This window comes from Dipodomys spectabilis, unplaced genomic scaffold, assembly GCF_019054845.1.
Source record: "Dipodomys spectabilis isolate Male_0828 unplaced genomic scaffold, ASM1905484v1 ptg000137l, whole genome shotgun sequence".
In the NCBI taxonomy this organism is placed as follows: domain Eukaryota; kingdom Metazoa; phylum Chordata; class Mammalia; order Rodentia; family Heteromyidae; genus Dipodomys; species Dipodomys spectabilis.
The window spans coordinates 9318749-9390837 of NW_024870814.1; the positions used below are offsets into that span (position 1 = coordinate 9318749).

The window sequence follows — 72089 nt, forward strand, 5'->3', positions numbered from 1 at the left end:
GCCCCTCAAAAAATAAAATACCTAGGAATTAACTTAACCAAAAAAGTGAAGGACCTCTATGATGAAAACTTTAAAATCTTGAAAAAGGAAATCAAAACAGAACTTAGAAAATGGCAAAGCCTCCCATGCTCCTGGATTGGAAAGATTAACATCATGAAAATGTCAATACTTCCCAAGGCTATTTATAAATTCAATGCGATACCTATCAAAATTCCAACCTCATTCTTCAAGGAAATAGAAGAGGCAATCCAAAAATTCATACCGAACAATACAAGACCCGAATAGCAAAAACGCTCCTCAACGGAAAGAACACTGCTGGTGGAATATCAATACCAAATTTCAAACTCTACTATAAAGCCATAGCATTCAAAACAGCTTGGTACTGGTATAAGAACAGACCTTAGGAACAATGGAATAGAATTGAAAACCCAAAAATTAACCTACAGACCTATAGCCAACTAATCTTCGATTAGGGAGCTAAAATAATAGAATGGAAGAAAGACAGCCTCTTCAATAAATGGTGCTGGCAAAAATGGTTAACTACTTGTAGAAAACTAAAGCTAGATCCTTATATATCACCCTGCACCAGAATCAACTCCAAATGGATAAAGACCTCGGAGTCAAAGCAGACACTCTGAAGACATTGTGTGATGGAATGGGAGAGACCCTAAGCCTCCTTAACTCAGGCCTAAATTTTCTTAATAGAGACCCAGAAGCAAAACAAATCAAAGAAAGGTTGGACAAATGGGATTTCATGAAGTTGCAGAGCTTCTGCATGGCAAAAGACATAGCTAGCAAGATCAATAGAAAGCCCACAGATTGGGAGAAGATCTTCACTAGCCATACAATGGACAAGGGTCTAATATCTAAAATATACTTGGAACTCAAAAAATTAAATCCCTCAACAACACATTCTCAAGGAAACAACTGCCCAATAAATAAGTGGGCTAAAGACTTGAAGAGAAACTTCTCTGAAGAAGAAAGAAGGATGGCCAATAGACACATGAAGAAATGCTCAACCTCCCTAGCCATAAAAGAAATGCAAACCAAAACAACATTGAGATACCACCTCACCCCAGTTAGAATGGCTATAATCAAGAACTCTAACAACAACAGATGCTGGAGGGGATGTGGACAGAAGGGAATCTTACTTCATTGTTGGAGGGAGTGTAAACTGGTTCAACAACTTTGGAAAGCTGTATGGAGGTTCCTCAAAAGACTTCACATAGACCTCCCCTATTACCCAGCAATCCCACTTTTGGGCATTTACCCAAATGTTTACAAACAAGACCACACTAAAGCTACCAGCACAACTATGTTTATTGCAGCATTATTTTCCATAGGTAAGATATTGAACCAACCCAGATGCCCCTCAGTAGATGAATGGATCAAGAAAATGTGGTATATATACACAATGGAATTCTGCCTCCATCAGAAAGAATGACATTGCCACATTTTTTAGGAAATGGAAAGACTTGGAAAAAAATATATTAAGTGAACTAAGCCAAGCCCAAAGAAACATAGGTCCCATGGTTTCCCTTATCTGCAATATCTAGTATATGTATGAGTCAAGCAGGAAAGATCAGATAATGTGATGTTAGGAAAATGAGCCCTTAGATATGTGTTTAAATATTTTTTTCTGTCATGCATTTGTTTCTAACTCATTTATAATTTTATTTCTTTGTAGCTTTTTATGTCCCTCCCCCACAGTATAACCCCTGCTTTCACTATATTTGATGTCGGTGTAATTTGTAGAGAAGATGGGGAAAAACAAGTCATTTAAGGATACAGGTGGACCCGATGCAACTATGAGAAGTACAAGTTGTCATGTCAAAAACGAACTTTACAACTTTGGTGCAGGGGCGGGGGTATTGGGTGGGGGGGCAGGGGGAGGCTGGGAAGGGATGTGAAGGGTAAACAAAGGAGGAGGCTGCAATGCTTGATAAAAAATGTACTCATTATCTTGCCCATGTAATTGTAACCCCTCTGTACAGTATGTTCACAAAAAATAAAAATAAAAATAAATAAAATAAAAAATAAATAAAAGAAAGTAAGAGGAAAAAGAAACATAGAATCAAAACAAAGCAAAATTAGAATTCCCTAAAAGAATATTTAAAGTAGAAAAAATAAATCTAGAATTTCCCTGGCAATTTAAGACACTCAGTATATCCCAGAAAGTATTAAGCTCAGAAATCTGCCTTATGTTTTCCAACTTCATTTATTTTTGTCTTAAAGCATCATGGCTAAACAGTGTACATTCAGCAGTTGCAAACAGAAAAATAGTGATGTTGACAGCTCAAATGGGAAATATACATCTTCTGGCTCATGGAATTGTAAGCCCTCTGTGCAATTCCTTAATAATAACAATAAAAATGTCAGGAGACAAGTAATAGTGGCTCATTCCTGTAAACCTAGCTAGCCATAAGGCTAAGATCTGAGGACTGATGTTGGAAGCCAGCCTGCATAGGAAAGTCTATGAGACAATTATATCCAATTAAGCACATAAAAATCCAGAAGTGGAGCTGTGGATCAAGTGGTAGAATGCTAGCTTTGAACACTTAAAGCTCAAGGAAGAAGCAAGGCCTTTCCTTGAGTTCAAGCCCAAGGACCAGAACCAAAATGAAAACAAACCAAAAAGAAAAGGAATAAGGAACTGGATCCACCAGTGTACAACCAGGTGATTTCTAACAAAAGAATGGAGTGGAGAATAGATTGTTGTAATTATTGTTTTGCTTTACTGTGCAGATTTTACTAATCATTTACTTGTAAATGCCACCAGCATTTCCTTTAGAGTTTCTGCATGATGAGTCCTAATGAACATGGACAATTAGTAGAGACTACACTAGAATGTACTGAAACCTTCAGGCAGATGCTAGTCCAGAGGGGAGGAATGGAGGATCACCTGTCAAGATCAATCTACAAGCAGTTGAGAGCATTGGTACACACCCCTATGTGTCTATACAGGGAAAGGCCAAGGTAAGAAGGCCTGCAGCTTCACAAGCAGATGGTATGGGTCTGAGGGACACCAGAAATACTCCACTTCTGTGTTTAGCTTCACTCAATAAAATAAGCCAGTCTTGAAATGGCTATAGGCTAATAATTTCTTCTATTCAAAAAGAAACACTACTTGCTTGAATTAACTAACATGTCTCAATTTTACAAAAGAACCCCAAATAACACTCTCAAAGTTTCCTCCCTAGTTATGATTTGTATGCTCTATTGAATCTGGAGAGGCATTGCCATGTGTGTACTGCTGCAGACAGAGAGGTAGAGTACAGGGAATTCTGCCCAAATGATTCTACCAAAATCTTCAAGTGACCTTTAGAATCTAGCTGTATCAGAAAGCTGTGTCATCAGGTGGAGGCAACAGGAAGGGCAGTTGGGACAGCCTAGCCTCTCACCTCTACTTCCTTGGGAGCTGAATGTTATGGCTTGTATCACTGTGAGTGTGTAGCTACTAGGCTATTGACAGCATATGCTTATGGCGAGAGTAAACTCTGCCCCACATCCACTGTCCTTGAATCTGGAAGGGACTAGGATGGTAATTACTTTGCACCATACATGAGGAGCTTTGGAGCTTTCCCTGATTACTGCTGAAACCACTGGCCCTGCCAGCCATGTAAACTCTGTTTCCCAGATATGTAGAATGAGAGGATAGAGACTGGCCATTTGTTTGTCACATCTGGCACCTGGCAGTGGAAACAGAAAACAAATACCCTCCTTGATAATCATGTTACAAGAGGCCTTCCTTGAAGTACTAGAGAGCCCCTGCTGTACTAGGCTGGGTATATCTCCTGCATTGTTCTTCCTTACCTGGGAGCAAGAGCAGTAGGAGCCCCAGACGCTGAGCAGGGACCTTAATGTCCATGCTGTGTGCTGACTGGGACTGACTCCAGCACAGGGTGTGAGCAGACTATGAAGTGCTCCAGGCAGTGGGCTGTGCTCTGGGCACATGCAAATCACCAGGGGTTGGTCAGAGTTGGGCACATCTGCAGGATTGGCTCAACTCAGTGAATCACAACAGGCCTTGCATCCACAAGTTTCCTAGGCTTGAAAAGAGGAACATGAATTTGCCTGCAGAGGATGTGGACATGATTTGATGGTAGGAGACACTTTTATGACTATTGTCAAAATGGATAATGCACAGAAGCAACATTGGAAATAGAGTATTTTATAAATGTATTGAAACATTCTTGTTTATACTTAGATTTTTTTATTCAGTCTCAAGAATTATTTCTGGAAAAAAATCCCTGTGTTTTCTTTATGAAGTTCTTATGCATTGAAACTTTTCTTACTCTCTATTCCTTTCCTTTCCTTTCCTTTCCTTTCCTTTCCTTTCCTTTCCTTTCCTTTCCTTTCCTTTCCTTTTCTTTTCTTTCCTTTCCTTTCCTTTCCTTTCCTTTTTTTTTTGTTGTCGGGCTTGAACTCTGGGTCTCGGCACTGTCCCTGAGCTATTCAGTTCAAGGGAAACACTCTACCACTTGAGCCACAGTGCCACTTCTGGTTTTCCTGTGGTTTATTGGAGAGAAGTGTCTCAAGGACTTTCCTGACTGGGCCGCCTTTGAACCCCAACCTCAGATCTCAGCCTCCTGAGTAGCTAGGTTTGCATGTTTGAGTCACTAGCACATAGAAGGAAAAGAAATCTTAACCCGAGTAATGTATTTTCTTTTTCTGTATTGTAATATTGCTTTGCATATGATTTGCTTTATCAAGTAATTATTGCAGTTGTTTGTTGCTGTGTAAGATCATGAACAAATTGTGATGTTTCTTAAAATTTGCAGCTTCTGATAGTTTCCTGAAAACAAATTAATGAAGTTTGTTACTTTTATTAAAAATGTTCTTATTCCCAGATTGGTAGAAACAACTTACAATCATATTTAAGTGAGTTTTAATGCCATCACTTAGGTGGACTGTTTCTGAGAGTTGGAGAAAAGTGACCATCTTTGACAGTCAGCTATCTCAATACATCATTATGATCATTATGATTATGTATGGAAGCTCAAATCCCTGTTCCTTCTCTGGTTTCCTGCAGAGTTCACCATTAGGTCATCCTTTGATTAGATTTGGTGAACTGGAGAGACATGTAAAATCCTTGACATAAGCAGGCTGACATGTGATCAGAAGTGAGGCCTGGAGAATTCTCCTGGAGAGACAGTTGGGTCAGGTGAGAGTATTAGCCGCTCACCCTGGCTTTTTCCACAGGGTGGAGAATCACAGGATTATGTGCTCAAAACCCTAGGACAGCCTCACTGAACCAGAGAATTCCACACTCCTCCTTCCAACTTCTCTCATGACATAGGAGTTAAGAAACTAATGATTAGACTCATTTCCTGTATTAAAACAATTCCTTCTTAGAGATTCTTGTCTGGCTTCTGTTTTACTGTGTGAAGCAGAAAGGATGACTTTAGATGAGAAGAGACATGGCCGTGTCTGGTCATCTGGGACAGAGGAGGAGAAAAGAGACAAAGATTCAGAGGAGCCTTCACATTTCAATAAAAACCCTCGAAAGTGTTCAAAGCCATGCTACATCTGAGCAGCTCTATAAGCAGATAGAGGCACCAGGAGCAGCAGCTGGGCAGCCCAGCGCTCACTTCTGCTTCCCTGGGAGGTTTTTGTTTTGGCTTGTATCACTGTGGGAGGTAAACTATAACTCTGTAGACAGTAATAAGTGGCAAAATCCTCAGGCTGCAGGCTGCTGATGGTGAGAGTGAACTCTGTCCCAGATTGATGCCCACTGAACCTTGATGGAATTCCAGAGGCTAAATTCTTTGCAAAATAGATCAGAAGCTTTGGAGAATTCCCTGGTTTCTGCTGATGCCAGTGTAAATAATCGCTAATGCCCTGACTGGCCTGGCAAGTGATGGAGACTCTGTCTCCTGGAGATGCAGACAGGAAGGGTGGAGACTGGGTCATCTGGATGTCACATCTGAAACCTGCCATTGGAAACATAAACACAAATATCCACATTGTAAATCATGTTATAGGAGGCCTTCTCTGAAGACCCAGGCAGCACTGAATACACACACAGGATTGGAGGATTGCTGTCCTTCCTTACCTGGGAGCCAGAGCAGCAGGAGCCCCAGGAGCTGAGCATGGGTCCTCATGTCCATGCTGTTTGCTGACTGGGACTGACTGCTGCATAGGGTGTGAGCAGCCTATTATAAAATCATTGGGGCAGTAAGCAGTACTCTGAGCATATGCAAATGAGAAAAGCTGGGTAAAGCTGGGAACAGCTATAGGACCAGCTCAAGTCAGGAAATCCTCATATGCCCACATAGTTTATCCCATAGAATGTGTTTCAACTCTACTGCAGAATCTGTGATGTGTCTACTGTCCTTTGAAGAGATCTCTTAGTGCATTCAGGGTTGATAACCACTCCTCTTGAGTTTTTCAATCTTTATGTCATAACACTTGAAAGGGAGAAGAGTAAAACCATAATTGAGTGCTTGATCATGCAGAGAAGTGAAGATATGGGAAAGAATAGAATTTGTGTATATTTTTAACTGGTTTAATATCTCTATACATTGAAACCTCACTGACATAGCAGGAGATATATAAACTCTTTTATTTTCAAGCAATTCAAGCTTCAGGGTCTTAAAACACACATATACACAAAGTAACATGTGATTCTTCCCAAGCAGGTATAAAGCCTGAGTCCAACTCTTACTTATTGACTTTACTGCATAATGGAAAATTTTACTACATAGAAAAATTTTCAAAGCAAAGGAAAACAACTATATCAAGGGTTTTAGTAAGCATGTCCTGTGGTTACATTGCTAGAGGGCTGAAGCAAAAGCATGTAGTTACTAGAAAAGTCCAAAATTTGTTAAGTGTTTGTGATTTGCCATGTCACCAGGTACAACTCTTACTTGGACTTATAGTTTTATATTATCCAAGAACTACAGCACATTCATAAATCCATTGCCCTTTGATCATTCCATATCAAATTCAGGGCAAATCACTTACTTTCAAACTCCCTAGTCCTCATGTATCTCTTTCTTGTTACATGTGTCCAAATTTCTGCTACTATCTGGAGAATAGAGAGGCTCATCTATACTTTTTACATCCAGCTGGTCAAGACTGGGAAACTTCAAGGGTGAAGAACAGATAGCTGTTTTAAAGATTTAGTGGCATTGTGTCTCACTTTAAATATCGCTTTGTTTCTCAATTGATCTAGATGTGAGGGTGGGAGGCACAGCTATCTGGGTGAAATTCCTGAAGTGGTTGGGATAGAAGATAGGCCTTCTGGATGACAATGAAAGCAAAATTGTAATTATTTCAATGAGACTGCTAAATTTGGCAATTTGTGAAATGAGCGCTATTAATTTAATGCTAATGAATTTCACTTACTGTAATTGGAATCAAGTTGAAGACAGGACCAAAACCAATGCTACACTGCCTCAGTGGTACTGTGCTTTTATTCTGTTGCTGGGGACGAGAAAAGGGTCAGATCTGAGAGGGGTTGTGATCTATGTGACCTATGTGACCATTACACGTATTTTTCAACTGCTATTCAGCCTTACTTGCCTTTCTTCTGATATTTGTAGGAACTTGTTTCTGGACCTAATGTTTCTCTGAATAACACCTTAATGGACAAATAAATTTTCAAGTTCCATCCAGAGAAAATGTGAAAATCCCAATGTTGTTTGTAAACGTCCATGGGCTGTATAATTCATAAACAAATGATAGTTACAGCAGTTACAGTTCTACCTGGATTTCAATTTAAATTGATTTATAATCTCTGGGTTTCAGCGTGGTGTCTGGCTAATGGTCATGGAGGAAGGGGACATCTTGTAACCCTTCCCATACCAATTTAATCCTTGAATTTAAGATTCAATGAATATTTGTAAAAAAAAATGCAAACTCATTATTCCATATTATGATGAACACAAAGTCAGAAATTGAAAGTATATTGCCAGACCAACTAAAGTAAATCATGATACCCTGCCTAAAAACAAAAGCAGATGAGGAATGAATCATGTGACAGAGTAATTGTGTAGCAGATAGCAAGTTTTGAGTTTCAATCTCCATGGCACCCAAAATAAAATTCTGCATGTTGTCAATCAATTTAGAAAATAGGCAACATCTTATCACTGCCACACTCTGCACATAATTCCAGTTTCTAGTTTGCGTTTTACAAAGATTTTAGGCATTTAAAATATTCTTGTTCTTTTTTAAGTAAAACCATCATTCAACAGAAAAAGTAATAGAGGGGAGGAAGAACCCTGCATAATTCTTCCAATGTGACTCACTTGCAGGCTCACCAGCTTTCAGTGCTATAGGTTTCTTCGGTGTTCCATAATAATTGAGCTACAATTTTTTTCCTAATTTGGAATTGTTTATGTTGTGCCATGTCTGTCATTTGTGATGATTCTAGTTAACACCATGAAATTCTGACTACTGATACCAGATCTGTTCACGTTAGCAAACATCTCTATACCCTCTGCTTATCCTCTCCATTCACCATAAATGTCTATGCTTTTTCTTTGTTGTTTAGGTTAATTGGTGTTTACTTGTTTATTCCCAGGTGTACTAGTAAGGAGATGACCGAGGACCCAGCTTTGCTGTAGGCATCTCTAGGTGTGAGTTTGTGTCTCTTGTGCTTGTATGGGCTGGGTATAAAGAATCGAGCCAGAATCTTGTTGCAGGGAGAATTTTTAGCTGGATTATCAGACAATGCTGGTATCTTGGTATTCAATATATTTGTGCATACTTCTCCTAGACATTTTGTGTCTCACTGTCATCTTGAAGCAGGAGAGGAGACCTCTGCCTATACACCAAAATGAACACCATATCAGGAATGAGCGCCCTCAGAATTTCCTGAGTGTTGATGAGATGAAAGTTGGATGTATACTTCATCCCCTCATTTTATGGAGAATAACCTGAAGGTATTTTCGCCATTTCCACGGAATGTTGTGGTTCAGTCATCTTCAGCAACAGGACGTGTTTAGCTTCTTTTATGGTCCTTACTGACCATTTTCCTTTCCCTATGTTTCTTCCTCCCTTTACATTGCTTCCTATACATCCTAAATTGTGCAGAACCTAGAACGCATTGGGAGCTCTGACTGTGTACATAAAGTATGACTGACTTGTGTGTATGGAGAAAGCCTGATGCTAGTAGAAACTGCTGGCCTGGGTGTTGGCTTATCCTGTTTATATCGGATTCTAAGCACTTTTATCATTACACAGCTGTCCTATAGAAAAACAGAATGAGTGTTTGTTATGTAGTGCATTTAAACTTTACTATTTCTGATACTGGCATGGGCCAATGTTGAGGCCAATTCAGTTTTTTCCCTTATCTATCTATGTATATATATATCTATGTATCTTTTTATCTATGTTTCTACGGATGTATCTATGATGTATCTATGTATCTATCTATCTCTAGCTATCCATCTATCGTTGCATAACTCTTAATACAAAAAAGCACCAGACTCAATTCAGAACTCAGTTGATAATATAGGGACATTATGGAAGCTCATTCTTTGGATGTGACACACTCAGAAGTTTTGCTCATTTATCACCAGATCTGCATGAAATGTGAGAACAAAGATCCTCTCTGCTATTTTCAAGCCTAGTTTTCTTTTAGGATTTTTTGTTTCTTTTTTAAAAAATTTTATTTTACTGTAAAGATGCTGTATATGAGTAAGGTAATTAGTACATATTTTTGAAGATTGTTACCCCTTCCTATGTTTTTTTTCCTACTATTAATTCCCTCTCTCATGGCTCTTACTTCTCCCTCCCCCTGTCATTCTTTTTGAACAGGGTCAACAGCCTTTTGCTATTTGTGAGGGACTAGAAAATGGAATGGATTGTATCTTATGAATTCAGAATTTATCCCTCTAGTAAGGTCTGCTGCTTGTATACTAGGCCTTGTTCTTCCATTGTTTCCTTGCCATTTGTGACTAGTCAGCCTTTTAAGGCTCTTTCCTGAAACAGTGATGTTCTCTTTGAAACACTTGACCAAAAAATATCACAGTTACTGTGCTTTGGGTACCAGTTTCTAAGACTCTGAGAAGCTGAGAAAATTAGGTTTGTCTGTTGTAGTTTGCATGGGAATGGGAGGTGCTTATTCTATTTTGGAGCTCCCTAGGGAAATTGACTTTCTTGTTGTGGTCCTGAATATTGTAGGTGACTGTTTTCCCAGAAGCACTGTGAGATTATCAATGATGGCTTTTGCTTTTTGAGTTCATGATTTTTGTTTGCTTTTGGTGAGGTAACAGTTTTGTTTTGTTTGTTTAAAATAATCATCTTTTTTTAAAGCTTGTACTTAGTTGGTTGGAGTTTGTTTTTTAAGAATCTTTCATCTTGGCTGCTAAGATAATTTGTCATTAACAATCATTAATGAATTGTTTCAGCCAATGCAAGATGAAAAACAGAAATAAAAGTAAGTATCTAAGATAATATTTTGAGATTAAGAAAACAGACAAACAAGTAAAATTTTAAAAAAGTCATTTCTGTATAAAAATTTGTTTTGGCCTTATTAGGCTTGCAAATTTTTTTTAATTTAATTTAATTTTATTTGTGAACATACTGTACAGAGGAGTTACAGTTACATGGGCAGGATAATGCGTACATTTCTTACCAAGCATTGCAGCCTCCTCCTTTGTTTATCCTTCACATCCCTTCCCAGCCTCTCCCCTCCCCCCCAATCCCAATCCTTCTCCTCCCCCCCCCCCCCCCCGCACCAACGTTGTAAAGCTCGTTTTGGACATGACAACTTGTACTTCTCATTGTTGCAACAGGTCCACCTGTATCCTTAAACAACTGGTTTTTCCCCATCTCCTCCACAAGTTATACTGACATCAAATATAGTGAAAGCAGGGGTTATACTGTGGAGGAGGGACATACAAAGCAACAAAGAGATAATCTTATAAATGTGTTAGAAACACATGCATGAAAGAAAAAAACCATTAAAATACACATCTAAGGGTTCATTTTCCTGACATCACATTATCTGACCTTTTCCGCTTGACTCATACATATACTAGATATTACAAATAAGGGAAACCATGGGACCTATGTTTCTTTGGGCCTGGCTTACTTCACTTAATATAATTTTTTCCAAGTTTTTCCATTTCCTAACAAATGGGGAAATGTCATTCTTTCTGATGGAGGCATAGAATTCCATTGTGTATATATACCACATTTTCTTGATCCATTCATCTACTGAGGGGCATCTGGGTTGGTTCCATATCTTAGCTATGGTAAATAATGCTGCAATAAACATAGTTGTGCTGGTAGCTTTAGTGTGGTCTTGTTTGTAAACATTTGGGTAAATGCCCAAAAGTGGGATTGCTGGGTCATAGGGGAGCTCTATGTGAAGTCTTTTGAGGAACCTCCATACTGCTTTCCAAAGTGGTTGAACAAGTTTACATTCCCACCAACAATGAAGTAAGATTCCTTTCTGTCCACATACCCTCCAGCATCTGTTGTTGTTAGAGTTCTTGATTTTTGCCGTTCTAACTGGAGTGAGGTGATATCTCAATGTTGTTTTGATTTGCATTTCTTTTATGACTAGGGATGTTGAACATTTCTTCATGTGTCTATTGGCCATCCTTCTTTCTTCTTCAGAGAAGTTTCTCTTTAAGTCTTTCGCCCACTTATTTATTGGGCAGTTGTTTCTTTGAGGATTTGTTGTTGGGGGGTTTAATTTTTTGAGTTCCAAGTATATTTTAGATATGAGACCCTTGTCCGTTGTATGGCTAGTAAAGATCTTCTCCCAATCCGTGGGCTTTCTATTGATCTTGCTAGCTATGTCATTTGCCCTGCAGAAGCTCTGCAACTTTATGCAATCCCATTTGTCCAACCTTTCTTTGATTTGTTGTGTTTCTGGGTCTCTATTCAGAAAATTTCGGCCTGAGCCAAGGAGACCTAGGGTTTCTCCTATTCCATCCTGTAATGTTTTCAGAGTGTCTGCTTTGAGTTCAAGGTCTTTGATCCATTTGGAGTTGATTCTGGTGCAGGGTGATATATAAGGATCTAGCTTAAGTTTTCTACATGTAGTTAACCAATTTTGCCAGCACCATTTACTGAAGAGGTTGTCTTTCTTCCATTCTATTGTTTTAGCTCTCTTATCGAAGATTAGATGGCTATAGGTCTGTAGGTTCATTTCTGGGTTTTCAATTCTATTCCATTGGTCCTGAGGTCTGTTCTTATGCCAATACCTAGCTGTTTTGATTACTATGGCTTTATAGTAGAGTTTGAAGTTTGGTATTGATATTCCTCCAGCAGTGTTCTTTCCATTCAGGAGCATTTTTGCTATTCGGGGTCTTTTATTGTTCCATACGAATTTTTGGATTGCCTCTTCTATTTCCTTGAAGAATGAGGTTGGAATTTGGCTAGGTATTGCATTGAATTTGTAGATAGCCTTGGGAAGTATTGCCATTTTCACGATGTTAATCTTTCCAATCCAGGAGCATGGGAGGTTTTGCCATTTTTTAAGTTCTGTGCTGATTTCCTTTTTCAAGATTTTAAAGTGTTCAACATAGAGGTCCTTCACTTCTTTAGTTAAGTTAATTCCTAGGTATTTTATTTTTTGTGGGGCTATTACAAATGGAGTTGCTTTCCTAATTTCAGCCACACTTTTCTCATTGTTGGCATACAGAAAATAGGCTTGCAAATTTTCAAGTTTATCCATATAAACAAGTGACCTTTGCTTGTTTTAGGTTTTGATAAATATTTTAGTTTAAGTGAATGTGTATATTTTTAGTAATCTTCCATTACCACATTGCTTTTTCCTGTACCATCTCTCAATTCCAGAGGCCTTCCATTGACAAAGAAATAACTTTAGCTCTTCCCTATATTTGTCAGGCGAATTAAATTTTATAGGTAATCTAAAAGCATCTGTTCAAAGTGAAATTATAAAATACATAATTTATTAATAATACATTTATAATACATTTATTATACATTAATAATACATTTATTAATAATAGAAAGAGGACATGGCCTCTTTCCAGTCTATATTAATTTTGATAGGGAAATCTAAATTTCAGAATGATATGACTATAAGAATACCTGGATAACATTATGTAGGAATACTGTCTCACATTTCTAAGGAGTCTGAGCAAGTATAGTGGCCTTTTAATGTAAACTCAAAATTCAAATTAATATGTGAATATCAGCCTACATATGGAAGAGAGATAGACTTTTGTCTGTTCAGAGATTTTTGTTTTTGAAATGAGTTTCCACCTACTACTGTGAATAGTTAATTCAATTAATACCAATATGTTTTGAACTCTTGACATAAACAGATGTTCTATCATTTGAGTCATGTTTTACACCTTTTTTGTTTAAGTTATTTTTTATTGTGAAATACCATACAGAGGATTTACCATTACATGGGCAAGGTAATGAGTACATTTCTTATGAAGTATTGTTTATTTTTCAGTTATTTTGTCTCACACAATTTCCCAGCCCAGTCTCAGGCTACACACTTCCTCTTATGCTTATCCCATATATTAGAATCCAGGCATGTGCCATCATGTCTTTTATTCGAGTAATATGTCTTGTGACCTTTCTGGGATGTCCTGAAATTCTGGTCCTCTTAATTTTGTCCTCCACATAGTTGAGATTGTGATTGAAGGTAAGATCTATCACACTGAGAGTAATATTTCTTAAAATTCAGAATTTTTTCTTTGCAAGGGTCTTGCTCATCTAGAAAAAAGTACAAATTATAAAATTCCTAAGTGGTTCTTAGGTAGGAAGGAAAACACCAAATGATCCATCTAATTTTGTTGTACACACTCACACACACACACACACACACACACACACACACACACACACACACTCCAGTTGTTGCATTTTCATTCTTATAGTTTGCTCACTTTATACAAACAAACTGAGAGTGTTGGTTGAAGAGCTCAGTGGAAGAGAAACACCTAAGACAGTGAACCTCAGTGAGCAGCTTTCTGAAGAATATTTTGTTTGAGCTAGAGCACTGTGAGAGGAAACTTGTTATTTTCCTGACTATAGAAATTGGCAGCATCTTCAGCCTCCACTGGATTTATGGTGAAGTTGAAATCTGTCTCAGACTCACTGTCACTGAACCGGTTTGGGACCCCGCTTTGCCTGTTGGATCCTCTATAGCTCAAAGGTTTTGGAGGCTGTCCTGGTTTCTGTTGGTACCAATATCTGAAACTCTCCAAAATTCATTATCAGCATTATTACTGGCTCTGCAGGTGATGATGGCCATGTCTTGAGAGACAGGGCCAAAGATGCAGGAGTTTGAGTCAGTACAATGTCTCCAGTGGAACCTGGAATGGTAATCCTATATCAAGAATGGCCACAGGTGTACTGAGACCATCCCAATGTAGGCATATTGCATTAGTGACAGCTTTAACTTGTCAGGGAAGGGAGGTTAATAACAGAAAATTGAGCAAGAAAGACTTGAATCAATCAGATTGAGAACCCTGCAAATCAGAGAGCAGCAATGGCCACGATGAATATGAGTAACCCTTTCCGCTCATTTCACCTGGAGCCCAGAGCAAAATGGTAATGACTCAAAAATTTGACACTATTGAAACATTAGGTATCCCCAGTACTTTTTCTGTACTAAGACCTCTCATACCTTTGTGCCATTTGATATTACTTCTCACTGTTCTTCAGCATGAAGTGATAAGTGTTGATGCTGGACATGGCTACTTCAACAAAAATCACTGCTACACAACCATATATGCCTCTGACTTTATCCTTTCCCAATGAGTGGAAACATCATCCCTTAACAGATAACTACTATATCCTGTTGCCTATCTATGAGAAAAAGAGAGAGACATAGAAAAAAGGAGCCAAACATAGACATACACACATACAGAAAGAGAGAGAGAGAGAGAGAGAGAGAGAGAGAGTAAGAGAGAGAGAGAGAGAGAGAGAGAGAGAGAGAGAGAGAGAGAGAGAGAGAGTCTGGATCTCTTCTCAAGCCAGTAAAATGACCCTTTGCAACAATGAGATGTACAAGCTGTTATGTTGAAAAATGAACTTTACAACTTTGGCTGGGGAGGGGGGAAGGTGGGAGGGCAGGGATGTTAAGGAGAAGCAAAGAGGAGGCTACAGTGCTTGATAAGAAATGTACTCATTTCCTTGCTCATGTAATTATAACACTCCTGTACGTTATTTTCACAATAATAAAAAAATAATAATACCAAAAAGGAAAATAAGGTCTGTTGATTTTAAGACCAATGATTTTCATCCATTGGAATATGGAATGGGATTGAAACATGACTAAGGACAGGCTGCATAGCCCCATGGTACTTTGTTCTGGATTCCTCCCTGTGGATGATGCAAGTACTTTACTCAAGAAAGGATCAGGGCTCTGGGGAATCTATATGACCTGCGGGTTTAGATCCAGTGAATGTGTCTATAACTACTGTCCAGCCTTGTCTGTGGGCATTTGTAGAACTTGTCTCAACCTGATTCTTTTGTAATATCTTAATGGCATTGTAGATTCTCAAGAGATTTCTAGAGAGAGTCTCTTTGTAATCCCAGTGATATTTGTAAACATCTATTGACTGTACAGTTCATAAAGAAATTAGGACTGCAGTGAAACCTCTCTTTTAAGTCATTGTTCTAGCTAGATCTCAACTTATATCTATTTACTATCGGTGGGGCTCAGAATGGTGCTTGGTATATGACCGTGGAAGAACGGGAAATCTTGAACCCTTCCTAAACCAAGTTCATCTTAGATATTAAGTTTCAGTGAAAAGATCGAAACTCATTTTTCCGTATTATGAGAAAACAAAGTCTGAAGTTGAAAGTGCATTGCCAGCCCAATTAAGGTACAAGCATGCTACCTGTCTGAAAAATAAAAATGAATAAGGAATGGCACATGTGTATGTCAGGAAGCATCAACAAAATAAATATATTAGCCACTTTGTCACTCAATGTTTTAAACATGTCATATCCTCTTATTGCAAGAATCTATATAGTTTTAAATGAATTATTGTCTGCTTTCTTTTTGAATTTGCATTGAAAGCATATCGATTATAAGAATATTGACATAATTATATGAATTATATTTTTTAAAATTCTAAAAACTTTTATAGGTGAATGAGGGCTGTGGAATGAGATTTTTTCCAAACAAATGTTTGTAACTTTGATTCTGCTATATTGAGCCATTGGAGAGGATACCAAATTAGTCCTCTCTGCTTCTGAAGTACTCTGAAGCCAAGTTCAACACTGCTGCTATGGTGCTGATCCTGGTTCCTTCTCCCTCCTGGACTTTGGCTCTGTGAGGATGCCAATAGAAGGTCATTGTGTCAGAACTCATCTTTATCTTCTTTTCTGAGGCCATTATTAATTACAAACAAATAGGACTGAGAATTGTGCTATAATGTGAGGCCTCTTAATTCCTACTTTTACATTCACAGTTTTGAGCACGCACTTCAGAGCCTGCATGAGCTTTGATATTATCTCATTTCTTCTTTGTCTTTGAGATCATCTTGCTCTTGTATTTTTATGTTTCTCCTGAGGAACAGTAGTAGACACCTTTTCTAACAAAAGGAAATTAAGTTGAAGAGGACGGACTTGCCAATAGAATTGGAGGTCTTTATTATCCATGCAGTTGATTCCTGAGTCAGGTGGATACCAGTTGGTATATTGACATCACCCAAAACTAGGAAAGCTCCTAAGCTTCTGATCCAAGCTAGGTTGAATGAGGCAGGGGTTAAGACATTTATAACAGTTGAAGGACCAACTATAGAAATATTTTGTTCTGTAAGCTGGATATTTGTGAACTTAGAAATTGAAATATCACTTAACACATATGTGCTTGTAGAAGAAAGAAAGACATTGCTTGCAGAAGATAAGTGGCGAGCAAAAATTGTGTTGTAGATTCTTTAATACATCAATTTAGAAAAGCTCAAAAAGACCATTTTTATTTAGGCACCTGTTATAGTTTCCACGAAGAAAATGATTGAAAATAAGCTATTTCATAATTTAGTGAAGTGGAATGTCCAAAATAATTTATGGGCACTCCTCATATGTAACAATTGATTTCAACTATTAAATCAGACTCAGTGCCATGGGTATTTTGCTGGGGCTAAGAAGAACAAAATGCTAGATTGCAGAGAATTCTTCCTTTAGAATCTGGCTGCATCTGAGAAGCAGTGTCAACAGGGAGATGAACTGGGCAAAGCAGCTGGGGCAGGCCAGCATCTCACTTCTGCTTTCCTGGGAAGTTTTTACTTGGCTCATATCATAACATGCTGTTGAAAGAAATAAGTGCCAAAATATTTAGGCTCCAGGTTGCTGATGATGAGAGAATTATCTTTTTCAGATCCACTGCCACTGAACCAGGTTGGGACCCCAAACTCCAACCTTGAAGTATAGTAGATCAGGAGCTTTGGGGAATTCCCTGGTTTCTGCTGATACCAGTTTAATACCCTGCTAATACCCTGAAGGCTCTGCAGGAGATGGTGATGGTGTCTTCCTGGAGATGCAGACAGGGAGGATAGAGAAAGGGTCATCTGGATGTCACAACTGGCACCTGGCATTAGAAACATAAAAGCAAATATCCACATTATTAGTCATGTGATTACAGAACTTCCCGGAAGCCACAAGCATCACTGACCACACAGGGTGAAAGAAGTGTTGTCCTTCCTTACCTGAGAGGCAGAGCAGCAGGACCCCCCAGGAGCTGAGCAGTAGTCCTTATGTCCATGCTGTGTGCTGACTGGGACTGACTGCTGCACAGGTGTGAATGGCATATTATGAAGTCATTGTGGCAGTAGGATGTGATCTAGGCAAATGCAAATCAGGAGGGCTGGACAAGGAAGGATATTCCTGCAAGGCTGGCTCATCTCAGGAAATCATCATAGGTCCATGGTGCCCGTGTGTCTTAGTTTTAGACTAGAGAATATGATTCATTCAAACAAGACAAGTTACAATCAGTCTGCTGTCCTGTGCATAGATCTGTTGCTGATAGCGGGATGAGGACCTACTTTTCCTGTGTGTCCTAATCTCAATTATCTGTAATGACTCTAGAAAGGGATAAGATAAAGGCAAAAAGAGTGTTTTATATAGGTATATGGAGGAAGTGAAGATATGGAGAAAATAGTGTTTCTGGACATTTTAAACTGGTTTAATATCTTTATGCATTGGAACATTCTCCCTGCCATAGCAAGAGAGATATAAGCTGTTTTTATGTCTTAGTCTATTTCAACACACAATATAAACATAAAATAAAATGTGGATTCTCACTGGGCCCCAATGGCTCACACCTGTAATCCTGGCTACTCAAAAGGCTGAGATCTGAGGATCATGATTCATACTAGTCTTGGCAAGAAAGTCCATGAGAATCCTATCTCCAATTAACCACCAGAATAATGGAAGTGGCACTGTGGTTCAAGTACTAGAGCACAAGCCTTGAGCTGAGAGCTCAGAAATAGCGCCCAGGCCCAGAGTTCAAGCCCCTCGACCACTCCCCTACCCCCACAAATATGGATTCTCCTTAAGATCAGGTATAAGACTGAGGTAAACTTTCCCTTATTTGGCTTTACTATATAAATTAGTAAAACACTTAAAGCAAGGGAAGCAATTATAACAATGGCCTAAGTAAGCCATGTCCTGTGGTTTGATGGCTAGGGGCTGAAACAAAAGCTTGTTGCTACCAGAAAAGACCAAAATTACCGCAGCATTTGTGATATGCCGCTATTTCCACCAGACTTTTTAATCTTGGACTTAAGACCACATATTATCAATGTACATGCTATGTTTAAACATCTTATGATGACATACAATAGTTCAAAAAAGCAAGGAGCCTAATTTATCCAAAATCTGCTTCCTCCCATGGAACACTAATAATGAAGAAGCATGTAGTCCCACGTGGAAGGTTGTCAGAACCAAATCAGTGAGTAAGGGAAAGGACATTGAGACAAATGGCTTTATATATCATGTTGTTTCTTTCTCATTGGGCTTCCAGTTTTATGATATCTTCTCTGGGTCTTCATTATGTTCTTACCCTTGCAAATAAATAGGATGATATCCAGACTCTTCCATTCTATTTGTGAATATTAGCAATCTCAAAACTAGAACAGGTCAGAGAAGTTGTCTGTAACAGATAGTGAGGAGAATAAGGCAGAGCCCATCCTCTTAACCAGAAAAATTGCTTTGGGCCAGAGGCCTGTGAGAGCTTTTTCTACCTGTGAAGAAAATAAATTTCTTCTATCTTGAACGTCCACAAGTTGACTCTGGTGTTCCAGAGGTCTGCAGGTGAAGGGCCTGGAGAAATCACTGGCTAAATATATCAAGAGCCTATTGTTACAAGGTTGCCAGCCCTACCCCTAATGATCTTCACTGGATAGTAGTGTGTAAATCCTGCCACCTGCTGGAAGGAATGGTCAAAATGAGGACAGCATGGTTTGGTCTAAGTCAAAGCCCTAGAGAAATCTATGTGTAGGTGGTTTATGAAAAGACAGCATTGGGATACTGTAAATCAAACAGGATTCTAAATATCTACACAAAATCTGACCAAAAGAGAATTCTCTTAGGAGAGAAACAATTGGGCAGAATGTATACATGCCTCTTCATATTTATATAAAATTATATATATATATATACATATATATCTAAATGAACTCAATGATACAGAACAAAGATCTGTCTTTATTCTTTGAATTTTTAATGATTCTGTTTTCTTTATATATGGTGAATTCAAGTGTACATACTCAGGAGGGTTGAGGGAATACTGAATTGTATGGATTTCAATGTAGTAATTGTGAATAGGGGCAGCATGGGAGCTCACTGGACATGGATGGAAGTGACCTATACAACTTCATGTATTTCATAGGTGGAGACATGAGGGCGGGACTGGGAGAGAGTGAGGGAACAGAAGAGATAGTAAAAAATTATCTCATTATCCATTATCACTGTACTCATCTGATTCATATAATTATAATCCCTCTGTAATTCACCTTTATGATCACAATATAATAAATGTTTTTTAAAAGATGAGTAGTACTTATAAACCTCAGGAAAAGTGGAGAAAAACACACTGGAAAGACACAATTTGCCATTGTGAGGAGGAAATCAGTTACCAATATATTAAAGATTTGACATAAGCAACTTTTAAATAATTCTGAGAGATCAGGACATAGATGAACTCTTACAAAAAAATTGCCATGAATTCAATAAGAATAGATAACATTGGCAATAATGCCCAATGTGGGTGGTCATGAACTTAAGCAGGAATTCTTTCATACACATGCAAAATACATATACAGAAACAAACATAGAGTCTATTAAGATATTATAGAATGCTGATTACAAGGTTTTAAAAAATATAATCATAGAGTGAAAATTATGCTAAACATTATCATTACATCCAGACAAATTCATTGTAGGTTGGATATATTATTTGTCAAAAATGCATATAATACAAGCTGGGCGCCAGAGGCTTGTATTACAATGTCCTGAATGGCCTATAGTGTAGCTACATAGGAGGCTCAGATCTGAGGATCACGATTCAAAGCCAGCCCAAGCAGGAAAGTATGTATGAGACTCTTATCTCCAATAAACCACTCAGATAACACAAATGGCACTGTGGCTCAAGTGGTAGAGAGCTAGCCTTGAGCTGAACAGCTGAGGGAGAGCACGCAGGCTGAGTACAAGCCCCACAAATGACAAAAAAAAATGCGTCTATTACAAAAATCCTGCAGAAACATTTTAGGTATCCAAGCTACATTACATGCCTCTCTGAATTCTTCCATGATTCTGCTGTTGGGCAAATACATGTAACAAAAAGCCTATTTTTATAATCATTTTATATTTAATTGGAAACTGTGGTGTGGTACACCTGATAGGTATCAGGAAGAATATTATTACTATATCAATCAGCCATGGAAACATAAGCATTGAAAATATGAATCTAGATTGCTACTGAGCACATACTGCTTTGGAGACAGCGGAAACAAAAAAAGAAAAACAATTATTGATCCATTGGAATGCAAAGCAGTGTAAGTTGAAGATTACCTATGTATAAGATGTGTGGACCTCCAAATTATTTAAATTACAATAAAACTTTTAAAATTAAAATTTAGTGGTATAGATAATGAAGAAAAAATTAGTGTCAGAAAAACTATACATTAAACAAAATTATTACTTAACTTATTACATTTTCTACAAATGGAGAGGGATGGAAAGGTCTTGGACCACGTATTAAATGTCACAAAGATATAAAGTGAATGGACACAGGAGACATGTAGGGGATAAAACAAATAATTTTGAAATAACCTACTAGATGTTAAGGTCAGCTTCCTTTGAGTTTCTAAATGAGTAGGAACACGTGCCAGGGCATTTTGCCCACTTTTCTTCTCCTTGCCTATTAGCACTGGGGTAATAAGCAAAGATGGGTAACTGCAGGGCAGCTTGTATTTACCCTATATTACAATCATGATGGAATATCAGAAGAAAATGCAATAAAAATAAAAATAAGATTGTGAGAATTTCTGTCTCATTGGGCACAGGAAAAAGACAGTTTGTCAGGGCACTAACCCTATCTCCACAAGGATTTCAATCCTCAGTTTCCCTTGTTATGCAACAGTTCCAAAGATGAGAAACATTCTGAATAGATAGAGAAGGGATCAGGTCACATAATAATGTTCATGGTGAAGCTTATTTTCAAATACTCTCTAGATAGACTGTTCTCTTCATCTTCCCTTGACACTACATATTCTTCCATGATTATGCAGGATCACAGCCACTGATGCAAACAATGACCATGGGAGAAAGCAGGGCTGAGCAGAGAGGACACAGCAGCAGCAGCAAAATCTCTGACTCATTTTATGTGAAGTTTGTGGTGGAGGCTGAAGTGCTGAGAGGGAAGTTTCAAAACTGTGGAGAGTAATAGTTGGTTATGTGAATCACAGGGAGACTGGTGATGGTCAGTGTAACATCTGTCCCAAATGTGAATCACAGGGAGACTGGTGATGGTCAGTGTATTATCTGTCCCAAATACTCTCTATGGAACCCACCAGGGATCCAGATATACAAGAAAATGGACACCAGATGGGCACTGTAGGATCGGGATCTATTTTCTTCTGGTCCTAGGCTAAGCCATTCTATTGGTTTGAGCTCTTTAAAAGACTGGCTTGACTTGATATTCCTGGTGACCATCTTTTCTATACATACAGTCAAAGAGATTAGAGATAGAATAATTATCAATTCCTCAAAGACACTTTCCATGAGGAATAGAGAATGGCCACACATTGCATCATTGGTCACATTAAAATGTGTATGGATAAGTGTTTTTCCAATGCAACAACTTTCAGACTAATATAGATGATTGCTTTATTCTATACGCCCCAAATCAAGTTTTAGTTCTTCAAGATATCACTCTACTAAACCTCCTATTTAACCCACCAGAAGCAGGATGAAGAGGAGTGTGTGTGGTGGCACTTTCTTGATGTCCTCACTCATCTGAATAACTCCAGAAACGTTTTTTTGAGGGAATCCTGTAACCAGAGCTCTGAGCATCCAGCCACAGTCCAGTGGATCCTATGTATAGCTTCAGCAAGGATGAGAGCAAAAGTATGTTAACAACGAGCAAGAAGATTTAAACTGATAAAAGATAAAATACCATATCTTAATAGGATTGATTATAAGAGTACCGAAAGTTCACAATCAAAACTGTAATGATCTGTGTACTCCAGTTAACTTTATACATACATAATAGCTTTATATTAAATCATTCTAAAAAGCCAATATAAACATAGAAAAGTAAATTGCGAACAGAGTATGTAATTGTGAACATATAATTTCAAAACTTTATTAATATGCATACATATGATGTCAGAGCAAGAAATATGTTCATGTCACTAGATAGAAGAATGACATAATGCACAATTTTTTCCTCCAACTCAGACTCTTCTGAAGTGTAAATATATATTGGAAGTTCACCTTGAATGATTTGAAAGCACCTCAGTATCTGTCAGCAGTCTCTTTTGCTGTGTCCTATGACTGTGAGTTGTACTTTGAACTAGGATGAAGATGGTGTCAGAATTCTCACTTGAGCTGGCACTCTCCACCTTTATAATAAACAAGACTTGGAGTAGAAGCCATTTCATACCTTATGAAGAAGCTGTTCCTCATTAAAACATCAATATCAATTCCTTAGCTCATATTTTCCATAATAAGGTAAATCATTCTTATCCTCATAATTAAATATTTCTGGCATTCACTAGTTGTTGTCTCATTTTTATGTACTAGGATCTCTTTCTTAGAGCTTGTCTTTAGTTTCAAGTTAAATCAGCGTCGTCTTGCATTTTTTTGGTTCTCCAATGGAGAGATAGACATTCATCTATCTATTAATAGTTCCTATTAGTGAATAATGGTATTACAACACTACAGGTGAATTTTGGGTATTGAAAAGTCATTTTATTTTCCAGGCAATGGAGAACTGTATAGAAACTTCTATATCTGCACAAGGGTACATATGTTTCTGCAGAAGGAATGAGAGAAACATAAGCTTACATTAATACCTTTATTCCATTTCCAAACCACAGTTAATTTCAATTTCCATTCAATAGAAATGGAAAACATTTATGAGTGAATATCTTCACCATCATATATATTTCCATTGTGGACAACATCCACAAACACATATACCTGCTTCTCTCTGCAGTGTTTCTGTGGTCATCATCTCCTGGCCTGGGTCTGATTCCCAAACTGGGATCCCATACCAACAGTGAATATTGTTGCTTATTCTTCTTAATTATTAATCACTTTGCCAACACTAACAATGCTCCCATGTGAGGATACACTTTGGACTCCAGTATGGCCAAACTCCCCTTGGGGAAACATAATTTCACTCCCTTAAATCCAGTCAATGAGAAACATGTTTTTTTAGGCACTGGGACCTGGTAGAATTTGCTGATTTGGGATCATAGTAAATTCAGGCGAATGAATGAACACTTGGTAGAAACAGGATGCCTTCTACTGAAGAAAATGGGATCAACAGTGGGTAAAGAGTTGGGGTCCAGTGGCTTATTCCTAAAATCCTAGTAACACAGGAAGGTGAGGTCTGCAACAGTCTTACCACAAACTCAACAACAACAAAAAAAGAGTATGTAGAGATCAGGCCAGTAATCTGGCATCCAGGAATGATCAGGCAAAGATACATACAATTGTGAACATTGCTTCAGATGGGAAAGGACAGTATTCTCAACTTTGGGATACAGAGAAATTATAAATGGAGCAAGGCAAATTATTATCCAAAGTTAATGGTATAAGGATGAATGGTAATGGTCTTTCTTATAAGTCAGAAGACTCCTGCTTTTACATTGCTCTAATTCCACAAAAGTATTATGATGGTATCAGAGCAAAGAGTAACCATCTGTGCTATCAGTAATACCTGTGAGAGATGTGAAGAATGTGTCAGAGGTGGCACTTTTGGGGATTGTTCTGTAACAGACAGGCCCTTTCATAATGGAATGTGACCAGGGACAGAATGCAGTGGATCTGGAAGAGATCAAAATGGCATCCTACCCACAGATCCTTGATAGGTGCTGGTCTTCAGCATCCAGAGACAATCATATTTTCTGCATTTGAAGCTGATCTACTCAAACAAGACTGATGATTCTTGGGGACAGTGGGCCTTTACTGAATTGCTGAAGTAAGACAGAACTGCAACTGTGCTCAGCCCTGTCCAGGCTCTGCTTATTTGCATATACCCAAAGCACAGTCCACTGTCTTGAGGATTTCTTCACAGCCCAGACATATCCTATGCTGGACTTATTCTCCGGCACACAGCATGGACATGAGGTTCTCTGCTCAGATCCGGGGTCTCCTGTAGCTCTGGCTTTCAGGTAACAAAGACAGCACTGGAAATTTGTTCAGGACACTGTGGTGAATTCAATCTGGCATTCTATGGAAGTTCTCCTACAACATGCTTATCAGTAAGGGTATTTATTTCTATGTTTCCTCTGTCAGGTGCCAGATGTGACATCCAGATGACCCAGTCTCTGTCCTCCCTTCTAATCTCATGAAAGAGAGAGAGTCACCATCTCTTGTCATACCATTCAAGCATTAGCCTCAGTTAATCCTGGAATCAGTAGAAACCAGGAAAGCTCCTAAGTTCCTGATCTACCTAACAGTCAGTTTAGAATCACCTGCCCAGTTTAGGTTAAGTTACAATGGATCTAGGACAGAGTTCATTCTCACCCTTATCAGTCTGCCTATTACTGTCTACAAGGTTACAATACTCCTCCCACAGTGATACAAGTCATAACCTAAAACTCCCAGGGAAGCAGCAGTGAGAGTCTGGGCTGCCCCAGCTGCTCCTGTTTACCTGCTGAGAGTATTTCCTAGAAGCAGCCAGGCTCTGAAGGTCACTGCAAGGCTTGGGTATAAGGGAAAGAAAAGCTTTTCCGAATCCTAACCCTCCCCTTTTTTTCTCAGTTCCAGATGCATAGAAATGATCCTTTCTACTGGTATCCTTCAAAATTGAGGTTTTCACACATGAAGTTCAAGTGTTCTAAAATCAGTTAGTATTCATACAGCAAAATGGGAGACTGCAGATAAACAGAATTGTTCCAATGCAGTCAATTGAAGTCTATGTTCTAGCCATTATCTTTAAATTGGATATGTGGAACATGGGGTTGTCAGAAGCTTCTTCAGAACCCAGGGCTCCTTTAAATGTGTAGCCTGGTTGACTCTGAGCTGTTCAGACTTGTTCTGGAAGAGATCATGAGATACATATCCTGGATTAGTGCTGATCTTCAGCATCCAGAGTGAAGCTTGTTGTCTGCTGACAGATCTGCACTCCTCTTATACAACTGAGATCTTTGGAGTTGTCCTGGAGTGGTGACAATAGAAAGAGTTCTGTATGGCCTCATGTTGAAAATATAAAATTTGGTAGATGGGATGTATCTCAACTGGGAATGGATATTCTTTAAAGTGCTATTCTTTGCCAGGCACTGGTGACTCATAACTATAATTCTAGCTATGTAGGTGGTGGCAGAGATTTGGGGATCATAGTTTGAAGCCAACTAAGCAGGAAAGTCTGTGAAAATTTGATCTCCTATTAAACCCCAAAATCTGGAAATAGAGCTTTGTCTCAAGTCTTCAAGCACTAGACTTGAGTAAAAAAGCTGAAGAACAGTGCCCAGGCTCTAGGGTCAAACCCCAAGACTGGCCTAAAAAATAATAAGTACAATAAAATTTAAAAATACAATCTTATTTTGACATCTGGGACCAAAGTAGATAAACTTCATCAAGTTATATCATAAACACAATGTGAGGGATTATATTAAACAGGTGAAAATTATCTAATGAGCAATATATTCACTAAAGATGAGCAAATACAAAAAAATTATACATTCCTCAATAGATAAATCCTTCAGTTATTACTGACCCGAAGCCATTGACACGATCTACATTACTCTCAGCATGATCAAAATGGGAAATGAAGTCTGTACTTTACTCCTGTGATTATTTAAAAAATTGAAAAACGCTTCTTTTAGGGTTATTTACTTTGGCCAAGTGACCATGATATTGAGGAATTTAGGATTAGGATTTTAGAAATTTAGGAATCTCCTCAATTTCTGAGCTTTTCTATACCCAAAAGAGCAGTTTTTAAAAATAGGTTTTTATTTTCTTTAGGCCGTTGTACAAAGGAGTTGCCATTCTACAAAACAGTCTATGCATATAATACCTCTTTGATGTCATCCCTTTTAAAATTCTCACTCCTTTCACACCACACTTTCCTTCATGTTTGTTAGCATTTTTTTTTGGCTGGTCCGGGCGCTGTCTCTTTGGTCTTCAGCTCAAGGGGAACACTCTACCACTTGAGCCAAAGTGCCACTCCTGGCTTTTTCTGCTTATGTGGTGCTGATAAATCGAACACAGGGCCTCATGCATGTAAGGCAAGTACGTTACCACTGAGCCACCTTCCTAGCACATGTTTGTTAATTTTAATTTATGTTTTGATATTTTTCCCTTTACAACAAAGTGATTCATGCATACAATGCACCTTGAGATATATAAGCCCTCCTTCGACCTACCCTATCCCTTATTTTTCTCAGTTCTCTGGCATATGTAGTGCATTCTTACCTGCATTCTGCTCATTTCCTCTATTTATTCTTCTACCTCTTTCCTCCTGATCGCAAACCCTCTTGCAAGTACATTTCCTAGCACTCATTTTTTTACACCTTGACATGATCTCAGAAAATCAGTTTTAATATATTTCAAAACATTTCTAACAGTTTCATAATATTGTCTAACAAAAATGAAATAAAATTAGTAGAATTAATCATTACCATACATTGGGTAATTACATGTGTGTGTGTGTGTGTGTGTGTGTGTGTGTGTGTATGTGTGTGTACATTCTCGTGATGGTACTTGAACTCAAAACCTGGACACAGTCCCTGCATTTTGTGTTCAAAACTAATGTACCACCACTTAAGCCACAGCTCCACAACTAGCATTTTTCTTCATTAACTGGAGATAAAAATCTCATGGACTTTCTTGCCTGGGCTGGCTTTGAGCCATGATCCTCAGATCTCAGTCACCTGAGGGATTAAGAATTAGGATTTGGAGATAGAATAAATAGCCAAACAATTCTAGGCAAAAAAGGAATACAGATATAATCTCAATCCCAAGACTCAAGCTCTAGTATGAGCTATACAAAAAAAAATCTGGGCACTGGCAAAAAAATAATCCCAAAGATGAATAGAACAGACTAGAAAACCTAGAAATAAAACTATATATTTGATGTGGTTTGATTTGGAGTCAAAGTATACACTAGGAAAATAATAGCTTCTTCAATAATTGATTTTGAGAAAACTGAGCATCCATATGAAGGAAACTAAAAATCGATCCTTGTTTGTCACCATGTACAAATATCAACTCATAGAAGATCAAAGACCTCAACATTACACCTGAAACTTTGAAACTACTACAAGAGAGAATAGGAGAAATACTAGAAGTCATTGACCTAGGCAGAAAGTGTTAGGATAGAGTTCCAAAGGTATACCAGATAGGAGAGAAACTTGACAAATGGGATTGCATCAGACTAAAAAGTTTCTGCACAGCAAAAGACATTGTTACTAAACTAGAATGATAGCTAACAGACTATGAGAAGATCTTAACCAGCAATACATCAGACAATGCCTAATATCCAAACTATACAATGAAATGACGAAACTACTCCCAATCAAAACTAGTAGATCAGTTAGTTAATGGGCAAAGTGCTGAGGAGAGATGACATAGAAGATGAGGTAAGAATGGCAAAGGAGCACATAAGGAAATGATCTTCATACCTGCCCATAAAGGATATGAAAAATAAGACCAACTCATAGATTCCATCTCACTCGAGTAAGATTGGCCAACATTGTGAATTCAAATAACAAATGTTGGCAGGGATGTAGAGGAAAAGGAATCTTATTGCACTGTTGGTGTGAATGTAAACTGACTGACACAATGACTCTGGAACAGTCTGGAGGTTCCTCACAAAATGAAACATAGATCTTCCTTGAAACCCAGCCATACCACTCCTACGCATCTACCCTGAACCTCACAAGCCAGGACACCATATAGACACTTGCACATCCATGTTCATTGCCACACTATTCAAAATAGCCAAGTTGTGGAAAGAGCCATGATGCCTTATAAAAGATGAACAACTAAAGATGTGGTACTATTCACAAAGGAATTGTACATAATCATTAGAAAACATAAAATTATGTCATTTGCCTGGAAATGGATGGACCTAGGACAAATCCTGTAGTGTGGTAAGCCAAGCTCAGATAGAAAAGTTGTGCATGGGTCTGGGAAGGTGGCTCAGTGGTAGAGTGCTTGCCTTGCATGCCTGAGGCCCTGGGTTTCATTTCTCAGCACCACATAAGCAAAAAAGAAAAAAGCTAGAAGTGGTGCTGCAGCTCAAGTGGTACAGCACTAGCCTTGAGCTGAAGAGCTGAGGGACAGCGCCCAGGTCCAGGGTTCAGGCCTCACGACTGGACCAAAAAAATAAAATAAAATAGAAAAAAGAAAAGTTGTGCATGATTTCTTTCATGTGAGGAGGAGTCTCCAGGCATGTACACAAAGTGAGACTAAAGGAGGATATTCTTAAAAGAGGAAAAAAATACGCAATTCCTGTGTACTTATTTTTAACTTTAAACACATATTTTTACTGTAAAAATTCTGTACAGAGGGATTACAATGACATGAGCAAGGTAATGAGCTCGTATCCTATCCAGCTTTGTTACCTACCCCCTTATTTTATTTTAGCCTACCATCCATTTCCTCCCCACCTCCCCAACACCTCCTAACCACCCCCGGAGCAAATTTGTAAAGTTCATTTTCAACATAGTGTCTTATACATCTCCTCGTTACAATGGGTCATCTTGTATCCTTATTTCTGACCATACAAAATAACATTTAAAAAGGAACTCAAAAAAGGAAATAAGATCTATTTTCTTTATTACTGTGTTTGTATTCTTGTCTTATTTGTTTGTTAGCTCATATGTCTTGGGAGGGTAAGGAGAGTCACAAAAATATAAGCACAAAAGTTGTACAAATGCAGCAATGGTACTCATGGACACTATGTTGAACCATAAAAATTGTGGATGTGCCCTTATGGAGAAAGTTTTGGAGAAACTAGGAACTCATGGAACATTCCTCAATATAATAAAAGCTATATATAACAAACCTACAGTCAGCATTATAGTAAATGGTGAAAAGTTAAAATTATTTCCTCCAAAGATTATCACAAGTTGTCTGCTCTCTCCACTCCTCTTCATAATAGAGGATTGGGAGCATTAACATTGTGAAAATGGCAATACTGCCAAGATCTATCTAAAATTCAATGCAATACCCATCAAAATACCAACCACATTTTTCAATCAACAAGAAGAAGCAATCCAAAAATTCATGTGGAATAATAGAATACCTGAATAGCTACAGCAATTCTTCGCAGGAAGAACACTGCTGGAGGAATAGAAGTACCAAACTTCAAACTCTATTATAAAGGTATACTTTCAAAAAATAGCTTGGTACTGGCACATAAATAGGCTTGTAGAACAATGGAATAAAATTGAAGACCCAGAAAGGAACTCACAGACCCATGGCCACCTAATCTTGAGTAAGTTAGCCAAAGACAAAGGTTGAAGGAATGACAATCTCTTCAATAAATGGTGCTGTCAGAATTGGCTATACATGTGTAGAAACATGAAAAGTGAATTTAAATCCTTATATATAACCCTGAACCAGAATCCATTCCAAATGGATCAAAGACCTTGAGGTTCAAACCCCAGTACTACCAATTTTACCAGCTTCACGGTATATTTGTGTGAGTTTCATGACACCACCTATAGCAATGTTTGGTTACAGTCCTGCTTTTTCAATGTTTCACATGTCTTCCAATCTTCAGCTTACTTTACAAGAACTTCCTCTGACCTTTGATCATACATACTCAAATTTTTCAGCCTATGGTCTCCTCTGCACATTGTCAAAATTTCTCTTAGGAAAGGGAGAATTTCATCCTGCTCTCCTCTACCTTTTACTCCTAATCCTCCTTCCTACTTTCTCCCTCCTCCTTCTCTCAAAGACAATATTTTGAGGAAGTTAAATTGGAAAGTTCTTTTAAAATTACATGATTGTATTATTTTTGTTAGTTGTGTGTCTTGAACACTTGGCCTGGGCACTGTCCCTATGCTCTTCAGCTCTTCAGCTCAAGGGAAACACTCTACCACTTTCTTTTTGCTGGTTGATTGGAGATAAGGGTCTCCTGGACTTTCCTGCCTGTGCTGGCTTTGAACTGTGATCCTCAAATCTCAGCATCCTGATTAGCTTAGATTACAGACCTGAGCCACCTGCCCCCAGCTCCATGATTGTATCTTTTACTACTGTTCTTGGAAGTGGGTCTTGAACTCAGTGACTGGGTGTTGTCCTTCAGCTAGTACTCTACCAGTTGAGTATCAGCTCCATTTCTATTGACTTTAATATAATAGGTTTATCTGTAAAATTTACAATCCTAACATGATTAGAATCAAGCTAATATGAGTATATTAGTTAAAATACTTCTAAAAGTCAACATCTGTTCATGATATTCAAAGGCTATTAGTGTCTATGGAAGACAGAAATAATGAAAAAATACCAAAGTGGTTTAAAGCATATGTAAAAAATCAATAAGTACCATAATAAGTGGTGAAATATTTTAACATTTTCCCCATCAGATTGTTTTAACTGTTGAAATATTTACTATCATATCCTCACATACACAATTATACAGAATGTTCTCCTCCGAATTCTATAAAGCAAGAGGAATAAGAAGACATTAATTTGAGAAGTGAAGCAGCCAGGTATATTGATTTGCTTATGAAATTTGTACACATTTATTAAAATTATTAAAATTAATCATAGGATATAATGATAACTCAGTATAATCTATGCAAACACTGAATAGAAAAATATCTCTTTTAGCGTAAAGAAGACACAGCTATTCAAAAGTATTTCCACAGTCATATATTGGAGTACAACATTATTTCAAATTTTCTCTAGTTTGAAACATAGAATAAAATAATGCAAAATTAATATTCCCTCAAAGAATATTTAAAGTAGAAAAAGTAAATCTAGAATTTCCATGGCAATTTAAGACACTCAGGATAGCCCAGAAAGTATTAAGCTCAGAAATCTACCCTTGTGTTTTCCAACTTTATTTTCACTTTTGTCTTAGAGCATCATGGTTAAGTCAGTGTACATGAAGTAGGTGCAAACAGAAAAATAGTCAAGTTGACAGCTCAAACAGGAAATACACATCTTTTGGCTCATGGAATTGTAAGCCCTTTGTACAACTCCTTAATAATAACAATAAAAATGTCAGAAGCCAAGTACTAGTGGCTTATTCCTATAGTCCTAGCTAGTAATGAGGGTAATTGCTGAGGACTGATGTTGGAAGCCAGCCTGAATAGAAAGTCTATGAGACAATTATATCCAATTAAGCACATAAATATCCAGATGTGGAGCTGTGGATCAAGTAGTAGAATGCTAGCTTTGAGCACAAATAGCTCAAGGAATCCTTTCCTTAAGTTCAAGCCAAAGGACCAGAACCAAAATTAAAACAAACCCAAAAGAAAAGGAGTAAGGAACTAGATCCACCAGTGTACGACCTGGTGATTTCTAACAAAAGAATGGAGTGGGGAATAGATTGGTGTAATTATTGTTTTGCTGTACTGTGTAGATTCTTCGAATCATTTCCTTGTGGAAGCCACCAATATTTCCTGTAGGGTTTTTGCGTGATGAGTCCTCATGAACTTGGACAGTAAGAAGAGCCTACATTACAATGTACTGAAACATGCAGGCAGATGCTAGGACAGAAGGGAGGAATGGAGGATCACCTTTCAAGATCTACAAGCAGTTGAGAGCATTGGTACTCACCCCTAGGTTTCTAGACAGGGAAAGGACATAGGTAAGAAGGCCTCCAGTTTCACAAGTAGATGATCTGGGTCTGAGGGACACGAGAGAATACTCCAGTTCTGTGTTTATCTTCACTCAATAACATAAGCCAGTCTTGGAATGGCTATAGGCTAATAATTTCTTCTATTAAAAAAGAAACACTACTTGCTTGAATTAACTAAAATGTCTCAATTTTACAAAAGAAACCCAAATAACACTCTCAAAGTTTCCTCCCTTATGATTTGTGTGCTCTATTGAATCTGGAGAGGCATTGCCAAGTGTGTACGGCTGCAGACAGATAGAGTACAGGGAATTCTGCCGAGATGATTCTACCAAAACCTTCAAGTGATCTTCAGGTTCTGGATGTATCAGAGAAGCTGGGTCATCAGGTGGAGGCACCCAGAAGGGCAGTTGGGACAGCGTAGCCTCTTACCTCTACTTCTCTGGGAGCTTAATGTTATGGCTTGTATCACTGTGAGTGAGTAGCTACTAGGCTGTTGACAGTAATAAGTGGGGAATTCTTCAAGTTGCAGGCTACTTATGGTGAGAGTAAACTCTGCCCCAGATCCACTGTCCTTAAATCTGGAAGGGACCAGAATAGTAATTCCTTTGCACCATACATGAGGAACTTTGGAGCTTTCCCTGATTATTGCTGAGACCATTCTCAAGAAATGCTAAGACCCTCACTGGCCCTGCTAGCCATGGAAACTCTGTTTCCCAGATATGTAGAAAGAGATGATAGAGACTGGACGTTTATATTTCACATCTGGCACCTGGCAGTGGAAACAGAAAACAAATACCCTTCTTGATAATCATGTTACTAGAGGCCTTCCTTGCAGTACCAGAAGGCCCCTGCTGTACTAGGCTGAGTAAATCCCAGCATTGTTCTTCCTTACTTGGGAGCAAGAGGAGCAGGAGCCCCAGAAGCTGATCAAGACCTTCATGTCCATGCTGTGTGCTGAGTGGGACTGACTCCTGAAGAGAGTATGAGCAGACTATGAAGTGCTCAGGGCAGTGGGTTGTGCTCTGGGCACCTGGAAATAAGCAGGGCCTGGGCAGAGCTGGGCACATCTGCAGGATTGACTCAACTTAGTGAATAAACTCAGACATTGTGTCCAAAAGTTTCCTAGACTAGAAAATCAGAATATCAATTTGCCTGCAGAGTATGTGGACATGATTTGATGGTAGAAGACAATTTTATGACTATTTTCAAAATGTATTATGCACAGAAGCAACTGGGGTAATGTAGTATTTCATAAATACATTGAAACCTTCTTGTTTCTACTTAGATCTTTTATTCACTTCCAATAATTTTTTCTGGAAAAAAATCCCTGTGTTTTCTTTATAAACTACTTATGCATTAAAGCTTTTCTTACTTTCTCTCCTTTCCTTTCCTTTTTTTTTCCTTTCCTTTCCTTTCCTGTCCTGTCCTTTACTGTCCTTTCTTTTTATTTATTTATTTTTTTGGTGTGTGGCTTGTACTCTGGGTCTGGTCTCTGTCCCACAGCTCTTCAGCTCAAGGAAAACACACTTGAGCCACAGTGCCACTTCTGGTTTCTGGTGATTGATTGGAGATAAGAGCCTCAAGGACTTTCCTGCCCAGGCTGGCTTTGAGCCACAATCCTCAGATCTCAACTGCCTGAGTATCTAGGATTGCAGTTTTGAGTCACTAGCACATAGAAGTAAAAGAAATCTTAAACCAAGTAATGCATTTTCCTTTTTTGGTATTGTAATATTGTTTTGAATCTGATTTGCTTTGTCAAGAAATTATTTCAATTGTTTGTATGAACAACTTGTAATGTTTCATACAATTTCCAGCTTTTGATAGTTTACTTCCCGGAAATTAATGAAGTATGTTATTTTTTTAAAAAGTTCATTTTCCCAGATTGGTAGAAACAACTTACAATCAAATTTAAGTGAGTTTTAATGCCATCACTTAGGTGGACTGTTTCTGAGATTTGGGGAAAAGTGACCATCTTTGCCAGTCAGCTATATCAGTCTATCATTATGATCATTATGATTGTGTGTGGAAGCTTAAATCCCTATACTTTCTATAGTTTCTTGGAGAGTTCATCATTAGGTCATCCTTTGATTAGATTTGTTGAACTAGAGAGACTTGTATAATTCTTGATATAAGCAGGCTGACATATGATAAGAAGTGTGGCCTGGAGAATTCCCCTGGAGAGGCAGATGGGTCAGTTGAGAGCCTCAGCCGCTCACCCTGGCTTTTTCCACAGGGTGGAGAATCACAGGATTATGTGCTCAAAACCCTAGGACAGCCTCATAGAACCAGAGAATGCCACACTCCTTCCAACTTCTCTGATGACCTAGGAGTTAAGAACCTAATGATTAGACTCATTTTCTGTATTAAAACAATTCCTTCTTAGCGATTCTTGTCTGGCTTCTGTTTTACTGTGTGAAGCAGAAAGGATGACTTTATATGAGAATAGACATGGCCATGTTTGTGCATCTGGGACAGAGGAGGAGAAAAAGGACAAAGAGTCACAGGAGACTTCACATTTCAATGAAAACCCTCGGAAGTGTTCATAGCTGTGCTACATCTGAGAAGCTCTAACAGCAAATGGAGGCACCAGGAGGAGCAGCTGGACAGCCCAGCCTCTCACTTCTGCTTCCCTGGGAGGTTTTTGTTATGGCTTGTATCACTGTGGGAGGGAAATTATTATGCTGTAGACAGTAATAAGTGGCAAAATCCTCAGGTTGCAGGCTGCTGATGGTGAGAGTAAACTCTGTCCCAGATTGAATCCCACTGAACCTTGATGGAATTCCAGAGGCTAAATTCTTTGCATTATAGATCAGAAGCTTTGGAGCATTCCCTGCTTTCTGCTGATACCAGTTTAAATATTTGTTAATTCCCTGACTGGCCCGGCAAGTGATGGAGACTCTGTCTCCTGGAGACGCAGACAGGAAGGATGGAGACTGGGTCATCTGGATGTCACATCTGAAACCTGGCATTGGAAACATAAATACAAACATCCACACTGTTAGTCATGTTATAGGAGGCCTTCCCTAAAGACCCAGGCAGCACTGAACACACAGGATGGGAGGAGTGCTGTCCTTCCTTACCTGGGAGCCAGAGCAGGAGGAGGCCCAGGAGCTGAGCAGGGGTCCTCATGTCCATGCTGTGTGCTGACTGGGAATGACTGCTGCACAGGGTATGAGCAGCCTATTATGAAGTCATTGGGGCAGTAGTCTGTGCTCTGAGCATATGCAAATCAGCAAAGCTGGGTAAAGCTGATAACAGCTATAGGACCAGCCCAACTCAGAAAATCCTCATATTTTCCCTGTACCCACATAGTTTTAGCACAAATAAAATGTTTCACCCATTCAGCAGAAGTTGTGATGAGTCTACTTTCCTTTGAACAGATCTCTTGGTACATTCTAGGATGATGACCATGTCACTGAGTTTTTCAATATTTGTGTCATGACACTTGAAAGGGAGAATAGTAAAGCAATAATTTCGTGCTTTATATTTAGAACATGCAGAGAAGTGAAGATATAAAAAGAATGGATTTTGTGGATATTTTTAACTTGTTTAATATCTCTATGCATTTAACAACTCATTCACATACCAAGAGATATATAAGCTTTTAAATTTTTAAGCAAATCATACTTCAGGCTCTTCTAAAACACACATATACACAAAGTAAAATGTGATTCTTCCCAAGAGTATGTGTAAAGGTTGAGTCCAACTCTTCCTTATTAACATAAATTCATAAAGGAAAATATTGGTACATAGGAAAAATTTCAAAGCAAAGGAAAAAAACTATATCAAGGGTTTAGTAAGAATGTCCTCTAGTTAGATGGCTAGAGGGCTGAAGCAAAAGCATGTTGCTACCAGAAAAGTTCAACATTTCTTCTGTTTTTTTGATTTGCCATGTCACCAGGTACAATTTTTACTTGGACTTACAGTTTCATATTATCCAAGAACTACAGCACATTCATATATCCATTGCCCTCTGATCATTCCACATCAAATTCAGGGCAAACAATTACTTTCAAACACTCTAGTCCTCATGTATCTCTTTCTTGTTACGTGTGTCTAATTTTCTGCTACTATCAGGAGAATGGAGAGGCTCACCTATACTTCTTACACGCAGCTGGTCAGGACTGGGCCACTTCAAGGGTGAAGAAAAGATATATGTTTTAAAGATTTAAAACATTGTGACACATTTTAAATATCACTTTGTTTCTCAATTGATCTAGTTGTGAGGGTGGGAGGCACAGATATCTGGGTGAAATTCCTGAAGTTGTTGGGATAGAAGATAGGTTTTCTGGATGACAATGAAGTCAAATTTGTAATCATTTCAATGAGACTGCTAAATTTGGCAATGTGGGAAATGAGGGATATCAATTTAATGCTAATGACTTTCACTTATTGTAATTTGGAGTCAAGTTGAAGACAGGACCAAAACCAATGCCACACTGCCTCAGGGTTACATCTGTGCTTATATTCTGATTCTGGGAAGAGAAAAGCGTCAGATATAAGAGGGGTTGAGAACTATCTGACCTATGTGAACATTAAATGTATTTTCAACTGCTATTCAGCCTTACTTGCCTTACCTCTGGTGTTTGTAGGAACTTGTTTCCGAACATGATGTTTCTCTGAATAACATCTTAATGGCCAAAGAAATTCTCAAGGGCTTACGGAGAAAGCCTTGAAATCCTAATGGTGTTTGTAAACATCCCTGGGCTGTATAATGCATAACCAAATGATACTTACAGCAGTCTCAGTTCTATCTGGATTTCAACTTAAATCGATTTATAATTTCTGGAGTTCAGGGTAGTGTCTGGGTGGTGGTCAATGAGGAAGGGGACATCTTGTACCCCTTCCCAAATCAAAGTAATCTTTGATTTTAAGATTCAGTGAATATTTGTAAAAAAAAAATTCAACCTCATTCTTCCATATTATGATGAACACAATGTCAGAAGTTGAAAGGGCATTGCCAGACCAATAGCATGCTACCCTGCCTGAAAAACAAAAGCAGATGAGGATTGACTCAGGTGACAGAGAAATTATGTAGCAGACAGCAAGTTTTCATTTTCAGTCTCCATAGCACCCAAAATAAAAATTGTGCATGTTGTCAATTAATTTGGCAAACAGGCAACATCCTATCACTGCCACACTCTGCACATAATTCCAGTTTCCAGTTTGTGTATTACAAAGGATTTTATGCATTTAAAATAGTCCTGTTCTTTTTTAAGTAAAATGATAACTCATCAGAAGTAATAGAGGGGAGGCAACATAATGCATAATTCTTCCAATGTGACTCACTCACAGGCTAACCAGTTAGGCTAACCAGTTTCAGTGCTGTAGGTTTCTTTGCTGTTCTATAATAAATGGGTTACAATTTTTATCTTAATTTGGAATTGTTTTAATTGTGCCATGTCTGTCATTTTTGATGATTCTAGTTATCACAAAGAAAGTCTGACTACTTATACCAGATCTGTTCACTTTAACAAACATCTCTATACACTCTGCTTATATTCTCCATTCACCATACATGCTTATGCTTTTTCCTTGTTATTTAGGGTTTTTTGGTGTTTATTTGTTTGTTCCCATGTATACTAGTAAGAAGATGACCCAGGCCCAAGCTTTGCTCTAGGTATCTATAGGTGTGAGTTTGTATATCTTGTGTTATGATGGGATCTGGCTATGAAGAATCCAGCCAGAATCTTGTTACAGGAATAATGTAAAGTACTATCCTATTTCTAGCTGGTTTATCAGGCAATGCATGGTATCTGGTATTCAATATATTCGTGCTCACTTCTACCAGACATTTTGTGTCTCAGTGTCATCTTGAAGCAAGAGCGGAGACCTCTGCCTATATACCAAAATGAATACCATATCAGGAAAGAGTGCCCTCAGAATTTCCTCAGAGCTGATGAGAGGAGAGTTGCATGCATACCTCATACCCTCATCTTATGGAGAATTACCTGAAGGTATTTTCCACATTTCCATGGGACATTGAGATTCAGTCACCTTCAGCAACAGGAAGTGTTTAGCTTTTTATATAGTCTTTACTGTCCCTTTCCCATTCCCTACATTTCTTCCTCCCTTCACATTGCTTCCAAAACATCCTAAATTGTGCGGACCCTAGAAACCCTTGGGAACACTGACTGTGTACAGAAAGGATGACTGAATTGTGTGCATGGAGAGAGCATGATGCTAGTAGAAAACTGCTGGCCTCTGTGTTGGATTAACCTGTTTATATGGGATTCTAAGTGCTTACCATTATACAGCTATCCTATACAAAAACAGATTGAGTATTTGGTACGTAGTGATTTTAAACTATTTCTGAAAGAGCTATGGGCCAATGTTGAGGGCAATTCTGTTTTTTTCTCTATCTATCTATCTATCTATCTATCTATCTATCTATCTATCTATCTATCTATCTATCTATCTATCTAAACCTATATCTATCCATCTACCATTGTGTAGTATACCTCTTAATTCAAAAATACATCAGACAGAATTCAGAACTCAGTTGATAATATAGGGATATTATCGAAGCTCATTGTTTGGATGTGAAACACTCAGGATTTTTGCTCATGTATCATCAGATCTGCATGAAAAGTGAGAACAAAGACACTCTCTGCTATTTTAAAACCTAGTTTTAAAACCTAGTTTTCTGTTAGGATTTTTCTTTTTTTTTTAATTTTATTTTATCATAAAAGATGCTGTATATGAGTAAGCCAATGAGTATATTTTTTTGAAGATTGTTACCCCTTCCTTTGTTTTGTTTCCTTACTATCACTTCCCTCTCTCACCTCCCCTACTTCTCCCTCCCACTCTCTTTCTTTTTTTATTGAGAAAATGCCATACAGAGGAGTTCTATTTACATGGGCAAGGTAATGAGTACATTTCTTATCAAGCATTGTTGCCTCCTCCTTGTTTCCCCTTCCCATCCCTTCCCATTCTCCCACGTGCCACCCCTCTTGCAGGCCAACGTTGTAAAAGTTCTTCTTTGACGTAAAGACTTGTACATCTCATTGTTGCAATGGGTCCACCTGTACCCCTATTTGAATGATTTGTTTTTCCCTTCCCCTCCACAAAATATATCAACATGAAATACAGTAAAAGCAGGGGTTAAACCATGCGGGAGGGACATACAAAGCAACAAAGTAATCATCTTATAAATATGTTAGAAACAATCACAAGAAAGAAAAAAACATTTGAATATTTATCCTGGGGTTCATTTCACCTAACATCAACTCATCTGACCTTTTCTGGCTGTCTCCGTCATATACAAGTTAATGCAAATAAGGGAAACCTTGGGACCTATGTTTCTTTGTGCCTGGCTTACTTCACTTAATATACTTTTTCTTTTTTTTTTTTTTTTAAATTTTATTTTATTTTATTTGAGAACATACTGTACAGAGGGGTTACAATTACATGGGCAGGATAATGCATACATTTCTTACCAAGCATTGCAGCCTCCTCCTTTGTTTACCCTTCACCTCCCTTCCCAGCCTCCCCCCTCCCTCCCACCCAATCATACCCCCCCACCCCTCCCCCCACCGACATTGTAAAGCTGGTTTTGACATGACATTTTGTACTTCTCATAGTTGCAACAGGTCCACCTGAATCCTTAAACGACTTGTTTGTCCCCATCTCCTCCACATGTTATACTGACATCAAATATAGTGAAAGCGGGGGTTACACTGTGGGGGAGGGACATACAAAGCAACAAAGAAATAATCTTATAAATGCGTTAGAAATACATGCATGAAAGAAACAAAAACATTAAAATACATATTTGAGGTTTCGTTTTCCTAACATCACATTATCTGACTTTTTCCGCTTGACTCATACCTATACTAGATATTGCAAATAAGGGAAACCATGGGACCTATGTTTCTTTGGGCCTGGCTTACTTCACTTAATATAATTTTTTCCAAGCCTTTCCATTTCCTAACAAATGGGGAAATGTCATTCTTTCTGATGGAGGCATAGAATTCCATTGTGTATATATACCACATCTTCTTGATCCATTCATCTACTGAGGGGCATCTGGGTTGGTTCCATGTCTTAGCTATGGTAAATAATGCTGCAATAAACATAGTTGTGCTGGTAGCTTTAGTGTGGCCTTGTTTGTGATCATTTGGGTAAATGCCCAAAAGTGGGATTGCTGGGTCATTGGGGAGCTCTATGTGGAGTCTTTTGAGGAACATCCATACTGCTTTCCAAAGTGGTTGAACAAGTTTACATTCCCACCAACAATGAACCTACAGACCTATAGCCATCTAATCTTCGATAAGGAAGCTAAAACAATAGAATGGAAGACAGACAGCCTCTTCAGTAAATGGTGCTGGCAAAACTGGTTAACTACATGTAGAAAACTAAAGCTAGATCCTTATATATCACCCTGCACCAGAATCAACTCCAAATGGATCAGAGACCTTGAACTCAAAGCAGACACTCTGAAAACATTACAGGATGGAATAGGAGAAACCCTGGGTCTCCTTGGCTCAGGACGAAATTTTCTGAATAGAGACCCGGAAACACAACAAATCAAAGAAAGGCTGGACAAATGGGATTGTATAAGGTTGCAGAGCTTCTGCAGGGCAAATGACATAGCTAGCAAGATCAATAGAAAGCCCACGGACTGGGAGAAGATCTTTACTAGCCATACAACGGACAAGGGTCTCATATCTAAAATATACTTGGAACTCAAAAAATTAAACCACCCAACAACAAATCCTCAAAGAAACAACTGCCCAATAAATAAGTGGGCGAAAGACTTAAAGAGAAGCTTCTCTGAAGAAGAAAGAAGGATGGCCAATAGACACATGAAGAAATGTTCAAATCCCTAGCCATAAAAGAAATGCAAATCAAAACAACATTGAGATATCACCTCACTCCAGTTAGAACAGCAAAAATCAAGAACTCTAACAACAACAGATGCTGGAGGGGATGTGGACAGAAAGGAACCTTACTTAATATACTTTTTTTAAGTCTTTCCATTCCTTTTAATCAGGGCCAACAGCCGTTGCTATTTGGGAGAGACTAGAAAATGGAATGGTCTGTATCTTATGAATTCAAAATTTGTCCCTCTAGTAAGGTTTGCTGCTTGTATACTAGGCCCTGTTCTTCCATTGTTTCTTGCCATTTGTGACTTGTCAGCCTTTTAAGGCTCTTTCCTGAAACAAAACTGATGTTGTCTTTGAAACACTTGACCAAAAAATATCACAGTTACTGAGCTTTGGGTACTAGTTTCTAAGACTCGGAGAAGCTGAGAAAAGTAAGTGTATTTGGAAATTTCTGTTATAGTTTGCATGAGAATGGGAAGTGCTCATTCTATTTTGGGGTTCCCTAGGGAAACTGACTTTCTTGTTGTGGTCCTGAATATTGTAGGTGACTGTTTTCCCAGAAGCACTGTGAGATTATCAATGATGGCTTTTGGTTTTTGAGTTCATGATTTTTGTTTGTTTTTGGTGAGGTAACTGTTTGGTGTTGTCTGCTTAAAATAATCTTCTGTTTTGTTAAGCTTGTCCTTAGTTGGTAGGAGTTTTTGAAGAATCTTTTCCTTCTTTGCTGCTAAGATAATTTCTCATTTAATTTAGTGAATTGTTTTAGCTAATGCTAGATGTAAAACAGAAATAAAAGTAAGTAACTGAGAATATATTTTGAGATTAAGAAAACAAACAAAAAGTAAAAATTTAAAAAACAAGTTATTGCTCTATACAAAAATTTTTAGGCCTTATTAGGTTTGCAAATTTTCAAGTTTAACTATATAAACAAGTGACCTTTGCTTCTTTTAGGTTTTCATAAATATTTTAGTTTATATGAATGTGTATATTTTTAGTAAACTTCCATTACCACACTGCTTTATCCTTTACCATATCTCAAGTGCAGAGGCCTTCCATTGAAAAAAGAAATAATTTTAGTTCTTCCCTATAATTGTCAGGTGGTTTAAATTTTATAGGCAATTTAAAAGCATCTGTTGAAATTGAAGTTATAAAAAAGATGATTCATTAATAATACATTTAATGGAAAATATTTGCCAATAAATGGAAATACTAAGGTACTTGTACGGTATTATCTCAAGTACTCTTGGCTTTATAAAATCTATGAAAAGACAGTTATGTTTCTAGAGTCCATTCTGTTACTTTTCTCTTTCCTTATTCCCCCTTCCTTCCTTGCTCCTTTCCTTACTTTTTTATTGTTACAATACTGTACAGAAGTGTTACAATTACATGGGCAAGATAATGAATACATTTCTTATGAAGCATTGTAGTCTCCTCCTTTGTTTCCCCTCCCCATCCATTCCCATCCTCCCCCCACACCTCCCACCCAATCCTCCCCCCCTTTCTTTCCTTTCTTTTTGTTTTGTTTCTTTCCAGGTGCTCCTCTACACACATTATCCTCAAATTAGTCCTTCTGATGATTTGTTCCAAATGTTGAATAGATCTATCATATTTCTTTGACTTGTCTTGCATAGATGTATGTTATTTCTCTATAATAGCTAGGCTGACTTCAATCCTCGGATTCGATCTTCTGCATGGTCTAATCTACTGTCAAGACTTTCTACTTTTTTTTTTTTTAATTAATTTTCCTTCTAATCGGTTGGCTTCGATGGCTTCAAATTCTTTATTGGTGCTTTGTTTTAGATCTGGTATGAACTTTTTTACTTCCTTAATTTGGTGTTTAGTGTTTATTCTCTTTTTATTGGGTGGTTATGGTTTGCTTGGACTCCCATTCCTTCTGTTGGGCTCCATTCAGCATGCCCTTTGTGGTCTCCCTGAGTTCTTTCAGCTGTCTTTTTATGGATTCCATGAATGCCTCTATTGATCTTTTCTATTCTCATCCTGCTCTCTCAATTCCTGTATTATCTTTTGATTATCTTCTTGACATTCACGTGATTCCTGTAGTTCTCTTTGATTGATCTCAGCCTGCTCATGCAATTCCTGTATCAATCTTTGAGTAGCTTCCTCATGCTCATTGGTTTCCCATATTAATCTTTGGTTTTCCTTCTCTCTCTCTCTATCATTGTCACACTGAGTACTTTGCAAGGTTTTCAAAGTAATCATTTACCATGATTACCAGTAATGTTTGTAGAGCTTTTTGGGAGCTCTCCTCAGGATTATTCATTACCTGTTCAGTCACATGATTATCATGAGTGGGAGTCAAGATACCCGGACTTGCTATTTTTCTTGTGTTTTCAGGCTTGTTCTGCACATTTGTTATGAAAGCAACAAGAGTTTTGTGCTAGAACACTATTTTAAGGAAATCATCATCCAAGTCCTGTAATTGCACAAAGGCTACAGATACAATGTAGTGCAACAGATACAGTCTATTCAACATCAAACAATGATGTATTAATGGGCTAAGAACAACAAAGTATAATTTGGTATACCAGAAATCATTAGGTTTAGGGAGAAATGTGGGGGAAAATGGGGTGAGAGGGTTGTGGAAAGGTAAAAGGATAGTGAAATTAACTAAGTCCTAATTTCAAAGAGTTGGAAATGGATCGGACAGAATGAGAGGAGGAAGAGAAGAAAAAAAAAAGAAAAAAGAAACAAGAAAAACATGGAAAAAGAAAAATTTAAATTTAAAAAGGAGAAACACTTAAAAATTATGCAAGTTTAACAAAGGAATATTGAGAGAAGAACTGGGATAGGATGAGAGGAGGTCAGGTATAACCTGTTGTCACTGTATTTGATGTTTATATAATTTAGGGAGGGGAACTTAAAACAAAATTTTAAAACAGGTATCCAGGTTGACTCATTGCAACAACGGGTTTTTTTTTTTCTACTCGATGTCGAAAAACGAACGTTACAATTTAGGCGTGTCGTGGGTTTGGGGGGTGCAGTAGAGTACATTTGTGGCGATGGGAGAAAAGTAATGATAGGGGAAAAACAAAGAAAAAGTCAACAATGCTTGACAAGAAATGTACTCATTATACTGCTCATGTAACTGTAACCCCTCCTTTGTACAGTATTCTCACAATAAAAAACTTATTTTTTAAAAAAGTACCTACAATTCAATGAAAATGAATATACATCATGAAGAAACCTGTGAGACCTGGCAAAAGCATTCTTGAGGGGCAAATGTATTCCTCTCAGTGCACACATCAAAAAAAAAAAAAAAAAAAAAAAAAAAAAGAAAGACCAAGTAATTAATCTCATGTTGCAATTAAAACTACAAGAACAGCATGAAAAACCTGAACCTACATTTACAAGATAGAGCAAGATAACCACATTAACAAGACAGAGACTAAGAAAAATATAAATAAAATTCATGAATCAAAACTGTCATTTGTCTGATGAATTCCATTATATATATGTATATATACATACATACATGCATATATATATATATATATATATATATTTATATATCACATTTTCTAGATCCATTCATCTACTGAGAGGCATCTAGGTTGGTTCCATATCTTAGCTATGGTAAATAATGCTGTAATAAACAAAGTTGTGCTAGTAGCCTTTGTATGGCCTTGGTTGTGATTGTTTGTTGAAATGCTCAAAAGTGGGATTACTGGGTCACAGGGTGTTCTATGCCTCCACCATAAAGAATGACATTGACAAATTTGTTAGGAAAAGGAAACACTTGGAAAAAATTATACAAAGTGAAGTAAGCGAGGCCCAAAAAACATCGGTCCCATGGTTTCCCTTATTTGAAATAACTAGTACATGTGTAGGAAAAGCAGATAAGGTCAAAGCAATGTACATAAGATCATATAAGTTGAGGTTAAGTGAAATTAACCCCAAGATATGGACACACATTTTTTCTTTCTTGCTATTATTTCTAACATATTTATAATGTACCAGGTGATTTTTCTGTTTCTTTCTATGTTCCTCTCCTATATTATAACCCCTATTTTTCCTGTATTTGATGTCAGGGCCCTGCATCTTGTATATACACTTATGTAATTTGGGGAGGGGAAAGGAAAAAACAAAATGCTTAAATAGATATACAGTTTAACACATTGTAACAATCAGATGTACAAGACGCTGTGTTGAAAATGAAGTGTACAACTTTGGTTAGAGGAGGGAGGGTAGTAGTGGAAGTGTGAGGGAAGGCATGGTAGGGGAAAAAGAAAGGAGGAAGCAAAAATGCTCAGTAGGAAATGTACTCATTACCTTGCTCATGTAATTGCAACCCTCTGTACAGTATTTCTATAATGAAAAACATACACAAAAATTCTAGTGTTTGAAAACAACTCAATAAAATTGATCAACCTCTGGAAAGATCAAGTAAAAAACATGAGAGGAACCCAAATCAATAAGATCAGGGATGCCGTGGGAAAAATTAGAACAAGTACCCAATCAACCACACAATTATTTGATGAATTAGTTGATGAATCTATAATCACTAAGGAAAAAAAAACCTAGCAGGAATGGATGAATATTTAGACAAATACAAATTGTCCTAACTGAACCAAGAAGAAATAAAAATATTAAACATACCAATGTCTTACAATAAGATAGAGGAAGCAATCAAAAATCTTCCAACAAGGAACAGCCCTGGACCAGATGGATTCACTTTGAAATTCTATAAGACCTTTAAAGAGGAACTAATTCCCATACTACTCAGACTCTTCCAAGAAAAAGAAACAGAGGGAGCTATCCCCATCTCATCCCCAAACCAGGCAAAATCTCAACAAAAAAAGAAAACTACAGACCAATTTCTCTGATGAACACAGAAGAATAAAAGCCTCATGGACTTTACTGCGTGGGCTGGTTTAAAATTGCAATCCTTGCATCTCAGCTTACTGAGTAACTAGGAATACACATGTGAGGCACAGGTACCCAGCCACTTAATTTCTTTAAGTAAAAAAAATATGAAACATAATGAGTATATTGAAAAATATTTTACAGTAGTTTGATGATGACCATTATGATATAGTAGAAGCATATTTTGCAGATACATGCTTACTCTGAATTCTTGATGATGACTCATGAATTTGCCACTATTAAAACACTAGTATCTTCTATGCCCAGTACTTTTCCGGTACTGAGACCTCTCATATTTTGCTACCATTGTGCCATTTGATATTACTTCTCACTGTTCATCAGGATGAAGTGCAAATGTTGATACTGGACATGATTACTTCAACAAAAATCACTGCTACCCAACCATACTTGCCTCTGACTTTATCCTTTCCAATTAGTGGAATCATCATCCCTTAACAGATAACTAGTATATCCAGTTGCCTCTCTATAAGAAGAAGAGAGAGACACAGAAAAAGAAGACAAACAGAGAGAGAGAGAGAGAGAGAGAGAGAGAGAGAGAGAGAGAGAGAGAGAGTCTTCATCTCTTCTCAAGCTAGTAAAACTGTCTCTAAAGAAAAATTTGGATCTGGATAAAACATATATAGAAGTTTGACCAATCAGATATCATATCATGCCATTTTCTTGGACACCCCAGCCCAGTTTCACAATGAAAGCAGCCATCTCTGCCTTCATGATGCACACCCCAGAATCTAGGAATTCTGAGAGTCTTAGTGATTTATCACAATACATCTAAGTAGGATGAAGGCAGATACCATGAAACATCTTACTGAGGTGAGGTAGGAACTAGTTAGGCCCAAAAGGAAACTATGAAGGAATTTTTCTAAATATTCATGTGGTTTCCCTGAGTGTGGAGATGTGAAGGCTGACCTCAACTCTCATGATCTGAAGAAACTGGAGATTTGGAACAGAAGCCTCTGTTCAGGGCTGACTTTCTTGCTCTGAGAAGCAGTTACCCTCCAGAGTGATGGAGCTGAGAACTTGAGGTAACAAAGGACCTACCATGTGGTGGTCTTGGATTCAGTGAAGAAAAATGTTCACCATTCACTGGAATTGAACCCAGCTGAAAGGAGCTCAGTTTTGCCTGCTCTGTGGGACTGGGTGATTTCCTGCTGTTCTCACTAATCTCAAGGAAAGTCAGCAAATGTCCCTCATCCTGAGACTCCTCTCAGCCAGGGTGATTCTCCTCAGAAACGTAAGGACCTGTTGATGAAGTGTGTCAATTTTAAGTCTATTGCGTATGTTGCTCATTGCTGAGGATTCTGAAAAACAGGTTCTGGGATAGCACTAAAATTTCAAAATCTTTCCACCTCCAATTCCTTCCACATACACTTATAAGACTCTTTAATTATCTCTCCTACTGAAATTCATGCTGACTGGGCAAACATGGTTTATCACACCTCAGAGGGCAGCGTTTGTTCTCACACATCTGGGCGAACTGGAGATCTTACTCCATTTAAAGAATCCAGGAAAAAGAAGAATCCTTGTAGGGTGTGCTTATAAATAGGCCAAATGAAGTAGAGAATATTCACCATGGCAGTGTGAGTAGTGTTGCAGGCACATGTGCACCATGACAGCTGTGCAGCCAGCTTGTCAGGCTCAGGTTCCTATTGAAAAAGAGGTAGCATCACTCCTGTTCTCATTGTCTTCTGATCTTTCTTTCTTTCTTTCTTTCTTTCTTTCTTTCTTTCTTTCTTTCTTTCTTTCTTTCTTTCTTTCTTTCTTTCTTTATTCCTTTCTCTCTGTCTCTCTCTCTCTTTCTCTCTGTCTCTCTCTCTCTTTCTCTCTCTCTCTCTTTCTTTCTTTCTTTCTTTCTTTCTTTCTTTCTTTCTTTCTTTCTTTCTTTCTTTCTTTCTTTATTTCTTTCTTTCTTCCTTCCTTCCTTCCTTTCTTTCTTTCATCTGCTGGCTCATGGCCAAAACATTTAATTTGCTCCTCCAAAGTTATTAATCTTTGTTATTTTGGCAATTCATGCTATTACCCTAAAACAGGAGGGAAGTATACTGCAGCTTTATCTTGCCCAGTAAGTACTTATCTAACAGCATCCAATATAACATCTACAGGTGTTCTCTCATAGCTCCTGACCTGCATAGTTACTCCATCTGCTAAGGCCAGCCTGGACCTGACCAATAAATCATAGCCACCTCTGTAAACACCTGCCAGATAGAGCTAATGGGAATTCTTGTTCTCAGGTACTTTATCTGACCTCCCACGTGGCTGCATGCTCAGAAATGTGATGATGTCAATGTTTTTAAAATCTGAACTCTGGGTCTTTGTTGAGTGTGATGTTGGCTTGTCCTCTGGTGGTGTAATTGTGACATAACAATCTTTAGGATTGTCAGTATTTAGTCCCTGTGTCTTAACTGAGTTTATTTCCTTCAATATTCACAAAGCTGGACCTCTTCCATCTGGTTAAGGCCAGATTCAGTAGCAAATGCAAATAGTTCCTCCTCTCAGACAATTTTTCAACAGTTTATGAAAATAAAAATAAGGATATCATTAATTCTGAGAATTTAATGGCCACAAGGTTATTGGTTACCTAGGATGTGTGTTCCCTATGAGATGTCAAATATGTGATGTTTGGCAAAGTGGTAGGGGTCCTGAGTGACACTAAAAGGTGCAATGGTAGGGTGATGGCTCTGGCTCAGACTTTACATGCCAGCCTCATGCTGTCAAACTACTCACTGACTACTTGTGCTAAGAGAGGGAATCAATAAGCTGGTCCAGCTTTATTTTCAACACTACCTCTTTGCCTTGAAGGCTGTCTTCACCATCTGATTCCTATGGAATTCAACAAGTGCAACAATTGCATTGACTTGTATTTGCACTTTGACATTGCGTCCTTAGGATGAACACCATGGGACTCAGCAAGCAAAAACTACATGGTTCTAAGCCAATTTTGTGATTTCCCCTGCTACTGTTTTTGTTTAAACCACTCACATTAACTCATTTGACTGACTTACCAAAATCAGAATAGGAGGAGGAAGTAATATTTAAGAGACATTAACAAAAGAGTCCTTTGGGAAGAGTAACTGCTTAGCTTCTCATTCTTGTGGTCAAACTGAAGGTGAAAATACTTTTCTGGAAAACTCCTAGAGGCAGATCATTAAAGGTTTATGTGAAGGAGAAGGGAAACAATGGAGATCAAACTCAACTTTATGTAGAATTGTTGCTCGTATTTTGGCATTTTAAAAATATTGTGTCTATAAAAATATTGGGTGTAGTGGCTCAAAGCTACAGGCCCAGAAACTTTGATAGATAGAGATAAAGTGGGTAATTTCAGAACAAATTGAGAGATTAGCACCATTAATGTGAAATCTTGTGTCACACCCATAGCAAATATACACTGAGAACATCTCAGGTGTTGTCTCTAAACCTATAGACAGGTTGCAAGATCATGAAAGAGTAAACTTATGTGTATAATCTTCCCTTGAGAAAAAAGCCCCTCCAGACATCCAGCTCATGAAAGGCTACCTGGAAAGTCATTTCACTTGGATTAGTTGTACAAATTTTCACCCCAGCAAGCTTTGGGTAGTTGGAGAATAATGGAACAAATGACATAGCTGTAGCCATCAGATACTTACCAGTGTCAAAAGAATGTGTCTTCAGCCTCTTCAGTAAATGCAGCTGGCAAAATTGGTTAACTATTTGTAGAAAACTAAACGTAGGTCCTTATATATCACCCTGCAACAGAACCAACTACAAATGGATCAAAGACCTTAGAGTCAAAGCAGACACCCTGAAAACATTACAGGATGGAATAGGAGAAACCCTAGGTCTCCTTGGCACAGGATGAAATTTTCTTAATAGAGACCAGAAAAACAAGGAATCTAAGAAACGTTGGACACATGGGCTTGCATGAAGTGGCAGACATAGCTAGCAAGATCAATAGAAAGCCCACAGATTTGGAGATCTTCACTAACCATACAACAGACAAGGGTCTCATATCTAAAATATACATGCAACTCTAAAAATTAAATCCTCCAACATCAAATCTTCAAAGAAACAACTCAACTGCCCAATAAATAAGTGGGCTAAAGACTTACACAGAAACTTCTCTGAAGAGCAAGGAAGGATGGCCAATAGACACATGAAGAAATGCTCAAACTCTCTAGCCATAAAAGAAATGCAAATCAAAACAACATTGAGATACCACATCAACCCAGTTAGAATGGCTATAATCAAGAATGCTAATAACAACAGATTCTGGAGAAGATGTGTCCAGAAGGGAACCCTACTGCATTGTTGGTGGGAGTGTAAACTTGTTCACCCACATTGGAAAGTAGTATGGAGATTCCTCAAAAGATTCCACATAGAGCTCCCCTATGACCCAGCAATCCCACTTTTGGGCATTTACCCAAATAATCACAAACAAGACAATACTAAAGCTACCAGCACAACTGTTTATTGCAGTATCATTTACCATAGCTACGATATGGATCCAACCCAGATGCCCCTCAGAAGAAGAATGGATCAAGAAAATGTGGTATATATACACAATGCAATTCTATGCCTCCATGAGGAAGAATGCCATTGCCCCATTTGTTAAGAAATGGAAAGACTTGGAAAAAAATAATTAAGTGAAATAAGCCAGGCCCAAAGAAGCATAGGTCCCATGGTTTCCCTTATTTGCAATAACTAGTTTATGTCTGAGACAAGCAGATAAGGTCCGATAAGTTGATGTTAGGTGAAATCAACCCCAAGGTAAATATTCAAATGTGTTTTATTTCATGTGATTGTTTCTAACATATTTATAAGATGATTTCTTTTTGCATTGAATGTTCCTCCTCCACTGTATAACCCCTGCTTTCACTGTGTTTGGTGTTGGTATAATGTGTGGAAGGGAAGGGAAAAAACAAATAATTTAAATAGGGATAGAGGTGGACCCATTGCAACAATATGTACAAGATGTTATGTTGAAAATGAACTTTACAACTTTGGCAGGGGCGGAATGTTTTGCGGGGGGTGGGTGGGGGAGAAGGAGAGGAATGGGAAAGGGAAACAAATGAGAGCGAACAATTATTGATAAGAAATGTATTCATTATCTGTCCATGTAATAATAACCCCTGCGTATGGTATTTTCACTATTAAAATAAAAAGAATGTGTCTTCAAAAGTTGTGGATGTGAAAACTGGTATATACATATTGAATATAGAATTTATTTCCTTTATATCACAATTTCAAAATAAAATGCCAAATATATCAGATATTAGTGTGAGACATGAAAGTTTAAAACAACCCAAGAAAACAAGGAAATATACTTTAAGATAAGGTCACAGGTAATTATAAACTGGAATCCTGTTGCATATGGGCAAGAAATGACAATGGGGAACACATCAAATTAAAATGCTTCTGCATATCATTTAGGAAATATATACATATATGAATAAATATATATGCATATATATGTGTATTCATATACATGTATATATATACTTACAATGTATATACATATATACATAAATGTATATATACAGATATCTATATATTCATAAACATACATACATATATCTATATCTTATTTATCTATTTTCACATATACCCTGGATGGTGTCTCTGATCTTCATTTTTGCTCAAAGCTAGCATTCTGTGCCTTTGACCTCAGCTCAACTCTTGGATTTTTGATAGTTATACATAAGAGTCTCAAAGATTTTCCTGCTCAGGTTGGCTTTAAACCTTGATCCCCAGACCTCAACCTCCTGATTAGCTAGCATTGCAAGTGTGAGTCACCTGTGCATAGCAGGAAATTTCTCTTTTAAGTCATTGTTCTATCTAGATCTCAACTTATATCTATTTACAATCTCTGGGGTTCAGAGTGGTGCCTGGTGTATGGTCATGGAGGAAAGGGTAAATTTGAACCCTTCCTAACCCAAGTTCATCCTGGATATTAAGTTTCAGTGAATACTTGTGAAAAGATCCAAACTCATTGTTCCATATTATGAGAATACAAAGTCTGAATGTGAAAGTGCATTGCCAGCCCAATTAAGGTACAAGAATGCTGTCTAAAAATTAAAAATGGATGGGGAATGGCTCATGTGGTAGAACACTTGTATAGGAGTCAGGAAGCTTTGACTAAATAAATATATTCTCCAGTTTGTCACTCAATATATTAAACATACACATCCTGTTATATGAAGAATCTGTATAGTTTAAAATGACTTTGTTGTATGCTTTTCTTTCTGAATTTGCATTGAAAGCATATTGATTAAAAAAATATTGAAATAAAATAGACCACATTTCATAAGTTTTAGATTTATATAATTACACCTTGAAAAATTTTAAAACCTATTATAGGTGATTGAGGGCTGTGAAGAAATTTTTCCTCACAAGAAATTGTGCCTTTGATTCTGCAGGATTGAGCCATGAAATTCTGTGTGTGTGTGGGAGGGGGGGGTAGCAGTTTAGTCCTCCCAGCTTCTGAGGTACTCTGAACCCAAGTTCAACACTGCTGATGTGGTGCTGGTCCTGGGTCCTTCTCTGTATAGGTCTTTGGCTCTGTGAGGAAGCCAATAGAAGGCCATTGTGTCAGAACTCATTTTTTTCTAAGAGATGAATACTAATTACAAACAAATGGAACTGAGAATTGTGCTAAGATATGAGGCCTCTTTTTTTTTTGGTCCGGTTGTGGGGCCTGAACTCTGTGCCTGGGCACTGTCCCTCAGCTCTTCAGCTCAAGGCTAGCACTCTTCCACTTGAGCCACAGTACCACTTCCGGCTTTTTTCTTTTTGCTTATGTGGTGCTGAGGAATCGAACCCAGGGCCTCAGGCATGCAAGGCAAGCGCCCTACCCCTGAGGCACCTTCCCAGCCAGATACCTCTTAATTACAACTTTTACATTCATAATTCTGAGCACACACTTCGGAGCTTGAATGAGCTTCTTGAAACACTAAATCCTCACTTTTCTAATATTATCTCATTTTTTCCTTGCTTTTGAGATCATGTTGCTTTTGTATTTTTATGTTTCTTTTGAGCAAAAGTAGTAGATACCTTTTCTAACAAATGGTAATTAAGTTAAAGAGGACAGACTTCCCAATAGAACTGGAGCTTCGATTCTAGGCTAGCTTGAATGAGGCTGGGGTTAGGACATTTCTAACGGTTGAAGGACAGACTATAGAAATATTTTGTCCTGTAAGCTGGATATTTGTGAAGTAAAAAATCAAAGTATCACTTAAACAGATGTTCTTGGAGAGGAAAAGAAGACATTAACTTGCAGAAGATCAGTGGCCAGCATAAATTGTGTTGCAGATTCTTAAATATGTAAATTCAGAAAACCTCAAAAAGACCATTTTTATTTGAGTAGCTGTTTTAGTTTCTATGAAGAAACTGATTGAAAATAAGCTATTTTATAATTTAGTGAAGTGGAATGTCCAAAATAATTGATGGGCACTCCTCATATGTAACGATTGGTTTCAACTATTAAATCAGAGACTCAGTGCCATGGGTATTCAGCTGGAGCTAAGAAGACCAGAATGCTAGATTGCAGAGAGAATTCTTCCTTTAGATCTGGCTGCATATGAGAAGCACTGTCAACAGGTAGAGGAACTAGGAGAAGCAGCTGGGGCAGGCCAGTATCTCACTTCTGCTTTCCTGGGAGGTTTTTATCATGGCTTATATCACTGTGGGAGGGTAATTAATATGGTGTTGACAGTAATAAGTGGCAAAATCTTCAGGCTGCAGGCTGCTGATGGTGAGAGAATAATCTGTCCCAGATCCACTGCCACTGAACCTCGATGGAACCCCAGAGGCCAAGCTAGTTGCATAAGAAATCAGAAGCTTTGGAGCATTCCCTGGTTTCTGCTGATACCAGGCTAAATAATTGCTAATACCCTGACTGGCTTTGCAGGAGATGGTAACTCTGTCTCCTGAGATGCAGACAGGGAGGAAGGAGACTGGGTCATCTGGATGTCACATCTGGCACCTGGCATTGAAAATATAAAAGCAAATATCCACATTATTATTCATGCTATTATAAGACTTCCCTGAAGCCACAAGCATCACTGACCACATAGGGTTAGAGAAGTATTATCCTTCCTTACCTGGGAGACAGAGCAGCAGGAGCCCCAGGAGCTGAGCAGTGGTCCTCATGTCCATGCTGTGTGCTGACTGGGACTGACTGCTGCAGAGGTGTGAGCAGTTTATTATGAAGTCATTGTGGCAGTAGGATGTTATCTAGGCAAATGCAAATAGGTAGGGCTCGGCAAAGATGGATATAGCTGCAAGGCTGGCTCATCTCAGGAAATCATCATAGGTCCATGGTGCCCATGTGTCTTAGTTTTAGACTAGAGAATATGATTCATTCAAACAGGACAAATCACAATCAGTCTGCTGTCCTGCACATAGTTCTATTGGTGCCTGCAGGGATGAGGACCTGCTTTTCCTGTGTCTTAATCTCAACTCTCTGTAATGACTCTAGAAAGGGATAAGATAAAGGCAAAATGAGTGTTTTATATAGGTATATGGAGGAAGTGAAGATAAGGAGAGAATAGAGTTTCTGGACATTTTAAACTTATTTAATATCTTTATGCATTGGAACATTCTCACTGCCATAGCAAGAGATATAAGTTGTTTTTATGTCTCAGTCTATTCCAACACACACATATAAACATAAAAAAAATGTGGATTCTCCTTGGGCCCCAGTGGCCCACAACTGTAATCCTAGCTACTCATGAGCCTGACATCTGAGGCTCATAGTTCATAGCTAGTCTGGGCCGGAAAGTCCTTTTAAATTCTATCTCCAATTAACCACTAGAAAACTGGAAGTGGCTCTGTGGCTCATGTATTAGAGCGCTAGCCTTGAGCTGAAGAGCTCAGAGATAGCGCCTAGGCACAGAGTTCAAGCCTCTCGACCACCCCCCAATCCTCACAAATGTGGAATCTCCTTAGGATCAGGTATAAGACTGAGACAAACTTTCCCTTATTTGGCTTTACTATATAAATTATAAAAACACTTAAATCAAGGAAACAATTATAACAATGGCCTATGTAAGCCATGTCCTGTGGTTTCATGGCTAGGAGGCTGAAACAAATGCTTGTTGCTACCAGAGAAGACCAAAATTACGTCAGTATTTGTGATATGCCACTATCTCCAGCTAGATTTTTTTTATTTTGGACTTAAGACCACAAGTTATCAATGTACATGCTATGTTTAACAATCATACGACGACATACAATAATTCAAAAAACAAGGCGATTAATTTATCCAATACCTGCTTCCTCCTGTGGAACACTAATAATTAAGAAGCATGTAGTCTCATATGGAAGGTGGTCAGAACCAAATCAGTGAGTAAGAGAAAGGACATTGAGACAATGGCTTTATATATCATGTTGTTTCTTTCTCATTGGTCTTCCAGTGTTATGATATATTCAGTGGGTCTTCATTATGTTCTCACCCTGACAAATAGGATGATACCCAGATTCTTCCTTTCTGTCTGGGAATATTAGCAATCTCAAAGCTAGATCAGGTCAGAGAAGTTGTCTGTATCAGTTAGTGAGGAGAGCAAGGCAGACTGATAACTCATCCTCACAGCAAGAAAAATTGCTTTGATCCAGAGGCCTGTTAGAGCTTTTCTTTTATCTGTGAAAAGAATAAATTTCTACTATTTTGAACTTCCACAGGCTGACTCTGGGATTCCAGAGGTCTGCAGGCGAAGGGCCTGGAGAAATCATTGGCTAAATATATCAAGAGCCTATTGTTACAAGGTTGCCAGCCCTACCCCTAATGATCTTCACTGGATACTGGTGTGTAAATCCTGCCACCTACTGGAAGGAATGGTCAAATTGAGGACAGCACAGTTTGGTCTAAGTCAGAGCCCAAGAGAAATCTGGGAATAGATGGTTTAAGAAAAGAGAGCATTGGGATATAAATCATACAGGATTCTAAATATCTACACAAAATCAGACCATAAGAGAATGCTCTTAGGAGAGAAAAAATTAGGCAGAATGTCTACATGACTCTTCATATTTACATAAAATTATATATATATATATACATATATTTATACATGAATTCAATGATACAGAACAAAAGATCTGTCTATCTTCTTTTAATTTTTGATGATTTTGTTTTCTCTATATATGGTGAATTCAAGTGTACATGCTCAGGAGGGTTGAGGGAATACAGAATTTTATAGAATTTGAGTAAATGTCCAAAAGTGGGATTGCTGGGTCATAGGGGAGTTCTATGTGAAGTCTTTTGAGGAAACTCCATACTGCTTTCCAAAGTGGTTGAACAAGTTTACACTCCCACCAACAATGAAGTAAGGTTCCCTTCTGTCCACATCCCCTCCAACATCTACTGTTGTTAGAGTTCTTGATTTTTGCCATTCTAACTGGGGTGAGGTGGTATCTCTATGTTGTTTTGATTTGCATTTCTTTTATGGCTAGGGAGGTTGAGCATTTCTTCCTGTGTCTATTAGCCATCCTTCTTTCTTCTTCAGAGAAGTTTCTCTTCAAGTCTTTAACCCACTTATTTATTGGGCAGTTGTTTCTTTGAGGATTTGTTGTTGGGGGATTTAATTTTTTTTAAGTTCCAAGTATATTTTAGATATGAGCCCCTTGTCTGTTATATAGCTAGTGAAGATCTTCTCCCAATCCTTGGGTTTTCTATTGATCTTGCTAGCTATATCCTTTGCCATGCAGAAGCTCTGCAACTTCATGCAATCCCATTTGTCCAACCTTTCTTTGATTTGTTGTGTTTCCAGGTCGCTATTAAGAAAATTTCAGCCTGAGCCAAGGAGACCTAGCGTTTCTCCTATTCCATCCTGTAATATTTTCAGAATGTCTGCTTTGACCCTGGGGTTTTTGATCCATTTCGAGTTGATTCTGGTGCAGGGTCATATATAAGGGTCTAGCTTTAGTTTTCTGCAAGTAGTTAACCAGTTTTGCCAGCACCATTTACTGAAGAGGCTGTCTTTCTTCCATTTTATTTTTCTAGCTCCCTTATTGAAGATGGCTATAGGTGTGTAGGTTCATTTTTGCGTGTTCAAATTCTATTCCATTGGTTCTGAGGTCTGTTCTTGTGCCAGTACCAAGCTGTTTTGATTACTATGGCTTTATAATAGAGTTTGAATTTTGGTATTGATATTCCTCCAGCAGTGTTCTTTCCGTTGAGGAGCGTTTTTGCTATTCGGGGTCTTCTATTGTTCCATATGAATTTTTGGATTACCTCTTCTATTTCCTTGAAGAATGAGGTTGGAATTTTGATAGGTATTGCATTGAATTTGTAGATAGCCTTGTGAAGTATTGCCATTTTCATGATGTTAATCTTTCCAATCCAGGAGCATGTGAGTTTTTGCCGTTTTCTAAGTTCTATTTTGATTTCCTTTTTCAAGATTTTTAAAGTTTTCATCATAGAGGTCCTTCACTTCTTTGTTTAAATTAATTCCTAGAATTTGAGTTAAAAATTGTGAATAGGGGCAGCAGTGGAGCTCACTGGACATGGATGGAAATGAACTAAACAACTTTATATATTTCATAGATGGAAACATGAGGGCGGGACTGGGAGAGAGTGAGGGAACAGAAGAGATAGTACAAAATTATCTCATCATCCATTATCACTGTACTCATCTGATTCATACAATTATAATCCCTCTGTATTTCACCTTTATAATCACAATACAATAAATATTTTAAAAAGATGAGTAGTTCTTATAAACCTTGTGGAAAAAATGAAGAAAAACATAATCGAAAGACACAATTTGCCAATGTGAGGAGGAAATTAGTTACCAATGTATTAAAGATTTGACATAAGCAACTTTTCAAATAATTCTGAGAGATCAGGAAATAGATAAAGTCATAAAAATAAATTGCCATGAATTCAAAAAGAATAGCCAACATTGGGAATGATGCCCACTGTGGGTGGTCATCAGCTTCGGGAGTAATTCTTCACCTATTTTCATACACATGCAAAATAATATACAGAAACATATATAGAGTCTTATTAAGATGTTACAGAATGTTTATTACAAGCTTTTAAAAAATTCAATCAGAGTGTAAATTATGCTAAACACAATCATTAAATCCAGATAAATCCATTGTAGGTTGAATATATTGTTGGCCAAAAATGCATATAATAAAAGCTGGGCGCCAGTGGGTTGTATTACAATGGCCTGAATGCCCTGTAAAGTTAGCTACTCAGGAGGCTCAGATCTGAGGATCACGGTTCAAAGCCAGCCTGGACAGGAAAATCTGTGAGATTCTTATTTCCAATAAACCACTCAGAAAACCAAAGTGACACTGTGGCTCAAATGGTGGAGAGCTAGCCTTGAGCTGAACAGCTGAGGGAGAGCACCCAGGCTGAGTTCAAGCCCCACAAATGACAAAAAAATGCATCTATTGCAAATATCCTGCAGAACCATTTTAGATAGCCAAGCTACCTTACATGCCTCTCTAAACACTTCCATTATTCTGCTGTTGGACAAATACATCTAACAAAAAGCCTATTTTTATAATCATTGTATATTTTACTGGAAACTGTTGCTTGGTACCCCTGATAGCATCAAGGTAGAGTATTAGTACTATGTATCAATCACCCATGGAATGATAATCATTGAAAATATGAATCTAGATTGCTACTGAGCACACACTGCTTTGGAGACAGTGGAAAGGAAAAAAGAATAACAATTATTGATCCATTGGAATGCAAACCATTGTAAGTTGAAGATTACCTATGTATAAGAAGTGTGGAACTCCAAATTATTTAAAAGTACCATAAAATATTTTAAATTAAAATTTAGTGGTATAGATAATGAAGAAAAAAGTGTCAAAAATATACACTAAAAAATTATCAATTTGCTTATTACATTTTCTACAAATAGAAAGGGATGTAAAGGTCATTAGCTCATATTTTCCTCAATAGGTTAAATCGTTTATCTTTTCCTCATAATTAAATTTTTCTGCTCAGGTCACAATGGCGGGCAGGTCAGCCTCTGGATGGTGGCTGGATGGTGTTCAAAAACGGTATTACAGTGCTGCAGGATTCAACAAACTGGGGTTAATGAGAGATGATACCATACACTTGACTGAAGATGTAAAAGAAGCCATAAGAAGGCTTCCTGAGAAACTTTATAATGACAGGATATTTCAGATCAAGAGAGCTCTGGATCTGACCATGAGGCAATGGATCTTGCCTAAGGAACAGTGGACAAAATAAGAAGAGGATAAATTATACCTTGAACCATACCCGAAGGAGGTTATTCGGGAAAGAAAAGAGAGGGAAGAATGGGCAAACAAGTAATCACGAAGTTGGAACCTGTGAATGCAGTTGTGCTCAAAGAATCTATGAAGTAAATTAAATCTGAAACATACAATTTAAGAATATTTAAATAAACAGAATCATCAATAAAAAATAATTAAAATTTCCTGAAATTGACTAGTTGTTGTCTCATTTTATTGTACTAGGATATCTTTCTTGGTGCTTGTCCCTAGTATCAAGTTAAATCAGCGTCATCTTGCATTTTTTGTGGTTCTCCAATGGAGAAATAGACATTTGTCTATCTATTAATAGTTCCTATTAGTGAATAATAGTATTCCAACACTACAGGTGAATTTTGGGGATTGAAAAGTCATTTTATTTTCCAGGCAATGGATAACTGTGTAGATACTTCTCTATCTGCACAAGGGTACATATGTTCCTACAGATGGAATGAGAGAGACATAAGCTTACATTATACCTTTAATTGCATTTCCAAACCACAGTTAATATCAATTGCCTTTCAATAGAAATGAAAAACATTTATGACTGAATATCTTGATTCTAATTATTTTGATGAATAATGCAAGGTTGATGTATGCTTCCATTGATGACCACTCCTAGTCTTCACCATCATATATATTTCCATTGTGGACAACATCCACAAACACACACACCTGCTTCTCTCTGCAATGATTCTGTGGTCATCACTGTTCATCTGCCCCATTGAAGGTAATTTTCTCTCCAGTCCTGGGTCTGATTCCCACACTGGGATCCCCTACTAACAGTAAATATTGTTGCTTATTCTTCTTAGTTAGAATCACTTTGCTAACAGTAACACTGTTCCCATGTGAGGATACCCTTTGGACTCCAGTATGGTCAAACTCCCCATAATGAGAATTAATTTCACTCCCTTACATGCTTTTCTCCTCCATCTTGGGCCCCATTGCCTTACATCCAGTCAATTAGGACCTGGCAGAATTTGCTGATTTGGGATCATAGTAAATTCAGGCAAAAGAATGAACACTTGGTAGAAACAGGATGACTGCTACTGAAGAAAATGTGATTAACAGTGGGTAAAGAGTTGGGGGCCAGTGGCCTCTTCCTAAAATCCTATCTACACAGGAGGCTGAGGTCTGAAGAGTCTTACCCCAAACTCAACAATAAACATAAAAGTGTATGTAGAGATTAGGCCAGAAATCTCGGGCATCCTGATGGCAAAGTTACATACAATTGTGAACATTGCCTCAGATGGGAAAGGACAGTATTCTCAACTTTGGGATACTGAGAAATTATAAATGGAGCAAGGCAAATAATTATCCAGAGTTAATGGTATAAGGAAGAATGGTCATGGTCTTTGTTATAAGTCAGAACACTCATGCTTTTACATTGTTCTAATTTCACACAAATATTATGATGGAATCAGAGCAAAAAGTAATCATCTGTGGTATCAGTAATGCCTGTGGTAGAGGTGAAGAATGTGTCAGAGGTTGCAATTTCGGGGATTATACTGTAACAGTAAGGCCCTTTCATAATGGAATGTGTGCAGGGACAAAATGAAGTGGATCTGGATGGGATCAAAATGGCATTCTACCCACAGATGTTGATAGGTGCTGATCTTCAGCATCCAAAGACAATCATGTTTTCTGCATTTGAATCAGATCTACGCAAATAAGGCTGACAATTCTTGGGGATAATGGGCCTTTACTGAATTCCTGAAGTAAGACAGAACTGCAACTGTGCTCATCCCAGTCCAGGCTCTGCTTATGTGCATATACCCACAGCACAGTCCACTGACTTGAGGATTTCTTCACAGTCCAGTCATATCCTATGCAGGAATTATTCTTTGCTCAGCTTCAGGGGCTCCTGTGGCTCTGACTTTCAGGTAACAAAGACAGAACTGAAAATTTAAGCACAGTGTGGTGAATTAATATTGTCATTCTAGGGAAGTTCTCCTACAATACACTTATCAGTAAGGGTATTTATTTACATGTTTCCTCTGTCAGGTGCCAGATGTGACATCCAGATGACCCAGTCTCTGTCCTCCCTTCTAATCTCCAGGAAGGAGAGAGAGTCACCATCTCTTGCCATACCATTCAAGCATTAGCAGAAGCTTATCTTAGCATCAGCAGAAATCAGGAAAGCTCCTAAGGTCATAATATACTTAACAGTCAGTTTAGAATCAGATGCTCAGTCTAGGTTGAGTTACAATGGATCTAGCACAAAGTTCATTCTCACACTCAGCAGTCTGCCTATTACTGTCAACAAGGTTACAATACTCCCAAAATGATACAAGTCATACCCTAAAACTCCCAGGGAAACAGAAATGAGAGGCTGGGCTGCCCCCACTGCTCCTGTTTACCTGCTGAGAGTATTTCCTAAAAGCAGCCAGGCTCTGAATGTCACTGCAAGGCTTGGGTACAAGGGTCAGAAAGGCTTTTCTGCATCCTAACTCTCTCCTTTTTTCTGAGTTCCACAGGCAGAGACATTATTCTGTCTAGTGGTATGCTTCAAAAATTGAGGTTTTCACACATGAAGTTCAAGTGTTCTGACATCAGTTAGTATTCATACAGCAAAATGGGAGTCTCTGCAGTTAAGCAGTATTGTTCCAATGCAGTCAATTGTAGTCTATGCTAGATCCATTATCTTGAAATTGGATATATGGAACATGGGTTTGTCTGAAGCTTCTTCAGAACCCAGGGTTCCTTTGAAAATGTTGCCTGATTGACTCTGAGTTGTTCAGACTTGTTCTGGAAGAGATCATGAGATAAATATCCTGGATTAGTGCTGATCTTCATCATCCAGAGAGAAGCTTGTTGTCTGCTGACAAATCTGCACTCCTCTTATACAACTGAGATCTTTGGAGTTGTTCTGGAGTGGTGACAAAAGAAAGTTCTGTATGGCCTCTAATGTTGAAAGTATAAAATTTGGTAGACGAGATGTATTTCAACTAGGAATGGATATTCTTTAAAGTGTTAATCTTTGCCAGGAACTGGTGACTCATAACTATAATTCTAGCTATATAGGTGGTCATAGAAATGTGGGGATCATAGTTTGAAGCCAACTAAGACAGGAAAGTCTGTGAAACTCTGATTTCCAACTAAACCCCAAAATCTGGGAATAGAGCTTTGTCTCACGTCTTCAAATACTAGCCTTGAGTAAAAAAGCTGAAGAACAGTGCCCAGGCTCTAAAGTCAAGCCCCAAGATTGGTCTAAAAATAATAAGTACAATAAAATTTAAAAATAAAATTTTATTTTCACCTCTGGGACCAAAGTAGATAAACTTCATCAAATTATATCATAAATAAAATGTGAGGGATTATATTAAACAGGTAAAAATGATCTAATAAGCAATATATTCATTAAAAGTAAGCAAATACAAAAAAATTATACTTTCCTCAATAGATAAATTCTTCAGTAGTCATAACTGACCAGAAGCCATTGACATCATCTAGATTACTCTTAACATGATCAAAATAGGAAATGAAGTCTGTACAGTTTACCTGTGATTATTTATAAAATTCAGAAGCTCTGCTTATAGGGCTATTTACTTTGGCCAAAGTAACCATAATATTGAGAAATTTAGGATTTGGATTTTAGAAATTTAGGAATCTCTCTCAATTTCTGAGCTTTTCTATAATCAAAGGAGCAGTTTTTAAAAACAGGTTTTTATTTTCTTTAGGTCATTGTACAAAGGACTTGCCATTCCACAAACCAGTTTATGCATACAATACCTCTTCAGTGTCATCCCTTTTAAAATTCTCACTCCTCTCACACCACACTTTCATTCATGTTTGTTAACAGTTTATTTTGCCAGTAATGGGGCCTGACCTCTGGGTCCAAGCGCTGTCCCCCAGGTCTTCAGCTCAAGGGGAACATTCTACCACTTGAGCCACAGTGCCACTCCTGGATTTTTCTGCTTATGTGGTGCTGAGAAATCGAACACAGGGCCTCATGCATGCAAGGCAAGCACTTTACCACTAAGCCACCTTCCTAGCCCATGTTTGTGAATTTTTAAGTTATGTTTTGATATGTTTGCTATTACAATGAAGCGATTCATGCATACAATGCATTTTGAGATATGTCAGCCCTCTTTCAACCTACCTTTTCACTTATTTTTCTCAGTTTTCTGGCATGTGTAGTGCATTCTTACCTGCATTCTACACATTTCTTCTATTTATTCTTCTACCTCTTTCTTCCTGATCTCAAACCCTTTTGCAAGTACATTTCCTAGCACTCATTTTTTTACACCTTGTTGACATGATCTCAGAAAAGCACTTTTTTATATATTTCAAAATATTTCTAATAGTTTCATAATTTTGCCTAACAAAGATGAAATAAAATTAGTAGAAATAATAATTTCCATACTTTGGGTGATTTTGTGTGTGTGTGTGTGTGTGTTTGGATTCTAGTGATGGTAGTTGAAATGAAGTCCTGGGCACGGTCCCTACATTTTTGTGATCAAAACCAGTGTACTACCACTTGAGCCACAGTTCCACAACTATTATTTTTGTTCATTAATTGGAGATAAAAATCTCATGTACTTTCTTTCCTGGGCTGTCTTTGAGTCATGATCCTCAGATCTCAGTCACCTGAGGGATTAAGAATTAGGATTTCAAGGTAGAATAAATAGCCAAACAATTCTAGGCATAAAAAGGAATGCTGATATAATCTCAATCCCAAGACTCCAGTTCTATTATGAACTATAGTAAAAAAAAATATTTGTACTGGCACAAAAATAATCCCAAAGATGAATAGAACAGACTAGAAGATCTAGAAATAAATGCATATATTTGATATGGCTTGATTTGGAGTCAAAGAATACACTGTGAAAATATAGCTTCTTCAATAATTGATTTTGAGAAACTGGGTATCCATATGCAAGAAACTAAAAATTGATTCCTGTTTATCACCATGTACAAAATCAACTCATAGAGGATCAAAGACCTCAACATTAGACCTGAAAGTTTGAAGTTACTACAAGAGAGAGTAGGAGAAATACTAGACCTCATTGACATAGGCAGAAAGTTTTAGGATAGAGTTTCAAAGGCATGCCAGATTGGAGAGAAACTTGACAAATGGGATTGCATCAGACTAAAACGTTTCTGCACAGCAAAGGACATTGTTACTAAACTAAAAAGATAGCCAACAGACTATGAGAAGATCTTTACCAGCAATATATCAGACAAAGCATAATGTCCAAACTATACCATGAACTTAAGAAACTACCCTCTCCCAAAACTAATAAATCAATTACTTAATGAGCAAAGAGCTGAGGATAGATGACTTAGATGATAAGGTAAGAATGGCAAAGGAACACATAAGGAAATTCTCAGCATCCCTGGCCACAGAGGAAATGAAAAATAAAACCAACTCCTAGATTCCATCTCACTCCTGTAAGATTGGCCAACATTGTGAATTCAAATAACATGTTGGCAGGGATGTGGAGGAAAAGGAATCTTATTGCACTGTTGGTGGGAATGTAAACTGACACAACTATGGAACTGTCTGGAGGTTCCTCACAAAATGAAACATAGATCTTCCTTGAAACCAAATCATTCCACTCCTCCACATCTACCCTGAACCTCAAAATCCAGGATACCATATAGACACTTGCATATCCATGTTCATTGCCACACTATTCAAAATAGCCAAGTTGTGGAAAGAGCCGAGATGCCCTACAATAAATGAACAGGTAAAAATGTGTTACCTAGTCACAAAGGAATTGTACATAATCATTAGGAAACTTAAAATTATGTCATTTGCCTGGAAATGAATGGACCTAGGACAAATCCTGTTGTGTGGTATGCCAAGCTCAGAGAAGGCGAAGTACAGGTTTTCTTTCATGTGAGGGGTCTATATCTAGAATATAGGTCTGTAGGCATGTACACAAAGTGAGGCTAAAGGAGAGTATTCTTAAAAGAGGAACAGAAAGACACAATGCCTGTGTACTTATTTTTTACTTTAAATATATTTTTATTGTAAAAATATTGTACAGAGCAATTACAGTTACATGAGCAAGGTAATGAGCTCATTTCCTACCCATCATTGTTACCCCCTTCTTTGTTTTCCCCTACCATCCCTTTCCTCCCCACCTCCCCAAATCCTCCCACCCCCTGCACGCCCACCCCGGAGCAAAATTGTGAAATTCATTTTCAACAAAGTGTCTTGTACATCTCAGTGTTACAATGGGTCATTCTGTATCTTTATTTCTGACCATACAAAATAACATTTATCAAAAGTAACTCAAAAATTGGAAATAAGACATATTTTATTTATTACTGTGTTTGTTTTCTTGTCTTGTTTGTTCGTTAGTTCATATGTCTAGAGAGGGTAAGGAGAGTCACAGAAATGTAGGCACAAAATGTGAACAATTGCAGCCATGGTACTCATGGGCACTATGTTGAAAATAAACCATAAAACTTGTGGATGGGTCTTTATGGAGAAAGTTTGGAGAAACTAGGAACACATGGAACATTCCTCAATATAATAAAGGCTGTATATAACAAACCTACAGCCTGAATTATACTAAATGGTTAAAAGTTACAACTATTTCCTCCAAAGATTATGACAAGGCAGATTGCTCTCTTCTCTCCTCTTCATAATAGAGGATTTGGAGGATTAACATTGTGAAAATGGCAATTTTGCCTAGATCTATCTAAAATTCAAGCAATACCCATCAAAATCCCAACAACATTTTTCAATCAAGAAGAAGAAGCAATCCTAAAAGTCATGTGGAATAATAGAAAAGCCTAATAGCTAAAGCAATTTTTAGCAAGAAGAACACTGCTGGAGGAATATCAATCCCAAACTTCAAACTCCATTATAAAGCTGTACTTACAAAAACAACTTGGTTCTGGCACATGAATAGGCTTGTAGAACAATGGAATAGAATTGAAGACCCACAAAGGAACTCACATACCCATGGTCATCTAATCTTTGGTAAGGTAGCCAAAAACAAAGGATAGAAGAATGACAGTCTCTTCAACAAATTGTGCTGTCAGAATTGGCTATACATGTGTAGAAACATGAAAACTGAATTTAAATCCTTATATATCACCCTGAACCAGAATCCACTCCAAATGGATCAAAGACCTTGAGGTTCAAACCCCCGTACTACCAATTTTACCAGCTTCACAGTATATTTGTGTGAGTTTCATGCCACTTCACCTATAGCAACGGTTGGATACAGTCGTATTTTTGCAATGTTTCACATGTCTTCCAAGCTTCAGCTTACTTTACAAGAACTTCCTCTGACCTTTGATCATACATACTCAAATTTTTCAGCTTATGGTCTCCTCTGCACATTGTCAAAATTTGTCTTAGGAAAGGGAGAATTTCATCCTGCTCTCCTCTACCTCTTACTCCTAATCCTCCTTCCCACTTTCTCCCTCCTCCTTCTCTCAAGGACAATATTTTGAGGAAGTTAAATTGGAAAGTTTTTTTTAAAATACATGATTGTATTATTTGTATTAGTTGTGGGGCTTAAACACTTGGTCTGGGCACTGTCCCTATGCTCTTCAGGTTTTCAGCTCAAGGCAAGCACTCTACCACTTCCTGTTTTTTTGTTGATTGGAAATAAGAGTCTCCTGGACTTTCCTGCCTAGACTGCCTTTAAACAGTGATCCTGTAATCTCAACCTCCAGAGTAGCTTTGATTATAGACCTGAGCCACCTGCACACAGCTCCATGATTGTATTTTTATCTGTTGTTGTTGGAAGTGGGTCTTGAACTCAGGGACTGGGTGTTGTCCCTCAGCCAGTACTCTACGACTTGAGCATCAGCTCCACTTCTATTGACTTTAATATAGTAGGTGTATCTATAAAATTCACAATCCTAACATGATTAGAATCAAGATGAGTATTCTAGTTAAAATACTTCTGAAAGTCAATATCTATTCACAATACTTCAAAAGCTATTAGTGTCTAAGGAAGACAGAAATAATGAAAAAATACCATAGCAGTCTGAAACATATGTAAAAAATCAATGACAAGTATCATAATAAGTGGCGAAATATTTTAACATTTTCCCATCACATTGTTTTTAATGTTGAAATATGTACTATAATATCCTCATATACAAAATTATACAGGATGTTCTCCTCCAAATTCTATAAAGCAAGAGGTAAAAGAAGACATTAAATTGAGAAGTGAAGCAGCCACTTATCTTGATTTGCTGATGAAATTTGTACAAATATATTAAAAATTAGTAAAATAAATCATAGGATATAATTATAACTTAGTAGAATCTATGTCAATATAATGAATAGAAAAAAACCTCTTTTAGAGTAAAAAAGACACAGCTACTCAAAAGTATTTCCACATTCATAAATTGGAGTGCAACATCATTTTAAATTTTCTCCAGTTTAAAACATAGAATCAAAACAACACAAAATTGAAATTCCCTAAAAGAATATTTTAAGTAGAAAATGTGAATATAGAATTTCCATGGCAATTTAAGACACTCAAGATAGCCCAGAAAGTATTAAGCTCAGTTATGCTTTTCAACTTTATTTTCCTTTTTTGTCTTAGAGCATCATGGTTAAGTCAGTGTACATACTGTAGGTGCAAACAGAAAAGTAGTCAAGTTGACAGCTCAAACAGGAAATACACATCTTCAGGCTCATGAAATTGTAAGCCCTCTGAAGAACTCTTTAGTAATAACAATAAAAATGTCAGGAGGCAAGTACTAGTGGCTCATTCCTGTAATCCTAGCTAGTCATGAGGCTAATTGCTGAGGACTGATGTTGGAAGCCAGCCTGCATATAGGAAAGTCTATGAGACAATTATATCCAATTAAGCACATAAAAAGCTGTGGATCAAGTGGTAGAATGCTAGCTTTGAACACAGAAAGCTCAAGGAAGAAGCAAGGCATTTCCTTAAGTTCAAGCCCAAGGACCAGAACCAAAATGAAAACAAACCAAAAAGAAAAGGAGGAAGGAACTGGATCTACCAGAGTACAACATACTGCTTTCTAACAAAAGAATTGAGTAGAGAATAGATTGGTGCAATTATTGTTTTGCTGTGCTGTGCAGATTCATCTAATCATTTACTTGTGAAAGCCACCAGTATTTCCTGTAGAGTTTTTGCATTATGAATCCTACTGAACATGGACAGTTCGAAGAGGCTACATTAAAATGTACTGAAACTTGCAGGCAGATGCTAGGGTAGAGGGGAGGAATGGAGGATCACCTGGCAAGATCTACAAGCAGTTGAGAGCATTGGTACTCACCCCTAGGTTTCTAGACAGGAAAGCACCTAGGTAAGAAGACCTCCAGCTTCACAAGCAGATCATCTGGGTCTGAGGGACACCAGAGAATACTCCAGTTCTGTGTTTAGCTTCACTCAATAACATAAGCCAGTCTTGGAATGGCCATAGGCTAATAATTTCTTCTATTCAAAAAGAAACACTACTTACTTGAATTAGCTAATGTCTCAATTTTACAAAAGAACCCCAAATAACACTCTCAAAGTTTCCTCCCTTGTTATGGTTTGTGTGCTTTATTGACTCTGGAGAGGCATTGCCAAGTGTGCACTGCTGCAGAAAGAGAGGTAGAGTACAGGGAATTCTGCCCAGATGATTCTACCAAAATCTTCACGTGATGTTCAGATTCTAGATGTATCTGAGAAGCTGTGATATCAGGTGGAGGCACCAGGAAGGACAGGTGGGACAGCGTAGCCTCTCACCTCTATTTCCCTGGGAGCTTAATGTTATGGCTTGTATCACTGTGAGTGGGTAGCTACTATACTGTTGACAGCATATTCTTATGGTGAGAGTAAACTCTACCCCAGATGCACTGTCCTTGGTACTTGAAAGGATCAGGATGGTAATTACTTTGCACCATACATGAGGAGTTTAGCAGCTTTCCCTGGTTACTGCTGAAACCTGTTTAAAGAAATATTAAGGCCCTTACTGGCCATAAAAACTCTGTCTCCCAGAGATGTAGACAGAGAGAATAGAGACTGGCTATTTGGATGTCACATCTGGCACCTGGCAGTGGAAACTGAAAAAAAATACCCTCAAGAGGCCTTCCTTGAAGTACCAGAGAGCCCCTGCTGTACTAGGCTGAGTAAATCTCCAGCATTGTTCTTCCTTACCTGGGAACAAGAGCAGCAGGAGCCCCAGAAGCTGAGCAGGGACCTTCATGTCCATGCTGGGTGCTGACTGGGACTGACTCCTGTACAGAATGTGAGCAGACTATGAAGTTTTCAGGGCAGTGGGCTGTGCTCTGGGCACATGCAAATCAGCAGGGGTTGGGCAGATTTGGGCACATCTGCAGGATTGGCTCAACTCAGTGAATCACCACAGGCCTTACATCCACAGGTTTCCTAGACTAGAAAAGAGGAACCTGAATTTGCCTGCAGAGTATGTGGAGATGATTTGATGTTAGAATACACTTTTGTGACTATTTTCAAAATGTATAATGCAAAGAAGCAACAGTGGTAATAGAGTATTTCATAAATATATTGAAACATTCTTGTTTCTATTAGATCTTTTCTTCACTGTCAATAATTCTTCCTGGAAAAAAAATCCCTGTGTTTTCTTTATGAAGTACTTATGCGTTGAAACTTTTTTTACTTTCTCTACTATCCTTTTCACATTTCCTTTCCTTGCCTTGCCTTTTTTTGTTGTTGTTGGGCTTGAACTCTCAGTCTGGGCACTCTCCCTCAGCTCTTCAGCTCCAGGCAAACACTCTACCACTTGAGCCACAGTGCCACTTCTGGTTATCCGGTGATTTATTGGAGATAAGTGTCTCAAGGGCTTTCCTGCCTGTGTTGGCTTTGAACTCCAAACTCAGATCCAAACCTCCTGAGTATCTAGGATTGCAGGTTTGAGTCACTAATGCATAGAAGGAAAAGAAATCTTAACCTGAGTAATGTATATTCTTTTTTGTATTGTAATATTGTTTTGCATATGATTTGCTTTATCAAGTAATTATTGCAGTTGTTTGTTGCTGTGTAAGATCATGAACAACTTGTGATGTTTCATACAATTTACAGATTCTGATAGTTTCCTGAAAAAGAATTAATGAAGTTTGTTCCTTTGTAAAAAAAAAAAAAGTTCATATTCCCAGATTGGTAGAAAGAACTTACAATCAAATTTAAGTGAGTTTTAATGCTATCACTTAGGTGGACTGTTTCTGCCAGTTGCGGAAAAGTGACCATCTTTGAGAGTCAGCTATCTCAATCCATCATTATGATTATGATTGTGTGAGGAAACTCAAATCCCTGGTCCTTCTCTGGTTTCTTAGAGAGTTCATCATTAGTTCATCCTTTGATGAGATTTGGTGAACTGGAGAGACTTGTGTAATTCTTCACATAAGCAGGCTGATATGTGATCAGAATAAGGCCTGGAGAATTCCCCTGGAGAGGCAGTTGGGTCAGGTGAGAGCTTCAGCCCCTCACCCTGACTTTTTCCACAGGGTGGAGAATCACAGGATTATGTGCTCAAAAACCCTAGGACAGCCTCACTGAACCAGAGAATGCCACACTCCTCCTTCCAACTTCTTTGATGACCTAGGAGTTAAGAACCTACTGATTAAACTCATTTCCTGTTTTAAAGCAATTCCTTCTTAGAGATTCTTGTCTGGCTTCTGTTTTACTGTGTGAATCAGAAAGGATGACTTTATATGAAAAGAGACATGGCCATCTCTGTGCTTCTGGGACAGAGGAGGAGAGAAGGGACAAAGATTCAGAGGAGCCTTCATATGTCAATGAAAACCTTCGAAAGTTTTCATAGCCTTCCTACATCTGAGAAACTCTATCAGCAGATGGAGTCACCAGGAGCAGCAGCTGGGCAGCCCAGCCTCTCACTTCTGCTTCCCTGGGAGGTTTATGTTATGGCTTGTATCACTGTGGAAGGGTAACTTCTACCCTGTTGACAGTAGTAAGTGGCAAAATCCTCTGGCTGCAGGCTGCTAATTGTGAGAATGAACTCTGTCCCAGATTGACTCCCACTGAACCTTGATGGAATTCCAGAGGCTAAATTCTTGGCATAATAGATCAGAAGCCTTGGAGCATTCCCTGGTTTCTGCTGATACCAGTATAAATCATCGCTAATGCCTTGACTTGCACGGCAAGTGATGGAGACTCTGTCTCCTGGAGATGCAGACAGGAAGGATGGAGACTGGGTCATCTGGATGTCACATCTGAAACCTGGCATTGGAAAAATAAACACAAGTGTCCACACTGTTAGTCATGTTATAGGAGGCCTTCTATGAAGACCCAGGCAGCACTGAACACAAATGATGGGAGGAATGCTGTCCTTCCTTACCTGGGAGCCAGAGCAGCAGGAGCCCCAGGAGCTGAGCAGGGGTCATCATGTCCATGCTGTGTGCTGATGGGACAGACTGCTGCACAGGGTATGAGCAGCCTATAATGAAGTCATTGGGGCAGTAGGCAGTGCTTTGAGCATATGCAAATGAGAAAAGCTGGGTAAAGCTGGGAATAGCTATAGGATCAGCTCAACTCACGAAATCATCATATTTCCACCGTGTCCACATAGTTTAGCCCATAGAATGTGTTTCCCCATACAGCAGATGCTGTGATGAGTCTACTGTCCTTTGAATAGATCTCTTGGTGCAATCAGGGATGATGACTATTTCTCATGAGTTTTTCAATCTTTATATCTAACACTTGAAAGGGAGAAGAGTAAAGCAATAATTGAGTGCTTCATATTCAGATCATGCAGAGAAGTGAAGTTATGGAAAGAATAGAATTTGTGGATATTTTTAACTGGTT

General features: G+C 38.1%; 1 long non-coding RNA gene and 1 pseudogene across 1 annotated transcript in view; both read left to right on the forward strand.

Annotated features, from left to right (window-relative positions):
• The first annotated feature begins 4033 nt into the window (after positions 1–4033).
• Positions 4034–59480, forward strand: LOC122116719 (annotated as a pseudogene).
• An 11733-nt stretch (positions 59481–71213) lies between these two features.
• Positions 71214–72089, forward strand: part of LOC122116741 — a 6902-nt gene continuing 6026 nt past the window's right edge. The window contains exon 1 of the long non-coding RNA XR_006149014.1: positions 71214–71235. This is a non-coding gene — a long non-coding RNA (uncharacterized LOC122116741). The remainder of the gene's footprint in view (positions 71236–72089) is intronic.